Source organism: Diospyros lotus, chromosome 5 (assembly GCF_014633365.1).
Source record: "Diospyros lotus cultivar Yz01 chromosome 5, ASM1463336v1, whole genome shotgun sequence".
Classification (NCBI taxonomy): domain Eukaryota; kingdom Viridiplantae; phylum Streptophyta; class Magnoliopsida; order Ericales; family Ebenaceae; genus Diospyros; species Diospyros lotus.
In genome coordinates this window covers 16,262,689-16,334,777 of record NC_068342.1, presented here as the reverse complement: position 1 = coordinate 16,334,777, position 72,089 = coordinate 16,262,689, and the positions used below count along the sequence as shown (strand labels likewise).

The window sequence follows — 72,089 nt, the reverse complement described above, 5'->3', positions numbered from 1 at the left end:
AGCATCAAAATTATGCCATTTTCAAGACTTTATTTGAAACTCATTTTTAATTAACTAAAAAAATCATTATATTTCATATTAAGTTGCGGAAGCAAAGTAACAAATCATTTAATGTAACTAAATGTGAGATGTGGTCGAATGGACTAAAAAAGACTGCACCATGGAAATGTCGAAAAATTTTGTATTAACCTATTATAAATATCAATTCATTATTACTATCAATAAACTTCAAATTTTTACTTGAGATTATTACCTTTGCATGGTCTCTTGCCATTCGTGCATTTGATTTCGACAGAAAAAGTAAATCGCAAGTAGAGATTTTGTTTTACTGCGCAAGACAAAGAATCGAATCCATAATTTATTGGTATGAATCACAACTTATCATGGCCTGACCACTTAACTTATATCTTGGAGATAACTTCAAAATTTTACTTGACGCCTATAATTGATGGGACTATAATAAAAGATATTAAGAAGATCAAGTAAATTGTTATCGATTTGAAAACAAACTTAAACTTGCATAAGCACGACTATTTTGAATATGTCAAATATGTTTTATTAGTCTAAAAAATAAAGCATAGGCGATTAAAAATTAACTCATATAAAAAGAAAAATTTGTTTTGTGACATGGACATTGGGTGTTAGTATATCCATGACTTCCTTATATGTTAACAATCTTATAAAGTCTCTTATGCAAAATCATGGATAGGATTATATTTCTCACCCATATGCCATAATCACCACTTATATGGGTAGAACTTTATTTCCACAGAAAATCAAGAATTAAGTTAACAAAATATAACATTTTTGGTGGGAGATATTACCTAAATAACAAGTATAAAGAGTTAAATCTTGACTTTTCTTCTGTACTTTTAACTATTTTTTCTTCCCTCACATTCCCTCTAATTTCCTAACTTTCATCAACTAGCAACATATTCTAACTTAACTATTCAAGGGTTGTCTTGAAAAGTCTTGGGATAACAGTTCATTGTGGCTGCAGAACTTCAAGAAAATCTCCAATCACTTACCCAACTCAACTTTATAATGTCTCCTAATAAATTCAAATCTTTAAAGGTGTTCTTAAGAAAATCTTTTCAGTTATTATTAATTTGACTTATCATACACTAACAATAATCAACACTTATCTTAACCATTAATAAAAGAAGGATTATAAGGTGAATGAAATTTACAATGGTTTAAAATCTAAATGATTAAACTTCAAACCTTGAAAGAAAGAAAAATTAATGAGTGAATTTTCTAGACAACATTCTCCATGGAATATCTTTGGCAGCGGCGACAATGAAGATAAAATCCCAATTATATATGTATACGCACATACATTCATATATGGATGGGATGGGGAAGCATCGCGGACTACAGGGGACGGAAGAGAGGAATCTTGAAAATGGAAGCCATGTCAATAGAATACCAATATTTAAAGGGGCCTAATCGCAAATACAATCTATTTTATCTCCAAGTTTCACTCATTGATGTCTGAACCAGTTTTTGCTTCTCTCAAGTTAACTCCTTTCTTTATCTCTCTCTGTCTCTCTCTTTCTCTCTCTCTCTTGCCCCTTCTCTCTCTACAACTCGTTTCTTCTCTTCTCTTCTCTTCTCTATCTTTGCTTCTCAACCTACGGAACCGAAGGAAAAGGCGACAAGTTTCAGGGAAAAATCATGTCTTCCCCAAGCAAGCGCAGAGAGATGGACTTGATGAAACTGTTAGTCCTCTACTTGATTTCTCGAATTTTGTCTCTGTGATTTCTTAGATTTTCTTGAATTAATCTGGACTTGATGTTTGGTTTTTGTTTTAATTGTTTCTGGAAACTAGGATGATGAGTGATTACAAGGTGGAGATGATCAATGATGGGATGCAAGAGTTTTATGTGCATTTCCATGGGCCCAGTGATAGTAACTTCTTACCCTTTTCTCTATCAGATATTCCTTAGGGTTCTAGATGAAAACTTGGACTCGTATGCCTTTGCGAATTCCTGATACTCCCCTTTTCTTTATTTTTCTTGCTCGACCATTTGCATATATGATGAGCTTACATGTTTTGATGTAATTATTGTCACATGTTATGGATTAGATTCGCTACGAAAATTTTCTTTGTGAAGGGTTTTTTAGTCTGGGTGTTTGATACGTAGATGTGGGATTCGATCTTTTCACAATTGGGGTTTACCTTTTTTGGGTTTTAACAAATTTTACATAGGCATGTTTTTTCTGCTTTTCAATGCCCAGAATCTTGTAATAGTTGTGGCTTCTTACTCCGAATCTGTCCACAATTTTTGGACTTGTGACGACTCAAGGCATCTAAAGGAGTTAATGGTGGTTGTAATAACTGATTCATATATATAACTGCTGCAGAATCTTGTTCACTTGTGATTTTGCGTATTTTGTCCTTTTATAGAAAGGGTGTATTCATTTCTGGATGAAGAAAAGTCTCCCCACCCCACAAAAAAAAAAAAATTCTTTTTACCATTCCCACTTAGCTTCACTTGTATCTGTCTGTATTTCCTACTAATTGTTCTTTGTAGGTCCTTATCATGGAGGTGTGTGGAAGATAAGGGTTGAGCTTCCAGATGCTTATCCATATAAATCTCCTTCAATAGGTTTTGTCAATAAAATTTACCACCCAAATGTCGATGAAATGTGAGTAAAATGTTAAGATTCTCTAATTTTTTATATAAAGGGTAGTGCACCGTAGATTTGACTGAAGGAGCAAGGATTTCTCTGACTTTCTCGGTGAATTATCTTAAATACAGGTCAGGATCTGTGTGTTTAGATGTCATCAATCAGACCTGGAGCCCTATGTTTGGTAAATGAAGTTTATGCTGTTTTTCCCTAATAAGCGTCCAATTTCCTTGTTGGTTGTTAAGAGTAACTTCTCATCTGTGTTCTCCCAGATCTTGTTAATGTGTTTGAAGTGTTCCTGCCACAACTTTTGTTGTATCCTAATCCATCAGACCCATTGAACGGGGAGGCTGCAGCTCTCATGATGCGAGACCGGACGGCTTATGACTTAAGAGTTAAAGGTATTTAACCTGTATATGTTATATGCCATGAATGATGGATTCCTTGCTTTGCAAATGAGACTTGGTTAAAATCCTTTGCCATGTCCATAACTATTTCTTCTGAGAGGGATTTTACTATTGTAGTGTTCCAACAAAATGAAATATACATGATTCCCTTGAACTCGTATGTGAAGTCTTCCCCCCCCCCCCCCCCCCCCCCCCCCCGCGCGTGAAGGGGTAGAGCTTGTGCTCCTCATGCAAACTGGGTAATGTAACATAGACTTGTCTTAGCCATGCACAAAACTACATACTATACCTGTAAATGATGAACTGTTGAATGTAGGATGATGATTGAGATTAGAATTGTTTGAGCATCACTGGAGCTGTGAGTAATGCAGTTACAAAGAACAGTGGTGGTTGCTGTATTCTTCTGAAAATGCTCATATATATCCTTGATCATACCTCACTCAGCCACCAGCCATATTGGGTCTGCTTTGCATGGGCATCCCACTTGTGACCCTTTTTCTGGATCACATGATGTTAGATGTCACTTAGGTGGGCATCTGCCACACTTAGTTGGTTGAGCTAATAACAACTGGATGCTTTAGATTTCCTAGCCTACATTGTGGACGCTAAAATTTGTGTCAAGCAGAACCCACTTTGCCAAACCTGATGCAGATGAGAATCTATTTGTCATTTTGCTAAAAATCCTTTTTACTATTTGACTGAACTGTATGAAGGTAATTATTTGCACAAACTGCTACTAAATCTTATTTGGTTACTCACCGTTACCATGATGGTTAATTTACAACTCTTTTGGCAACATGACATTAACTTAAACCCTGGCTGGACTCGCAGCTCTACTTCAAGGAACTTCTATTTTATTCAAAAACAATGACATACCAAACCTTTATCCCATCATGTGGGTTCACTACATGAATTATAGTTCTCCGGTCATTTTTACCTACGGTTTTATTTTCTGTAAGATTTATAATTAATATCATGCTTGAATGTCTCCACCAAGTTTCTTGGTTTTCCTTTACTTTCTTTTTTGGGTTAAATACTTGTTCCATTCCATCCATGCTTCTCATAGAAGCCCTTATTGGTCTTTTTCGCACTTAACCAAACCATCTTAATTTCTTTTACACATCTTATCTTCAATAGGAGTCATTTCAACTTTTTTATGACTAATCTCAATTCTAGTTTTATCTTTTCTTTTCTTGTATGGTCACATAGCACATCCATCGTAATATCCACATCTCTATTACACTCGTATGTTGCACTTGTTAGTGCTTTGTTGCTCAACATTATGTGCCATATAACAAAGCTGGTCTTAGTGCTGTCTTATAAAATTTTGTTTTTAGCTTTGTTTGAAATCTTACTATCACATAAAACGCTGAATGCACTTTTCCATTTTAACCATCCTGCCTTCATTTTTATTGTATCCATTTTTCGTTAATTCTTCTTCCTCTTTCCAACAAGATTCAAAATTTTTTGTCAATGATGTTTCTGATGCTGTCCTAGCAATCATTCTGATCCAGTAATAAGTTTGTTATTCCTTTCCTCAAAATTCTAAAATGTCTAGATGTGGTGAGATAACATCATAGCTTGCCATTACATTGTTGTGTGAGTCATGAAGTTATAGCGCTTCTTATTTGGAATCAACATTAGTTTGTCGTATCCTAGACTTTGCTCTCTGTTCAGACACCTAACCCAACATTTATATTAGGGAAAATTACCAAAAAATTCCTGAACGTTTGCCTGTGTATCAAATATATAACGAACTTTAACTTTTATAAATTCTATACTTGAACTTCTAAAATTGTAACAATGACATAACACCATCAAATTAGAATTAACAGACCACCTTGCTGTCCTGATGTGTGAAGACAAAGGGGAAGGTGTATGTCAGCCCATTTGGAGGGAAAATCTGGAAAGCGAAGGGGAGAAATCTCTGAGAATAAAACCCTAATTAAAGAGCAAATTAAAGCACCTTACCAAATCTGACATGTACTGGAAGTTCCTCATCTGCTTCCCTTTTCCATATACAGTCATTGTCTCCTTCTTCGAGGCCTGTTCACCATCACAAAATTCTTTCGTTCAAATCACATTCTCGAAAAAGAAAAGAAAATAACAATGAACTCCGGAATCAATCTACCTGCTCAACGAAGTTGCTAACAATGTGTCCATCATTGATGCACATCAGAGGCCCATGTGTGTTGAAAATCCTTGCAATTCTCACCTGTTCATCATCAATTCATACAACATATACAATAACCATAAGCAATTAAGGAAATACATTCACAAATCAACAAAGAAACTTCAGACTTGTTCAATTTAATTTCATGGACAAAATAATAAGTACCAATTAAAGTGCAGAGGAATCCTTGATGCCAGTGCTGCTGTGGTGGTCCATGGTCAGAGTCTTGGTAGTACGCTTTCCTTCATGTAGGCTTCACCACCACATTGGTTTTTGTTGGAGTCTTTTTGTAATCTTTTCAGGAAACCCCTCTTGGTTGAGACGGTATTGGCTCTCCTTTATGTGCGAAATTGTGAGCTGCAGTCCCCAAACTGAGTTCACCTCTTTGATTGTGAAAGATTAGGGTTTTAATTTAAAGATAAGGGTTTTGATTGTGAGATATTTCCCCCTTTGCTTTGCATATTGTTCCTCCAAATGGGCCGACATGTACACCTTCCCCTTTGTCAAGTTGGCAAATTGTGGATGGCAAGTTGCTCCGTTAATTTTAATTTGATGGTGCTATGTAACTGTTACAATGTAGAAGTTCAGGTATAGAATTGATAAAAGTTAAAGTTCATTATATATTTTGATACTCAGGCCAAAGCTTGGAAATTTTTGGTAATTTTCCCTTTTATCTTATTTGTTTCTGTGGCAGGAATGTATCTCACTGCACACATAAAAATATGTAGGAGTTGGATAATTGAAGCAATATCCTTTTCTACTGTAAAAAAAAAAAAAAAGGAATAGATGATGAAAGTAGATCTTCAGGACAAATCTACTCTTTTCCTTCATGTTTTCGCGTCCTCCCTGAAGAACATGGAACTGTTGCTAGTAAAAAGTGATGAAGTTTATCCTTGAATAGACTGCCATTCTTTGTTTTGTTCGTGTGATTAAGGTGAGTACAGTCATCCTGATTCTAACTTAAGTCTCTCTGAATTCTGAAATAAGTTCAGATGCATCTATACTGACCTTTCAAGACAGTATTAGACTGGTGCGGGATGGCAGCAAACCAAAGTATAGCACTGTCTGCTTGGGAGTAATTCTTGATCTTATTTTTTCTACTAAGAAAACAAGTAGTTTTTTGGCGAATTTGGTTGCTGAATAAAATATTGTTTTTAGTTGTTGAATTTTTTTTTTCTCCTTGCATTGTTATCTTTGCAATCTGTGCAATATTCAATTTCCAGAATTCTTTCCAACACCTTTGCCACCATTTTAGCCTCTGTAGTGCTGCCATTACCCCTTGTTGCACCCAAATTGCTATCACTGTTCTCTCACTATGAGGACCAGATGTTTCTTCTTCTTTTTTTTTTTTTTTAGTAAGATAAAGATGAATTTCTTTTTTTTTGTTAGGCTAAAAGATAAAGATGAATTTCATTATTAACATTGTTACCACTACTTACATTGACCAACAATGCTAGAAGCCTAGAACTTCTTTAATGCACCTTTAGCCACCTCATCAAAGATGGTTTTTTTTCTTGAAATTACTTGCACTACTGTTTCTAAACATGTTTTTACTTTTAACCATAAGCAATAAGAAGCTGCATTTACTTAGATGGGGGCAAAATAAATTTTTGCTTCGGGGTTAACAAGCTTTCACTAATACCGAGCCTCAGCTTCATGAAGCTTTGAGTATTTCTAGGTGTATTATGAAGAGAATTTTCTTTTCTTTTCTTTCTTTCTTAAAGCTACTGCTGCTGCTTTTTTTGTTTTTTTTTTCTCTTTCTTTTTGGAAGTAGAACAATACTTTCTAATTAGTTAAAGAAAACAACAACATACCCAACATTTATCCCATTATGTGGGGTCGGCTACATGAATTCTAGACTTCCATGTATTTTTGTCTTTTATCATATCTTCATTTAGGCCTATACACTTCAAATCAAACTTTAATGTCTCTTCCAAAGTCTTCTTGGGTCTGCTTCTATTTCTTTTTTTGGCTAATTGTTCCATTTCATCAACTCTCTTCACTAGAGCGTCTCTTGATCTTCTTCTCACATGACCAAACCATCTTAGTCTAGTCCTCTCATCTTCTCCTCGATTAGCACTACTCCTACCTTATTACGAATAACCACATTTCTAATTTTATCTTTTCTTGTATGGTTGAACATCTATCTTAGCATCCTCATCTCCGCTACGCTCGTCTTTTGCTCATGCTGGTATTTGACTACCCAACATTTTGAGCCATATAACAAAACTGGTCTTATAGTATCTTTGTTTCCTAAAGAAAAAAATAAAAAATACTTTTTAGGTTCAAGTTAAGCTATATCTTAAGGATTTTTATCATAAATTGGTTTAGCAACTTTGGTCTAAAAATTTCATTCCAACTAATCCAATATAGACCCAATTTCAAATGAGTTGATCTTGCTAATCAGCCTTCAAACTGGAAATGGATTTAGTGGCCATGTTTCCAGTTTTTCTTTCTCTTGTTATTCTCTTCCCCCCTTTTTTTACTTGTAAATGGAGCAGGATCAAATTGAGAAAAAATGTGAAACAATTGTAAACCTGTGTTTGTGTCGACCATATGGGAACATTTCTTATTCTGAAGTTGTAGTTTCAATGCATCTTTTTAGTTACGCATTTCTGGAACACAAATTTGAGCTTAGCGTGTAAAATATCCTTTGGTTATGCAAAACAAACAAGGCTTGCCATTGTTATCAATTTAAAAGCTTTGGTAAATGCAGAATGCAGCAGGATTTTCTGATTGTCCTGGCAGGCTGTCTTTTCTTTGCTGTTTTCCAGAACAATATAAAAAATCTGAACTGTTATAACTTAAAACTGAAAATGTATATGGCCACCTAACTTACAGATATGATCGTATGTCCAAAAACATATTAAACAAGGTCCTACTAGATTGGAACTACTGGTTTCATTAAATAAGAAACTCATTTTTGTGGCAAGATTAAAATCATTTATGCATCAGTAGTATGTCCATGCAGGAAATTGCTTCTTGAGATGTTCACCCCCACTGTATTGTAAGTCTCCACTTGAGGGTGGGATAAATGGATCGGATAATAGATGGAGGGATCATTGCTGAAGTTGCATATGGAAACCTATGAATTATGGATTCTGATAAAAGAGTTCTACTAATGCTTCCACTTTTAATCCAAATTCTAGGGGAGGGAAAATGCTTAACATCCCATCTTGGTAATTACAAGATCAGTTTAGTAGTGGTGAAGTTTAGGGGTTTTTGCAGTAATACCATTATTTTACTAGAGAAGCATCAAACACAATTGAAGCAGGGGACTGAAATGGATACAGAGATGATTGAAAATAGCACTCTCAAGTAGTAGCACAGTGCCATACATAAATTCATGATTTACTACAGCGTTCTATGTAAATTTCATCATGTTTCAAGACGTCGGTTTTTTCCTCTGGGAGATTCATTACTAATTGAATGGTGGAAAGATCTGGATGGTTCTTTAAACAAATTTTTATGTTGGCAAAACACATGGTAGTAGGTTGCCCAGTATGTGTGCCTGTGATATTTCATATAGCCATGCAACAGAGTAACCAGTTTAATTATTCTTTTCTTTGTGGTCAATTTGATGACTTAAGCAAGATTGCTCCTATTGTTGTTGCATTTCTATTGTGTTGAATAGGCTTGTAGTTTCACGCATACATCACGTTTAGTTTCTGGTGTTCGTGGATCATAGCCCATGCTTGATTATGTTCTTAAATAACTAGGTAGGATTTGATGCCCAGTACAGAATTATTGTTTTTTCAACTTTAAGAATTGTGTTTTGACTTCATTATTAGTTTGGCAGTAACAGCGTTTAATATAAGGAAAATATATTATTTGATGCTCTAGGACACGGACCTTTAATTTGAATTTGGTTTAACTTGAGTGTTTCCCCGAACCACTTGGGCTGGGTTTGGGGCACATGGACCCTTTTTCGCTGTTCCTAACAAGTTAGTCTTTAATTCAGTAAGGCAATTTTCGAGCGTCCTTTGTATATTAAATTGTTTCAACGTGCATGGATGCCAGTTTTGCTAATTGGGATTATTTTACATACTCAAACCATGGCAATTTATCTTTCCTTCTTGTTGGTTTTCCTGCTAGTTCTCAAGTCAGAAGTTCTTCCTTTGCCTCCTTACTAAGCAACTTAATATGAATCCAGAATACTGTGAGAAATATGCCAAACCGGAAGACGTGGGAGCTGCTCCAGAAGAGAAATCGAGTGATGAGGAGCTGAGCGAAGCGGAGTATGACTCTAGCGACGAGGCAGTGGCGGGGCCTGTGGATCCGTAGCCCCTCTCCCTGGCTCCTCTAGCTCCTGTTTGTGTACATGATGTCTCAGTTTCTGTATCAAACTTAAAAGAAAGAAACCATTTATCGGGGGAGGAATCAAAAAGATCATCTCTTCCTCTTTTCTCTTTCAAGTTTCCTTTGTAAATAAATGTATTGTTGGTTTCACGTGGAAATTAATTTGTTGGTTTTCTGTTGGAGTGGTTGAATATGATCTCTACTTGTGTTTCTATATCTGCAGAAGCAAGACATCAACGTCTCCACCGGCTCCCTGATTTCAACCCTATATTGTTGAAATGGCTACTTTACCTTAAAACTTAAGTTTGTATGAAGTACGTATGATGCGACAGACAGGCCCTGTTTACAGCTGCTATTGACAGGCTGTGGAACGGAAGGACTTTTACTTCTGAATGTTTGGATCATGTGAAGCATTGACTTAGAAATGTGGGAATTCTTCACCTCCCTTGTGCCTAGCCTGCTTATTCTTCTGGCTTCTGGCTTCTGGCTTCTGGCGTGGATGGCATCCCTCAAATGGGCCTGGTCTTAGAAGTTTTTTATAAACTAATGCATAAAGGCACAATGACAAATAATGTAATTTTGAAAATCCAAAAATAAAAATAAAAGCAAAAAAGGGCAATGGTACTAGCAAGGTCTAACCTTAAATTGGCAAATTTAATGATTCAAAAGAAAGGAAAAAAAAACCCATGTTCTTAAACCAAAAACACTATTATGTAACTACTTTTTGTCCAATTGAGAACTTAATAATTTTCATAAACAATAAAGAAGAAAGTACAAACACAAATGTGTCGGTTGCCTACCTAATTAACCGCAACAAACTATGCATTCTACGAATTAATTAATTTTAAGAAAAAACATTATATAGCCCTATATCACTACGATTGCAACTTCCTATTGAATATTAAGTTATTTAAAATAATATATCTATAGGTAATTTATTTATTTATTTATTTTTTTGGGGGGTGGGGGGAGGGGTTTGGTTCAAATTTATTATAAATTTATGTCCAAATCCAAATCCAAATCTAAATCCAAATGCTTCAATCAATATGACATATTCAAATAATAAATTTAAAATTTAAAATTGACTTAGTAAAATAACTCCCTTCAAATGGGCTCCATTTCACATGAATAGAGAAGCAAAACGGAAAGATCTTTTAAAAAGGGCATATGGAGAAATAGAAGTGAATAGTTTGTTTTTTCATCAAAAGACTATCTAGTTTATCTGCATTTAAAATCATAACCAATCCATAATTTAATGATTTAGATGATTGAGGTTATAACTAGCAAAAACAGAAAATAAAAAAAAGAACATAATGTCTTAAGTCTTAAAAAAATTCTCATTTGTATCTATTTTTCTATTATATAAACGAACTCTTTATTTTGGTATTTTGAAATTTTATCAATAAAATGGATTCCCAAGATAACCTATATATATTTTGATAAGAAAACATGAGATATTGTCAGCTCCTCAAATCTAACTTGGAAATTCTTTGCTAATTGTGAAAATTTAAGACAGACATTAGGACAAAATTGGAGAGAAAATCAGAAAAGGAGAAAGAACAAAAATTAGCAAGAGCAAGAAAGTCAATAGAGAAAGACATACTGTTTTTGAGAATGTACTTACTTTTTTTTATCATTCAGCTGGATTAGTTCATTTATTAATCTAGCATAGGCCATAGTTAATGAATTGGCACTAACAAAGTTGTCATTTCAAATGTACAATCTATAATAGCTTGCCATTAGTACAACTACTATAAGTACCAAGCCAAAAGTATCAAATAGCTTTCATACAAGTATTAAGTTCTTGATAATTTTTTCTCCCTTAAAAATTTCTTGTTCTCAAGAAATGGAGAGAAGGCAGGCAACTTGAGGGAATTGAGCGAGCAAGTTTGGAAGGTATTCTCAAATATTGTTATTCATATTGCAATGTGTCCATTGAACCAAAACTTGTGTTAAGGGAGAACCATGTCTATACACCACTTTTTTGTCCACAATTAAGGTTGGTTGCATTTTAGGAGGAGCATGAAGTGTAAATGAGGGCAAAGAAGAACTAACTAATTGTATTCCCTTCGAATTTTTCAATAGTGAAACATGGAATATTGGATGAATTTGAGTGTTGAAAGGAAACTATAGTTCATAAGCCATGGTCCCTAACTTAGCCAAAATAGGAAAAAGACCATAATATATTTAGGACTTATCTTAGAAACCTATCCATGAGAAAGGGCCTCTTGACGAGAGTGTTACAACTTAAAACCATATCTCTCACTACAAACTCCCTTTCACTTTGTTTCTAGTCAACAAATTACTTCATTCTATTTTGAGCAGTTGCTATGTAACACCTAGAATTCTCATAGAATTACGTGTTTTGAAGAAAGGAATGATGTCCCAATGCTTGGTGAAAAAAAAAAAAAATTAGGCAAAAGTGTAATTTTTCTAAAGTTATGGGGCAAAAAATGCAATTTTTACAAAATTCAAACTTACCCAAAGGCAGGAAACAACATCCAAGGAAACCTTGAGAATCTTATAGGGACGTGGAGAAAAGGGGTTAGAAGGGAAAATAATTTATTCAAGCTGTTGGGGGCATAAACATAAATATACAAAGTTGAGAACCAAAGTGAAAATAAATAAATCTTGCAACCATCTTTGCCGAAGGAAGGAACCATCCATAACCAAGTTAGAAGTTGATTAGAAGGTCATCATGAAGGGGTTTAGGTGGCCTCCTAGGTGTCTCCAATGTTGGCAAATTCTGATTGGTTCAGGTTACCTATAAATATGGAAGAAATCTGGAGAATAAAGAACAAGCCATCAAACTAGTCCAAATTGTGGGGAATTTAGGTTGATTTGAGGGATTTCCAGGTGAGGAATAGATCCATAATAGAGAGGGGAATATTCTGCAACAAATGGGGAGAGTTTTGGTGCTAAAATGAGAGAGATATGAGTGAGTAATTGGGAAATCGCATCTGGCCGGAATCTGGGTTAGGTGATTGGAAACTCTGTCCAAAAGCAAAAACCGAAGCTATATCTTTGTAGAGGAGGGAGAAATAAAGATATAGGTTCAAATGAGAGGCAAAACAGAGTTCAGACGAAGGAGAAAAGTTAAAAAAAATGGCAGCTGCTTGTGATCGCCAGCGAACGAACTTGAGGAAGAAGACGCGCGTGCAGCACATGCACCACCCAGCCAAACGCGTGAGACGCAAGTGGGCTCCATCCCTGAGGCACCTAAAAGTGCGTGAATAGGTAAGAAATTCTGAAAAAATGCAAAAACAAAAAAACAAAAAACAAAACAATATCTAGTGTTTTGTGGAAGAAAAATCCAAAAACTAGCTAAAATAATTCTCGGTTTTATACAGAAAAGGGAAATTCGGTAGTCCTAACTGCTTTCTGTCAAGCCACTCAGTAAAAGTAAGTGGTTATCTTGCCCATACTTGAATCTTGGCCATATTTGACTATCATGTGTGGTGATTTGCATCTCATGTTTCTTTTTGGCTAGCATATCTCCTTATTTCAGCATTAAAATTCAGTACACTAAGCCAACGATTATGTTAGGCACCATGGGTGATGTTGGAATCACTTGGCCTAAGTTTGGCTATGGGACATGGTGAACAGATACGATTTATGGTTACTAACTCAGTGTTAATTTTTATGGATATTGCATTTCAAATTTTATGTCTGCATATGCATATTTCAAAAACCAGTACATTACCACTTACTTAGATGTTCATATTTAACCCCGACATATTCAAACATGCCAGGCACCTCAAGCACGGGCAAAGATGAAGGAAAAGATGTGGCTAGTCCCTAGCAATTTATTTCTTATGTTTCTCTTGTTTAAAAATCTATTCCCTTTTCCCTCTGTTATCTCTTTAAGTTATGTAACCGAAAGACGGATCTACTTTGGCTTGGATATGCTATTGGATAATCTATCATCTCTATATGGACTGAATATGGATGCATTATTGGACCTCATGTGAACAAATGACAGTTATGACCTACATTTAAACCCCGAATGGATTATATTTAGACCTCGTGACGATAATTTTTGGACTATGTATGAATTATATCTGAACCATGAACTTTATTTGAACTATAAAAGGAAATATAGGACAAAGACTCCTAAGGAAACTAAAAATATAAAGAGAAAATAATAATAGAAATAATTATACTCCATAGGTTCAATCCTTCAGTAAAATACTTTTTACACCTTGTATTTTGTCTACGGTGAGCGAGGTGTTTCGTGCTAATTCTCTTCTTATCAATTGTAACATATCCTGTTGCTGCTGTAAATAAGTATCAATAGTAGCAACTGAGGTTGGATCCAAAGTGGCAAGTAGATGGAGAGACTTATATCCGTATAAAACTTCAAATGGGGACATTTTAATAGAGCTATGATGGCAAGAGTTGAACCACCACTGGCCAAAGAAAGCCATTTGTGCTAAATTCGTGGCTATAAAAAATCGAGGAAACAGAGGTAAGTCTCCAAACATTGGTTGACCTTTCCATTGTTTGTCCATCTAATTCCATGTGATAGGAAATATACGTATTTAATCGTGTGCCCAAGGATTTAAAGAGCTCTTGTAAAGACCTTATCCCTATCTAAAACTATGAAATGAGGAATTCCATGTGTAATACTAGAGAATTTTCAAAGGACTCAGAGTAATTTATCTTGGGGAGAAAATGAAAATTTTAGAAGTTTTGAGAATTTTAGTGTAATTTTTTACAGTTATGAGTGACCGAATCGGTTGTAGGGAGTGCCTTGGAGTCGAGATATCTAAGAAAAATAATATGGTATTAACAAGCATTTTGAGGCAAGATTTATGTCATTGAAAGAAGTCAGATCAAAAATAGTTTTCGATACAGCTGTGATTCAGGCTGAAAAATCAAATTTTCATAGGGGGTCTCTGGGAAATCAACAGAACCCTGAGGAGGCTGTGATTTTTTGTAAGGATCAACCTTGAAGTGGTTTGGGGACAAAACAAAGGTTTTGTGAGGGCGTAGGGACGAAATCGATATTTAACGAGTAAATGCCGGTTATTAATTTTTATAAATCAAGATATTGTGTGGCTTGAGGGTAATTGTTTAAGTCCTTGGAAGGTCCCAGAGCTATTATCAAAATTTCTAGTGCAATTATCAAAATCCCTAAGTACAATTAAGGAGAATTGGTGGGAGTAAAAGTGTAATTTACACACACACACACATATATATATATATATGTATGCACGTGAGACATGTGGGTAAATTTTGCAGCATTTGAGGGCATTGGGCTAAGAGATTGTAGAGAATTTGAAAGAAATGTCGGGAGAGAGAGTAGTGGCCAAGGCAGGTGAGACGATGAGCTGCCTATAAATAAAAGGAAAGATTGAGAGAAGAGAAGGGAGGTGGAAAAAATTGGGAAATGAAGAAGGAATCGAAGGCAACAAGCAGCGATGGCAGCCATGGAAGTAGTCGCGAGAAACACCGGCGTAGCAGTGGAGCTGAAGGCTAGCTTGCCCGTCAACGATGGCTGAAAGCGGCAACGACGAGCCGTGGCCAAGGTAAGTTAGTGGCCGGAATGGGCTGCAACAAGAAACTAGGCGAGACCATGGCAGCATGCAACAAACTCGAGCAGCAATAGTGGGTGGCCGCGAATGGCAGGCAACGATTATGGCTAGCGCGGGGAGGTTGGTAGCGGCTGACGGAGGCCAAGCGATGATGGTAGAAGCGACCAGAGATGGCTTGGAATGGCCAATTTTGGCCATGGTGGTAGCAGTTTCAAGCTGTTATGTAGCGACAACCATTGTGGTTATGGCGAGCAGTGGTAGCAACATGGTAGTGGTCTGACAGGGCAGCGACGGCCGGTGAGGCTGGTGGCGATTGGCAGGTGTAGAGATGGCCGGCAGAGCAGGCGGTTGGCGGGAAAGCTGTTCACGAACAAGAGGAGTAGGGGAGGAAGAAGAAGAAGAAGAAAAAAAAAAAAAAGGAAAAGAAAAGAAAAGAAAAGAAAAATAGGAAAAAAGCTTCCAAAAATTTTGAAACATTTCAGGAATTAATTTGAGGTCTATGCACGCATATCAAGGAAGCCTGAGAGACTAAGTTAAGGTGAGTGATTTTCTCCAAAAGTTTATATATGTTATGATTTACCTATGTTTAGCATGATAGTCACAAAGGTGGCTAAGTTATATGTATTATATGAGCATCCTGTCATATCTGTGCATGTATTGTTGCATCGATAGTCGTGATATTTTATTCAACATAATATTATTAGACATATCGATACTTGTGTCGGGATGGGATGTCGCCTTGATAGTGTAGCTTGAATTCCCCAAGGAAAATTGATGGAACAACGTTAGGCGTACCCCTTAAGCAAGTCGGGATTATTGCCTAGGGTTCTGTGCCGGGCATTGGTTGCTAGGAAAGTTATACTAGGGCATATGTTTGTTCATGTTATTGCATCATACATTCACATAACTATTTTTAAATATTCACTAGAAGGTATCTTCTAATTAGACTATGTCCCTGGAACATTCAAACATTCCAGTTAGGACTTTCAACTTAGGCAAGGAAATGGTTGAGATGTGATAGTGTGTAATGACATGCCCGATGGATTCAACATGTTGTTCTGGTATTTTGCTTCCTTAAGAAGATTCAGTTATGTTTTAGTCATGTTGAGACACTTAGTTTTGTTTTGAATATTCCAGGGGCATAACCCAAGTTAGATGTTGAATCATCTAAGTAAGGGATTCATAATAAACGCGATTTAAGCATGAATGCAAAATGCAATAATAACATCATCTCTTTACCTTCCTTTAGTGACCATGGGAAACCCTTTACTATCACCATTTCCCAACCTTCCTTCTGAGGTTGAGACATTCATTACCATTTTTCAACCTCTCTTCCGAGGCCGGAACATTTATCATCATCCGTGATGATCCATCAACCCTTCTTTTTGAGGCTGGGATGTAATATAACATCTATGATAGACCTTCGATTTCCCGTGTCACAAAAAAAAAAAAAAAAAACATACAATGCATGAAAAATAAACTTCACCAATGAACATATGCATTTCTTATTAACATAACAAGTGTATGCAATCTACATGATGCATAGAATGACAAGGCATGACAACATAATAAAATCGAGTTTTTGGGTCAAATCACTTACCTCAAACGTATCTTTGAATATCTTGATTCTCGTGCCGGGCTTTTAATGTACTCAATTCGGAACCTCAATGTACCTTGACCATCATATTTATTCAAGGATATCAATATTCTATTTTTCCTAATTTCTTCATGATTTTTCTCTATTTCTTCCTATTTTTTCCTCAATAAGTTCACACTAAATAATTCTTCAAACATTTTCTCAATTTTTTCATAATTCATAAAATGATTTCTGAGGAAAACCACTCACCTTGACTTAGCCTCTCAGACTTTTGCAGTATGCGTGCCCTGACCTCAAAACACGTGCCCAAATAATTTTTTAGCTTCGAGCATACACCTCTAGCCCCAAATTAATTTCTAAAATTTTCTAAAATTTTTCAAAAACTTTTCCCTATTTTTCTCCATTTTCCCCTCATTTTCTCTATTTCTTTTTTTTCTCTTTTTTCCTTATTTTTCTTTCTTTTCTTTTTTCCATCTTCTTCTTTCTTTTTCCTCCCTACGCACCAGCAGCCACGCCCCACACAACACCCTTGGCCGCCGGCCACCTTCTACGCCCACCAACTCGAGGTCCGACCATGCTCACCACACGCCACCATCGCCTCCGCCCCCTATTCTCTATCCATTGCCATGGTTGCTGCACATCAGACTTATTGCTACTGCCATGGTCGAATTCGGCCATTCTAGGCCACCTTCGGCCTACCACTGCCATGGCAGCCACTACCCCTCTCCAATCTCTCTCTCTCTCTCTCTCTCTCTCTCACACACACACACACACACACACACAATTTCTTTTCCTCTTCCTTGTTTCTTCAATTCCACAATGCACCCCTTATATATACACCTAATGCTTGGGCACCAAGCTATATATATTATATAACTCTTCCTTTGTGCTCCCACCTTTCACCCATAGACTTTGGCCACAACCACACACACATATATATATAATTAGATATTATATTATATAATATATTATGTAATATAATATTCTAAAAAATTATTCATTTAAATTCTTGAAACCATTTTAGGGTCGATTCTTACATAAAATCGGAGCCCCCTCAGGGTTCCATTGGCTTTCCAGAAGTCCCTTACGATCATTTGGTTTTTTCAAACTGTATTTTAGCTATACCGAAAACTATCTCCATTTTAATTTTTTCAGCATCATAAATCTCATCTCGAGACGCTCGTCAATATCATATCTTTCTAAGTATCTGAGTTTTGGGGTACTCCCTTAAGTGGATTCGGTTTATTACATTGACTTCTAGTTCTCTGAACTACTTCATAGTCACTTGGAAAATTCTTAAAATTTCTAAAATTACTTTATTTTATTTTGGGGTGTTACATAAGGGTTCCTACTTAGTCAGTTAAAAGTGGAGATTCCTACTTAGCTCGTTAAAAGTGGAGGTTCCTACTTAGCTTGTTAAAAATGGAGGTTATTACTTAGTCTGTAAAAATGAGGGTTCCTACTTAACCCGTAAAAGTAAAGGTTATAGATAAATCTGTAAAAACTATACTATTCTTAGTCGATGTTTTTTAAATTCTTAGTGAGGAATTAAGGTAATGGATCAAGTCAGTTGGCCAAACTAGTAAAAAATTATTGTGTTTATGTTGCTTATTCTCTTTATCTCTGTTTTAACTAAATTTCTTTTAACTTGCTATGCATTTGTTCTTTATACATAAATACTACTTAGTGAATTCCTCTTTTAACCATCATTAACATTGTTTCCATGGTTGAAATCACCTTAAAAATCATATTCTTTTATATTTATAGACCTTCTTAATAAACTCCTCACTTTAAATATGCTTCTTCATCTTTATCTAAAACCTTAATATAAAATCTTTTTCACATTTTGTTTTCATAAAACATCTAACTTAGTTTATACTATGTTTTTACATGATATTGCCATCAACATTCATTTATGTTCCAGTTTCCATTAGTTGCATAAAAATGCTTTTCAAACACTGTTTCATTGCATATTCAAAATATTTTATTAATTGCTCATGAGAACACTCAATGCATACATCTACTTTATGTATTTCAAACTGACTTCTATCCATACAAAAATGTTTCTTAAATCCTTACTTAAATGCATACATACTTATATTAATATTTTCATATATATATATATAAATTTTTCAAATGACTAAAGTTTCTCAAACTATTATGTTATGAAAATCCCTATGTATTGCATAAGCATTCATGCTTATTTTATCCGCTATTGCACTTGTTTGTAGTTTAAGAAAAATATTTTCATCAAATAACTTTACTGCATCATCATTTTCATGATATTTTCATTATTTGTCAAAAATAGTCAAAACACCTAATTCACCTCTCTTTTGGGTAATCTTTTAAATTATATAAAGATAGAAAACTATATGTAGCTTACTTTAGAGCTTTTGGTTGCAAGTGTTATGTTCTAAACAATGGAAAAGACAATTTAGGAAAGTTTAATCCAAAAAGTGATTAGGGAATATTTTTAGGTTATTCTTCATTTAGTAAATCCTCTAGAGTATATAACAAAAGAACCCTAGTTGTGGAAGAGTCAAGTCATGTAAATTTTAATAAAAATAATGAAGAACTACCTCAATCTCAAGTAAATGATGATGAAAATGAATGGGAAATCCTATAGCAACCTTTTGAGGAAAATGATCAAAATCCCCAAAAAGAAATGGAAAAAGAAGGTTCAAAGGATCCATTTAGCCATAGAGAAAAATCATATGTTGATGAAGCAAGAATCCTAGGAGATATCAAACAAGGTGTAAGAACAAGATCTTGCCTTAGAAATTAGTGTGAATATGTAGCATTCCTATCTAGTCTTGAACCTAAAAACATAAATAAAGTAATAGATGATCCTAGTTGGATAATGGCTATATAAGAGGAACTAAACTAATTTGAAAGGATTAAGGTATGGACCTTGGTACCTAAACCTAAGGACAAGCAAACCATAGGAACAAAATGGGTATTTAGGAACAACATGGATGAGCCGGGAACAATAGTAAAAAACAAAGCTAGACTTATGGCTCTCAAGGATATAGCTAAGAAGAAGGTATAAACTTTGATGAAACCTATGCACCTGTAGCAAGGATCAAAGTTATAAGGTTATTAGTTGCCTATGCCTACAATAAAGGGTTCAAGCTATACCAAATGAATGTCAAAAGTGTCTTTTTAAATGGTTTTATAAAAGAAGTATATGTGAAGCAACCCCCATCTTTTGAGGATCCACACCATGAGAATTATGTGTATAAGCTTACCAAGACTCTTTATAGACTTAAGCAAGTTCCTAGGGCTTGGTATAAAACTTTAAACAATCACTACAAAAAATCAGAGTTTTAACGACGAAAATTTTCGTCGTTAAAACATCAAAATCAGTCGCTAAATTTTTTAGCGACGAATTTAGTGACGGGGGCCTCCCCGTTGCTAAATATGGCGTCGCTAAATTTTAGCAACAAAAAATAGCAACGAAGGCAAGTTTGCGACGGGCAAGTGACGAGAATTTGCCCGTCGTTGATCAGTGACGGGTATTTAACCCCATCGCTAATTTATTAAATAAATAAATAAAATATTTTTTAAACGTAAATCAAAAATAAAATTATTAAAAATTATATAAATAAAAATTATATTTTTTAAATATTAAAAAAAATATTTTCTAAATAAATAAATTTAAAAGACAAAATAAAATAAAATTTTTAAACGTAAAATAAAATTATAATAGCTTCCTACCTCGAATGGGGTCTTTTTTATTCATTCTACCTTGCAGGGTCTTTTGGTGCAGTGCCCCTGAGTTCTATGTCATTGTTTGGTATGGCATCATTATGGTATTCTTGCCCATATCTTTACTTTTTTGTTAGCGATTAAGGAGCATTTATCTACTCTTGATTGTCTTAACCTGTTTTGGCATTTTCCAAATAGATGTTTTCTTTGCAAAGCGGCAATAAAGCAACACATCCATTTGTTCTTTGATTGCTTCTACACTAAGTGTTAGCCTTTTTTCTCCATTCAAAGAAGTTTTGTCAACCTTGGCATCGGTGGGAGATTGGTGTGTTATGGGCTGCAACTCAATGGAGTAGTAAGGGCCCTTACCAATTGGTTTTATAGGCATTGGTATATTTCATATGGAGAGAGCGGAATAATCGATGTTTCCAGGAGCAAGAGTGGTTCAAGCCCTAGTTAGCACACCAGGTTCAATGTGTCGTCTAGGCACAGTTGGTCACCATTCCTTTCCCCTAATCGCTTCAAATGTGTGCTTTGTGACACTTATGGTGACTCCCAACCAACCGGCTTTCTATTTTCCACTAATTCTTCCCGGTGCTCATCATCTGGGTTTCGTTGTCTCTATGGTAATTCGTTGAAGACATCATCTAACTGTAACGATCGAAAATTTTTCTTAATCTCTTTTATACAAGCTCTTATACCAAACTGTCAAGGCCTCATCCTAGAAGTCTTGCTAGCATAGGAGTTTGGAGAGGTAGTCTTGTTAAAATGGACGTAGATACAAACTCAAGAGACACGTTCTCAAATTCCCTTCTTTTCCTTACACAACGGAAGTATGACACAACATAATCCCCAAATATTTTACACAACATTCGGGCACATCCGCCCAATACGCACAAAAAGTAATACAATCTAACAAAATATGACAATGTCCTCCTGAGTCATGAAATAAGAAAAATCACCCAAGAATCTTTTGGTCAGGGTATCTCTATACACGTTATCTACCCATGGAGGACTAAGCTTTGTTGGACCCACACTCGACTTTCTCTTTACCCTTACCTGGAATGATGTAAAGCAATAGTGAGTCACAAGACTCAGCAAGCATAGAGAAATCAGAAGGGAGCAAGGCTAAAGAAAAACACACCCTTACACCACATACAACCCATGCCATGAAACACAACTCGATGTACCGGTCACAAATACACCAATGCACATATAATGAACTAAAGGGCCCATATAAACACACATTGGCACCTAAGGTTCTACATACAAACCTGCCTGCAGTCATGAACTAGCTAACACATATCCTTAACTCGAGCCAAAGCTACCACAACACCATAATGAGCTAAACCCCCATAACACCATCTCGAGCCAAAGCTCATACAACATCATCTCTAGCCAAAGCTCGTATAACATCATCTCAAGTCGAAGCTCGCAGGTACCCCATGGATAAATCCGTCGCACGCATTAGTAATCATGCAATGCAACACATAGAAATTGCATCAGGCTACATTTCACCCACATAGTCATTCACACCCAATGCAATGCTAGTGCTCCTAATCACCCTACATTACCCGTGCCAAGCACACATAGCAAATGATCCACCCTAAATGCAATCTCGAAGCCCAATGCTACAATGAAATGATGAATGATAAATATTGGCAAAGCTGATCGACAGTTGCCATCCATCGGTCAACAACTTGTGTCTGTGAGGGAAATCGGTCGACAACTTCTCAAGCCAATCAACAGTTTCCTCTCACAAAACAACCAAATAATCTACAGTTTAGCCCAACAAGTCGACAGCCCCTATTTCTCACACCCTTAAATCCATATACAACACACCCAAAATGCACACAAAACACCCTCATAACCTCTAGGAACCTATTCCAACATGGTTAGACATCATTCCACAAAAAAACATAGGAAGAATCAATCTCTATACTGATTATAGAAAAGGATTCACCAAAGGTACTCCAAACTACGCCCAATTAGAACCCAAAATCCACAAACCAACAAGGTTTAGGAGATAAGGAAATCGAACTCATAAAGGGAAAAACAAGCTGCTCAATAGGAAAAAGGATAGAAGAACTCACCAAGAAAATAAGAAGAAAGATGAACGAAGAGCTTGCCTTCAGGGATTTCAGATAGTCAAACCTAAGGAGAAGAAACAACTTGCTGGAACTTGCACACCCTTTATCTAGAAGCTCCAAAACCAGAAAATAACCCAGGAAGAAGGAGAAAATGAGAAAAGAGCAAGAAAGAAAATAACCCAGGAAGAAGGAGAAAATGAGAAAAGAGCAAGAAAGAGAAGAAGAAGAAGAAGAAGAAAAGGAGAAGGAAAAGAGAAGAAGAAAAATGAAAGGAGAGACCACCAATTGCCTCTCAGTTGCCCTCCTTCCATAACTTTCTAGCAACTTCTCCCCATCATTTTATACACTGAACGGCCTAGGAAATCATGCCCAGTCAAAATCGGTCGACAGTTGTGAAGACACCTGTTGACAACCCGATGCCATCCTTCACGATCAGTCGACAGCCTCATTTCCATCAGTTAACAGGAAGAATGCAAATGCCTGCTAAATGCTACAAATTCAACCAAATGGTCGACAGACAAGAAGGAACAATCGACAAACAAAGGCCAATTTCTCTCAAATATCCTCAAACGGTCGACAGCTAATACCCATTACACTAAACGGTCGATAGTTCCCCGATAACGATTAATAGTCTTGCTTCATCTATCAACTGTTAAAAGCCATTTCGTCCTCTCCTAACACCATCATTCCCTCTACCCATTTCCTTTTCATTTGTCTCCTCCTCAATTTCTCTAACCTCATTTGTTGTCTTTGGGACACCTTACATATATGTTTATATATTGATCCATCCCCTTTGACTTACATACCATTTGATAACAATGAGCATATTATTTACACATATAATGGCTATTCTCGACAACCATAACCTCACACTCACCTTAATTTTGACTAACTTCTACCTCACTCCCACAATTGACTTCCACCTTCCCTCAACCATTCCACTCACATATTTTCCTACACTTTAATGGCTCAACACACATAGCCCTTCATTTCATTTAACCCATCACACTTACATCTACTTGATCATTTTAACCCAATACATACCACCCCTAAAATAACGATGAAATAATCTAAACTCGTTGACAGGTCATTACACTGACAATTTTATATTTGTATATAGTTTTTTTATTCAGAAGGTTTCTTTAGTTGTTTGTTTGTTGTTCTCCTCATTGTGTGAAGGGTATGCCCTGGTTCATTAATGTAAATGCTTCAATATGGGTTTTTCTCATTCTGTGAAATTATTTTATTTATAAAAAAAAAAAAGATATTAACTGTAAGCCTCAATTCTTTACTCAAGCCACTAATAAAGCTTGAGACAAAATATGCCTCAGATAGAAAAGGATTGAGATTCAACATTAGAGGCTTAAAGCACGTCAAACTTCACCTGATCATTCTAGATAGAATTCTCTTACCTCAATTTGTTGAATTCCTTCACAATATTTATCATATTTCTATCACTAAACCTTTCAAAAAAATCATCCACAAAATATTTCCATTAACAATTGTCTTATAACCAGATCTATCCTTGAAACCAAGCATCTACAACATCATTCAAATAGACAAAGGCTAAGGTAATTCTCTGTTGATCCAAAATGTTATACAAGGTAAAGAGCTTTTGACATCACCTAATCCACCACCTATGGTTTCGACTGTCAAACATTGGTACTTCTAGCTTTGGAAATGGAAAATAAGGCTTATTAAATACAGTCAATACTTCCTGCCTCTTTTTTGTAGCTCTTTCAACTATATTTTCTCCAATTATAGCAAGTTCAATTTCTAACTCTAAAGAACCATCTATCCTAGGAACTATTCCATTTCCTCAGAGGAATGAATTAGATCATTCCTTAGGAGAAAAATCATTTGGAAGACCCAACTGAGGCAATTTGGAGAAGATAAGCATGAAGGCGTCCAATCTTCTTGCTAATCCATCCATGGAAGCCTTGAGTTTCTTATCCAACCCAAGTATAGATGCAATCGCATTCACCTGTTGCAACTATTGTAACAGCCTGCTTCCCAAAGCCTCCGCGTGCATAGAGGATCCGTGAGAGGGTCATTACTTGAGTGATATAAAATAATAACACAAACTAAAAACTCAAACATCACCCTTATTAAAACCATATCTTTTTAATCACATAGCATCTCATAATCATTCTTACATAAACATTCATACTGTGAGCCCACCTAGCTTACATAACATATCCATCTCAAAATTATAAAACATTACTCTAACACAAGCATAATGACACCCAAGACCTAGTCTCGGGAGGACTCTGCACTTGCTATCATGACTAGATGATCTGGACTCAACTCTTTCGAACACACATGTGATCTCAAGATACTCTTACCTGGAATGATGGAAAGCAAACGTGAGTCACAAGACTCGGCAAGCTCAAGAAAGAAAGGTTGTAAGTTAAAGACAAAACTCTTCGCATAACACCACATGCAATTCATGTCAATGCAACGTCATATCATACTATGCCCAATACCTGCCTTATTTCTAGATGCATAAACATATAATAAACTTCACATAACAATCCTTATGGCCCACATAAGACACACACTAGCGCCCAAATCTAACATACAATTAGCAGCCTAATATAAGTTACTTTATCACTGCTCACACGGTGGGTCATATCCCAATTTCCCATAATCACTCATACTGTGGGTCGTATCCCATTTACCACGTGGGCCACTTCCATGGCATACGTTCCATGGTGGGCGCCACCCATCCCCATCACTTATAACCACACATTCTCATTATGCAATGCAACAAATAGGAAATGCAATGACTTTTATAGCATAAACGTGATGACAAAAACACTCATAAACCAAGCATCAGGCCATGCTACGCTCACATAGGAATTCACACATGCAATATGCTCTAAATGCACTGGCTCACCTAGAGTACCCAAGTTGGCTCTTAGACCAACTGAATCATGCAAATGCTCACACATCCCATCACACACAAAGCATGTCCCCCAAATGAATGCAACTCAGTCCCTATACAGCACACACATCATGATATGAACAAACCAAGGCGGGAATCTGGTCGTACCAGCTCTTTTTGGCCCATCTAGCGCTTATCATAACAGCCGATGACTGGCGCCCATACATCCAGCCATCAACTGCCATGACTCATTGTCGACAGTTAGTGGCTTTGTACCCCATACCCTTAAGACACACATGATCAACATTTAATTCATATCTTTTAGATTTAACATTACATAACATGTCTCCGTAACTCTTCACGTACACAGCCACATAAACATCATAATACTGTTCCCATTCTCATCTCGTATCATGTTAATGAACCATTCACTTTTCCCATTAAACCCTTTAACATAACCTCGTAATCCATACCAACTATTCTAAGAACCTAACTCATTGGGTTCAGCATCATTCCTAAGGAAAGCGGAGCGATACGAAGCCCCGTGACGGAACGGAATGAACGACACCAAAACATCATTTACTTAACTTATTTAATCACCAATAGACCCATTATTAACATATAAGTTATGGAATGGTTGCCACGCGAATTATCGTTATTAATGCGTGGAACTGAGTCATGGTGAATGAGGGAATAGAATACGAGAAATCACAGAGACTTTCACGGGAATTAAAGAACATGAGGATAGGGTTAGGAGCTTGCCTTTAAACGACTATTTCTAGCCTTTTCTGCGCTCCCACTGTGAAGTAAAACATTCTACATGAAATAACAAGATTGCGGCTCCAATTAATTAAATCTAACCACGTAAAATTTATAGTTTAACCATATAAAATCTATAATTTGAACATATAACGCTTATACTAATTTTACCCACTCACCTGACCACTTTAATTGCTAATTAATTCCAAAAATTCCTTAATTTCCTTGTAATCCTGTTGTTATGTGCCTCTCCCTTATTTCTCCCATTTCTCTTTGCATTTCCTGCTCACATAATGGCCGAAATCGGCCTTAAAAATGAAGCAAAAATGAAGCTTAGCGGCCAAGGCAATCGGAGGGCCCAGCGCCCGCCAGCAATTGCGCATGGCTGCCACCGCCCCAGCCAAACGACATCGTTTTGGGAGTTCTTGCGCTGGAAAAATTCCAGCGAATCTCGTGCGCTTGCTCCCTCTCAGCCTCGAACTCGCGCCTCGCCCAGGGCCTTCCTCGCGCGCGACCACTCGGCTGCCACTCGCCTTCGCCCTATATATGCCCCTCATTAAATTTAAGGTGACTCCTAGCCACTTTACAAATTTTGCACCAACGCCCTAAAGCTTCCAAAAATCTCATATACACCCCAAACTCTCATTTCCCTTTATTACACTTATATCCCGAACATTCCCAAAAATTCACCCATTTAATTCCTTTATGATTTCCAAAAATACTCCCAAATAAAATTATAAATTACCTTAATTTCTCATTTCCTAACAACATCATAAATTACTATTTTCCCTCAATAATAACCTCAAACACTAGAATTAATAATTATTATATATCTCCAAATTTTGGGATGTTACAACTATGCCTCAAATTGCTTCATCCTTGTTCTGTCAGCCATAGCGATTTCGGGTCAACAAAACAAGTAGGCTAAAACTTACTCTGATACCAAAATGTTGTGTTATTAGATTTGACAGGGAAATGCTTTATTAATATAGAGAATTTAGGGAAACAATCAAGGGGAAATTGGAGAGAAAATCGAAAAAAGAGAAAGAACAAAAATTAAAGAGAGAAATAAGCAAGATTGAGAAAGAGAAAGTCAAGAGAGAAAGACAATATTTTTGAAATTGTAGTTAGTTTATCATTTAGTTGGATTAGTTTATATACTAATCTATTTGTTGTTGCCTAACTATAACAATTAAATTTATTTGTCTTGGAATCAGTCAAAGCAAAGTCTTTCACCACGGTAGAGGGTCCAAGATGTCACGAGCGAGGTCAGATGAATCTAGAACAAGTTGGGGTTGGAACCCGATGAGGCAAGAACCCAGATCGGTCCTCGGGGCTTTCAAATGTGCTTCCCATATGGTCTTTCGAGGAGTAAGAGGAAAGGGCCTCAATGGGTCTTTGAGGGAACGGGCTTCTGGTCCCTTAGGTGAGCTAGGTTAGGACTTAGCCTATAGTCACAAATAAAAGTCAGAAAAGCACGAGAGAAACTCCCCCATGTGGGCCCTCAGATGCCTAAGTCAAACAATGGTCTGAGAGAAATTTCCAAATATATGTCCAATGTCACAGAGATGATGCAAGCGTATGTGTATAATCAGTGTCCCGATGGAGTATTTATGTTATGTTCAAGCTCTTGAATGGGCTCTACAGAGTGACAGCCAAATGGCTTGAGAGAGTTAGGACAATAGTCTGAGGGAGAATCTAAAAGGCTCTTACCAAAAAGGTCATGTTGCCTTAAGGAGATATAGGAAAAATGGTGGGACTCACGATTGAGCCAAAAGGCTCTTCCGGAGAGACCCATCAAATGAGGCCAGAGGGCTTGGAGAAGTCTTTGGGGTGAGGCACCCTGATGGGCTATGTTCGGGTAGTCCCAAAGAGGCTTTAGGCCACCGGATGGCTTTGATCTAGGAGACCCCAAAAGGTGTCCTTGGACTCGGGAAAAAATGATGCATGCTAGGCCGGTCCTGGATGACCCATCGGGGGATCGAGAGGCTCTGATCCCAGAGACTGTTCGGTGTATAATGAACTCAAAAATTTCTTGGAAACTTAGAAGAATTTTTCAAGACACTCCACAACAATAGCTCTCCACTCTTGCCTTAGGCTGAAAGACGAAGAGAATAATAGAATAAAAGTCGGTGCCTAATGACTCATCATCGGAGGAGAGTCTCCGAAGGACTCATGATGCTTAGCCTGCCAAAGGCCACGACTATAAATAAACAGTGGTCCCGCATGGACCACACTTTTACCCCCGAAAAACTTGAGTCATCTAAAGCTCCCGAAGACTCATTACTGTCCCAAAGACCTTTACTTGACCCCGAGAGTTTTCTGCTTCTCCAGAAGGCTCAGTCTTGCTAAAAAAATTCAACTCTAAGGTAAAATGGATTTCAAACAACCTCCTACTAATATTATCATCTCCCCACAGATGAGACCCTCGGTTGTAAAGGGAAAATACGCTAAAGACCTTGCGTGATCATTCTATATCCATAACTCATAGAAACCAAGGGGTCCTAGGAGAAGAGAGTTGATTGCTACTGTTATGGGAAGAGATGGAGCAATACATTTAGATAGTTTGCGAGCAGGAATTAGGATTCCCTTACACCCATTTGGGATACAACTTTTAAGGGAGGAAATATTAGTGCCGACTCAACTACATCCAAATGGTTGAGCAATGTTGGCAAAATTTTTTGTTTTGTGCAATGAGCAAGGGTGGAACCCACAAAATAGATGATTTTATCGCGCTCGCACTATTAGTGGAACCCACAATTTTTAAGGGAGGAATATTAATACCACCCAACTACATCCTTATTGCACTACTTTTATCGTGCTCACACTATTCGAGGAAGAAGGAATTATGTCCCTCCAGTGAATGTATTTTAGAATTGAATTGTTTAGAGGTGGACCTCAAAAAATAAATGATTTTGAGACTAAGTGGATAGCGATCACACTGCCCGCGAGACACTGGGGTCGTCACAATATTAGTGCACCGAAAGATTGAGGAGCACAAGGTGCGATTAGGCGAAAGTAGATTCGTTGATGAATGATCACCAAGATGATATCAATAAACTGGCCGAATGAGGTGTAACGACCCGCTCCCACCTACGGGTGACACTTGTGAATAATCAACTAATTACTCACCCGATAAATCAAACACTGAAGGGTTGGACTATGTTTCAACAGGAAACGCCCTAGGTGGGAACTAGGTTTTGTCCTTCCCTTCGTTCCACTTGAGGAATCGGTCCCAAACACAGACAAGAAAACACAACGGACCGGCACCCGAAACCCGAGTGAACTTCACCTTTCTTCAACTCGTCTCATAACAAGCCAAAGGTGACCCAGGGACAAAACTAGCATAACACACACTATGCTGAGTATTGGAGATTTATGGGAACATACATTGCTGATCTTTACCCGATCCAAACTTGGCTCCACCAACTAGGGCTATGTTCATCCAACCTTCTCGCAATCACCTACACTATGATGAATTACAACAGCTAGAGACATCTAACGCTCATCAACACTTACATTCAATCCCATGAGTATATACACATACCACCATATGAATACATACAAAGATACTATAATTCACAAACTCGGGCAACAATGCTAGTCGTTATATCAACCTCCCGATACCATCGCTGCTTCTATCTGGACATGCTTCATCTACAACATGAGGTAAAACCTCATGAGTCATAAAGACTTAGTAAGGGTGCAATGCATAAGTAAATGAAGCATGAACGAGCATGTAATGCAAAATGAAATGCAAATGGGTAGTCTTCCATGCCTTCATAACCTCCTTAGGTTAAGGCATCGACCAACCCTTCTCACAACACTAGTCCTCCATATGGCTATAGGTACACTATAATACATATCATGCAGATGTTAACCACTACATGCAATTCATAGAGAAACACTTACAAATGCAAGCAAGACCCCCCAGCACTTGGGGTCATCCCTTACCTGGCTCGAAGCCTCTTCTGCATCAGCACGAACTCCAACCTGAATCTCGAACTCTTCTAGGACCATCGCCTCCTCGGTAGAACCTAGATGCCACACAAAACCCATCAACAAAAATTAAACCAATGCCCTCAACTTCACCACACACCGCAAAACCATCCATTAACAAATTTTCAAACCCCAACTCAGGGTTTAATCCAACGAATAATTATTCTACATTAACTCGCTTAATGCAAATAACTTGAGAAGAAAATATTAATTTACCTCGACTCATCTGGGAAGAAAACTGGCCAAACGCTCACATCGGCCTTGCCTCCCAAGCAGCCACTTGTGCCCAAAATTCCATTTTTGAGTCTTCGGCACACTCCTCAAGCCCCAATTTAATTTCTAGAATTTTCCCGACCTTTCTAGAATTTTTCTGACATTCTTCATATTTTTTTCTATTTTTTTCCATATTTCTTTCTTATTTTTCTTTTTACTATTTTTCCTTCATCTCATGTTCCCCTTCTTCTTCACTCATTCTTGTGTGCGCCTTCTCCTTTTCCTTCTCCAACCTCTCGCCCAGCAACTTCCACGCATGGCCACGAGCCATTGCCGCTGCCATCGCCGGCCACCGCCTCCAGCGTTGCCTCAACTACTACACGCCACAACCGCCTTCCCTGCCACTCGGAGCAACACCCGACACCACAACCGCCATGGCCATCCGCCTCGCTATTTCTAGCCACGACCGCTGCCTCCAGCTGCTGCCCGCGCAACCACCGCCAGCTTCCTCAACCGCTCCAGCTCTGCCAGACCTCCATGGTGCCTCCGCTGTTGGCCGCTACAACCAGCGCTGCCATCGCCGACCACAGCAACTTCCCTCGCCACTACCTTTGCTTCAGGTCGCCTCCAACCGGCCACCTCTCCCTCACGATCTCTCTCAAACTCTCTCACGCCATGCCTCGGCCCAACTCTGCCTCTCTCTTCTCTATTCTTTATTCTTAGCCAAATACTTCAATGAGAGAAAAATATCAGATTTTGGCAACTGTTACACGCTTGGCCTCCAAGCTTCCTATATATATATACATGTACTAATTACATATTAGCCCCTCCAAACTATTATTAATTCCACTAGAGGAATTTAATAATTGTCGTTAGCCCTTCCAAGGTTTAATTGATTATCATTAAGCCACTTAGATTCTCGTGTAGGCACATGGACGAAATCGACTTTGTCGAGTAAAATCAATTATTAATTTTATCCCAGCCCCATTTTTAGGAAAGGCTAAGGAAGATGAATCTTTACAGGCCCAGAGAAACAAGAGGGCCAAAATAGATGGTAAGGGTCCTAGCTCAACAGGAATTTCTATAGACTCGCTTTCAGAAGATTTTTTCAATTTCTCTACGCCGAACCTTCCACCATCCTCCACACATGCTAGCAAGGCTACTGAGGAAGGAGAAATTCGACTGTCATCACCATTGAGCCTAAGGGCCCAAGAGGCTATAACGATTGCTCAACATGAATGGGAGGCTAAGGAAAATGCAAAGGCTCAAATGGAGCGAGAGAGGCATCATAGCCAAAATCGAGCCATTAGCAATCTACCATTTCCACAGTCGATGGAGTGACCAGGAATAAGGGTGTTGGCTTTGGAGACTAGGGCACATCCGTCCTTATTTCCTAACTTACTAGGGAATGGCGTAAGCGGGGCACCAACACGCAGAAGGGCACAAGTTTTTGGCTCACTCAAGGCTTATGGATACAGATACGATTTTGGAGACAAGGGTTACAGCAAGACTATGTATACCTCAACAATGTCTCGAGATGAGGCAAGGTATTCAAGGGACACGCTAAGCCAGCTTAACACGATGGAACAATATTTGACTAAGGTATGAAAAACTTTCAATTTTTCTTTTGATATTTTCTTGATGCTCATTACGACTTATGATATTGAGACTTTTGCTTAATAGGAAATCCAACACCAGGTGATGGCCACAATAAAGGCTCAGGCTAACCTACTCAAGGCTCAGGCAGACAAAGACTAGATAGTCTCACATGCTCTACATCTGCAAGACAAAGTAAGGGACCTAGAGTATAAAGTCAGGGCCCTCAAGGAACACGAGAGGCAAGCCTCCTGACTTGAACACGAGGCAAAAGAGGCAAAGAAAGAGAACGACTCCTTGAAAAGAGACGTGGAGCTTCTTAGAAAAATTAAGGTGTCGCTGTCAGGGATTAATTTCGAGCTCTTTGTCGAACTAAACCAACACTTACAAAAAAGAGATTATACCCATCCCCAATTTTTGAAAAAGAAGAGGTGGCTAATAAGCTATCCAATTGGCTCGAGGGAATAAGTGTTGAGGGCATCAAGGCTGAAACAATCAAAGAATATATACCGTCCCGAGTATGTTTTGAGGAAAAGGGGAAGAAACACTTCGGGCTTTAAAAATTTTCAAATGAAATCAAACATTGTATCTGGCAGTTGGATTGATTTGATGGGTCCGTTCGAATTCCAAAAACCTAAGAACAGACCCTGTGACTTGCTTTTAAGTAAACAACTAGACACTTGTCACTACTTGATTTTATCAACAGCATGCCTTCTCCATTTTCGTTTCATTCCCTTCAGATGCATTCTTCACATCACACAGAGTTCTCCTTTACCTGATTTTCATTTTAACCAACCAAAGGGAACAAAGAAAAGAAACCCCAGATCCAGGTTAGGATTGGATTGGGTGTACCATCGTCAATTCTCATCGAGTGCCCAACTTCTTTTGTATGCCATAGCCATATAACCGAGGCCTTGGCTTCTTTACTTTGTCGCCTTGATCCCACAAACGAAAATTTTCACCAGAAACAAAAGGATAATTTTTACATCTGCTGCTGGGCTGGCCTATAAAATTTTTAGAGAGATTGTTGTGCTTGCCAGGCACACCTATGGAACTATCAATCATTAACTCCAATTAGAATTAGGATACAAGAGAGAGAGAGAGAGAGAGAGAGGGAGAGAGAGAGAACAACAGAGAGGACTTACACTATATTAACAAGGTTGACTGACCATTGCATTTTCTTTCTAACGGGGGACAAGGCCTTCACTTCAGCACCTCAAAGCCGCTCCAAGTTTCTTCCGTCAGCCCCAACACCACCCCCGCCCCCAAATAAAAAAAAAAAAAAAAAGAAAAACAAAACAAAATGCACAAACTAAACCTTCAGTTGGTCATAAATGGCTGGGCCTCCGTTTCCCAGCATCCGTTCTCAATCTTTTTACAGGCTTTGCCCAGCCTATGAACCCACTACCGCCATTTATCTGTTCAGAAGGCTGGTTACTCCATCCTTGCGACTGCTGACTGGATCTCGTATCCTTTGCCATGAAACCTGGACCTGAGCTTCTAGTGCCACGACCCACGCTAGGGGGAGAAACAGGGCCAGCCGACCCATTCCCTGGCTTTGCTGCTGACTTTTCTCGGTCCTTCCTCTTCTTTTTGCAGATAACAAGTTCACCTGGATGAGTTAATAATCGAGGATCATCCTGCTCCCTGCTGCTGCTTCCAGTCCTTGATTCCTTTGGAGGCAAATGGCTCCGGTTCCTTGTGTCTTCACAGCTAAGACCAGGTCCCCGAGACAATGGCTTCTGGGAAGGGTTCCCATCAGGTTCAACTTCATTTACTAGTTTGTGTCGCTTGCTCTGGCCAGGAACTGCCTGCCTAAGAGCAGCAGAGCTCGATACTGACCCAGAGAATGACAGTGCATTTCTGGCTTCTCGAAAATCTGTGTCTGAGAATGCAATCTTTAAGATATCAAAGAAAAGATCGTGCACTTTTCTTGCTTCATTTCTCACCTGTTCATCATAAATACAAAGTTCTTAAAAAAAGGTTCAAATTCATAAATTGAGAGGGACGGGGAAAAACAGGCAACCAACTTCTATTTTTAATAACCAGAGTAGTTAAAAGTCATAAATGGGGCCAGAGGAAGTAACAAAAACTTATAATCAAGAGATGGGAACAACTAAAATCACACTGTTTACTAGTGAATTGAAGAATATCACCAATGCAGAATCTAGGAATCGATCACATGCATCAGCCTTGCAGGCCTCACAGCCACTCCCAAAGAGGTCATTTTTATATGTGAAACTCATGACGCCCAATGAGCGTCAATTCCTAAATAAATTTGGGTTGAAGTGCTAAACCACATGCTTTCCTAAGAAATGCATATTTGCACTGCACATAAATTGGTGGTACACAGAATATATGGATCTAAATTCAAATGATATAAATTGTTTCTTGTCAGAACAAAATAAGTTACCATAAGCTTAGGATTTCAAGTGCAGATTTTTATGGCACAGACAAAGGTGGGAAACAAAGAAAGTATGGCTTCAATCTTACAACTTAAAACACAACAATTAGCAACATATCCAGCCTTTATCTCACTGTAGGGTCGGCTACATGAATTCTAGATTTCCATATATTTTTGTCTTTTGTCATATCTTCATTTAGGCCCATACACTTCATATCAAACGTTAATGTCTCTCCTAAAATCTTCTTGAGTCTGCATCTACCTCTTTTTTTGACTAATTGTTCCATTTCATCAACTCTCCTCACAAGAGCATCTCTTGGTCTCCTTCTCACATGATCGAACTATCTTAGTCTAGTCTCTCTCATCTTCTCTTCAATTGGCACTAGCCCTATCTTATCACGAATAACCTCATTTCTAATTTTATCTTTTCTTGTATGGTCACACATCCATCTTAGCATCCTCATCTCCGCTAAACTCGTCTTTTGCTCATGCTGGTATTTGACTGCCCAACATTTTGATCCATACAACAAGATTGGTCTTATAGCTGTCCTATAGAATTTTCTTTTCAGTTTTAATAGGATTTTACCATCACATTACACCCCTAATGCATTTCTCCATTTTAGCCAACCTGCCTTAATTCTATGCATGATATCCTCGTGAATTTCTCTATCTTTTTGAATCATTGATCCCAAATATCGAAAATGATGTTTTCTTTGTAAGATTTGGTCTTCCAATTTTATTATAACATCCTCCACTCTTGCATTCTTACTAAATTTACATTCCATATATTCTATTTTCCTTTTACTTAATTTAAATCCCTTAGATTCTAAATTGTTTCTCCACAACTCAAGCTTAGTGTTCACTCCCTCTTTTGTTTCATCCACCAATACTATGTCATCTGGAAATAACATTCACCATGGCACCTCTATCTGAATACGTTTAGTGAGTTTATCCATTACTAAAGCAAATAAGTATAGACTTAGTGCAGAACCTTGGTGCAGTCCCATTGTAATTTAAACGGTTCAGTATCCCCTTCGCATGTTCTGACCCTTGTCTCTGCACCGTAATACATGTCCTTAAGGGCTTGTATATAGGCTATTTAGACTCCTTTATTCTCTAAAACCCTCCATAATACTTCTCTAAAGATCCTATCATAAGTATTTTCTAGATCTATAAACACCATATGCAAGTCCTTCTACTGATCCCGATACCTTTCCATTAGGCGCCTCAGTAGGTATATAGCTTCCATTGTTGACCTACCATGCATAAAACCAAACTGATTTTTCAAGACATCTATTTTTTTTCTGAGCCTATGCTCTATTACTCTCTTCCAAAGTTTCATGATATGGCTCATTAACTTAATTCCTCTGTAATTTTTACAGTTTTGAACATCTCATTTGTTCTTGTATATAGGAACCAAAGTACTCGTCCTCCACTCATCTAACATCTTTTTTTATTTAAGGATCGCGTTAAATAATTTTGTTAGCCAAGAGATGCCCTCTTCTCCCATGCATTTCCATACTTCTATTGGTATATTATCCGATCTCACCGCCTTATGATTTTTCATCTTTTTTAATGCTCGTCTTATTTCATTTGAACTTATGCGTCGATAAAATGTATAACTCACGTTCCCTCCAAAGTTATTAAGATGTCCCAACCTAACTCTCGTGTCCTCACCATCATTGAATAATTTTGTGAAATACTATTTCCATCTCTCTTTATTCGCTCCATCATTCACTAATACATTTTGATTTTCATCTTTTATGCATTTCACTTGGTTTAGATCCCTTGTTTTTATTTCTCTTGCTTTAGCTAATTTATATATATCCCTTTCTCCTTTCTCCATCTTTGGTATCAAGTCGTTTATATAGATTCTCATATGCTTTTAACCTTGCTTTACTAACAGCTCTTTTTGCTGCCTTTTTTGCTTCTTTATAATTTTTTAAGTTTTCTTCATTGTTGCACTGATATACAACTTTATAGCAAATTTTCTTATTTCTAATTTTCAATTATACCTCTTCATTCCACCACCAAGACTCCTTAAGGTTTGGGGCTTTACCATTTGTCTCTCCAAGGACTACCTTTGTCGTGCTTCTCAAGGCAGTAGCCATTTCCCTCCACATTTGCTTTGCATGTCCTTCTCCATTCCATTCCTTTCTACCCCTTAATTTTTCTTTGAAGATTAGTTGTTTCTCTCCTTTTAAATCCCACCACCTAATTCTTGGATTTTGTTTTATGTGATTTTTTCTCTTTCAATTTCTTACCTAGATATCAAGTACCAAAAGTCTATATTGAGTAGTCAAACACTCCCCCGGTATCACCTTACAATCCCTACAACATAATTGATCCTCTTATCTCATGAGGAAGTAATCTATTTGGGTGCTTGATGTGACATTTTTATGTGATTAAGTATTCGTCCCATTTTTTGAACCTAGTATTGGTTATGATGAGCACATATGCCATAGCAAAATCTAAAATAGACTTACCCTCATTAATTTTCCCGAATCCATACCTACCTCTCTATAGCCGTTTCCGTCTCTACCCACATGACCATTTAAGTCACCTCCTATAATCACTCTCTCTCCTCTTAGTATCATTTGTATGAGTCCCTCTAGATCCTTCCAGAATTTTGCTTTTATCTCCTTACCCAACCCCGCTTGTGGTGCATATGTACTAAAGATATTCATAGTCATTCTTCCTAGACCAACCTTCACCATAATAATCATATCCCTTATTCTCTTTACATCCACTACCTCATCTACTAAGCTTTTATCCATAATAATCCCCACTCCATTTTTCGCTCGATCATACACACTTAGAAAACCAATCCTCATAAGCATAAATTTGGACTTAGTATATAACACGCTTTGACACAATAATCTATGTTTATGGACATGCATATTGCGATTTAGAACAGAGCAGCAGAAAAAACACATAAGATGAGGAAACTCCAAACACAACTTTCACAACTAGTCTTCGCTAAATAAAAAAAATCAAATCTAGAAAAAATAAATGACAGATAAATATGCACTTTCAAAAACTCAACCATGAACGAGAATGTAGGTAGAAGAGAAATAAAGAAATGGCAAACAAAAAGTGGACTTCATTGTATATTTCAGCCATAAACACCCAAGAAGCCTATCTTACCCTTAAAGGTCGCAAACCAACAGCAATCACCCAATTGTAAGGCAGTAAAATAGTGTTACTTCCCAGGCAAGGGTATTGACAAACAAGTTCCAGACCAGCCAAACTTGGATCCAGCCAAAAGCTCTAGGCCCATAAGCAATGCAAAGAAAATATGTAACCCAGACATGCATATAATGTAGCCTCAAAGGGAAAGCTGGGGACTCTGCAAGTTCCACAAATACAGAGACCTACTGATAATCTAACAGCAGCAGTTACATGTAATAGTTGAAATCTATTAATAGTTCCATTCTGGAAGTCTTGTTATGCTGCACATCAAGTTACTAAGCAAAAGGATGTCTCATGCATTATTTCCTCCAGCAAGACATTAAAATAAACCATTTATAGTGGATGTGGATCCTATAAACCCTTATATTTTTTTATTTCTTTCCATTCATATACTTAATAACATTCAGAAAGAAAGAAGCAAATAATCTTGCACAATCCAAGTGACATATAACAATAGCAATCATACCTCATGGGAGAATCCAAAATACTGCATTGCACTCTTAAGCATAAATTGCACATCTGACACAACCTCTGTCACTTCATTATACTTGAATCTCTCAATTCGCTGATCAATCTTTTGCAAATCCAAAAGATTATTTCCAGCTCCACTGAGGTAACCAGAACTTTCAGTCCTCTTCCACAGATCAGTTAGCAGAGGAACAATTTGAGGACCTTCCTTGTCTATTCTCTTCTTAAGCTTGCTAATTACATTCTTGCACTGCAAAAAAGTGGAGCATCTTGTCATTTCATGATAAACCTTTATAGCCAATTCAAACAAAATGGAGAAGGTTGGTATGCAATTGATTACCACATTAAGCACAAAACAATGGTAACAAATATCATCCATGCCACCCTAACAAATATCCCCTGTTTTGGCAAGTATGTGTTAGAGAAGATAGCAAAGGCTTCTACCCATAAGATGTGTACAAAAAGGATAGTCAATACAAGGCACATTTTTCCATGAGTCCTCTATCATCGACATGATCAGAGTTGTGTTGAATCCAAAGGATTCAACAAGGTGTTCTCTCGTTTGTAGAGAGAACTTGACAGGAATTATGTAGGGAAAGAGGTGAATTACAGGAGGGGGAAAATTAGAAAATGAAATGAGAGGGGGAGAGGGAATTGAGAGTGAAATAGAATAGGAAAATTGTCAAATGATATTCGATGCCCTCAATGTGGTAGGCCGAGCATATATGTACACCCTAGCGGAAGTTGGCGCCAAAAACGGTTGCCACTTCCGCATGCAACAGTTTCGAATCTTCACAATTACAAATCCCTACCAGCTTCTACTGTTTATTACAATTATGCCCTACCCCCTTGGGTACACGACAAGTTGGCTTAAGATAGTAAGTAAAACAAGGTGCTGAGTAAATACCATAAATACAAAGGGTAGATGCTTATGATAAGGTGGCACATTCACATGAAAACTTCCTACTGAATGTTGTCATATCATTGTAACATTTGCCAGAAATTACACCAACAACTTCTATTCTTCAAATATTTGTCCCCATCCACACCCAAACAAGCCAAATTAAAGAAGTCCAAACCATTCAATAGGAAGGGCCTGGACACTCTGCTAGAGCCCACTGTATACCTGAGAGAGAGAGAGTGTACAATAGCAGACAACCTCTTTAATACGCAGACATATATCACCATTCAGCAGTCAACTGGCACAACTTAACATGGAAAAAACCATCCCCACCACTGCCCCCCCCAGCGGGCAGGACAAAAAGAAAAATCCCCAAAATAGACTCCATAAATACAGAAGGTTAAACAAAAATGCCAACTAGTGTTCTAAAAATCCAAATGCACTATAATGACAAAATAAACAGATCTATCAGCAATTTTATGGACAAAATCAAAAAGCCAAGAGGCAAAAAACAGAACAACGGGTATGGCACCCCCATTGAGTGCTAAAAAATAAAAGATGAGACATACTCCAAGCAAACCAATCCAGACCCACCATTTGAATCTCCTCCTCCTTAAAGTACTAATGACAATTTCACATAATGATATCAATAATAATAAAACAAAAAGTTCAACAGCATCAATCACTTAACACTCCCAATCAAGAATAATAATACTGTATGAAGGTCATCAAGTGATACGTACCCTTCTTTGAATGCCATCAGACATCTTACTACCACCAATTGAAGTTCCACCAGAGTTCACAAGTTTACCATCCCAACTTTCCCTTGAGTGCTCAGTGACATCTTCCAAGGGAGCAGATATGGAACCAAGTCGGCTAGATTTTGGTGAAGCATGTACTTTCGATATATTTGCAGTTCTCCTTGATGACAAATTTCTCCTACCTTTCACAGATGAATCCCCTTGATCATGCTTAACAGCAATGAGCTCTCTAGGCATTTTTACTTCAGATTCATTCCTACTCTGTGTTTCATATTTATGGTCCACTTGAAATGGCAACTGAGATGAATCTCCACAATGGTGAGATGGCTTTTCATTGGGGTCCTTCTCCTCTGCCCTTTCTGAGGTATAACGGGTCCGAAGCCTAATACTGCGTTTTCCTTTTATTTTTGGTTGCAAAACCTGTTCATCTTCACCTTCATCACGATCTTGAATCCAACTTCCAGATTGCTGGAGGTCTACATGAGAGTCTCCAGATGCAACTATTTCACCTTCCTCTAATTCATCAGGCTGGTATCAATTATCAGAAGAAAATTAATCACGAATCATAAGATCAAATGACTTAAAATAAAGTATAAATATGAAAAATAGAAGGCATTTACCATTCTTTTTGAAAGAGAACCTGGCCTGGCATCTAATGCAGAAAGTGATCCAAACTTCTGGGAAGATATGGAAGGCGAGACCACCTGTGTCAACCTCCGACTATCTGAGGATGATCCCGATGAGCCACCTTCTTCAACTGCATGATTGTGTCTAGTGTTTTCAGAAGCCCGGGGATACTCATATCCACCAGCACAAATTGGACCATCTTCTTCTGACTGATCTTTATTTCCTGGAGGCGCCTCAATCGCACCACTAAATTCATCCTCTTCAAACTCACCAATTTCTCCCTCTTCTTCATGTGCAGAGTACCCATTCCTCTCCTCAGAACTAGCTTCAGAGAACTCCCCATTATCATCATCTAGCTCCCTGTATATAGGTAACTTTTTCCCCTTAGGCCTCCCCCTCTTCTTCTCAGTCGAACCAGAAGCCATTTCACTTGATTCGATGCCAATATTACTAGCTAGTAAGATGTTCTTTGATGGCTTTTTTGACATATTAGCCATAGTAACATTTACTTCTCTAGTGCTGGCTCGAAGCCATTTAGGTACCTGGTCATACCTCACCATCTCCTCCGCCCAGTCAAGTTCTTCATCCATCTGGTCAAAAAGTTCAACTTCTTCATCACTTCTAGCAATCATGCGGTTGACCTCCTGCAGTGAAGGAACATCATGAACAGTTTCTTGGTATCTTTCCTCATCATGCAACAATGTCTCCAGGGTTAAACGCCTCTCTTCATGTGTTGTCCGTTGGTCAAAACGGCCAGCATTAATCACCTCATCAGCCATGTCAATTTTATATTGTTGGATGTTATTCCGAATGAGGCTCTCAATGGATCCCATATATCGATCCTTACCTGCAAGGTCATCCTCTGAATCAACAAGCCCAGCACTTCGAAATTCATCTTCTTTCTGATGGCTGGAGATTTTATCAACCACTGCTTCCATGTAGATAACTTTCACTTCTCTAGTTTGTCCAATGCGGTGGGCTCTTGCAACTGCCTGTTCTTCATTTTTTGGGTTAGGATCAGGATCATATATGATAACTGTGTCGGCAGACTGAAGGTTTAAACCCCGCCCAGCAGCACGAATGCTGAGCAAGAAGATAAAGCAGTCAGAGTCATGACTATTGAAGTCCACAATAGCTGTTTCACGGTCTTCTAAACTAGTTGTCCCATCAATTCGTCTGTAAACAAGTCGCCGCCACTGCAGATATTCCTCCAATATGTCTAAAAGTTTTGTCATTGTACTAAAGAGCAGTACTCTGTGTCCTGTTCTCTGCAGCTTTATAAGAATCCTATCCAGAACAAACAATTTCCCACATGATCTGACAAGGAAATCCTTGGACAAATCATTGAAGTATGGGTAATTAAGCAAAGGGTGATTGCAAGCTTTTCTCAGCTCCATGCATCTATTATTTAGAGGCCTATATGTTTTAACCTGGTACGTAGGATTTTTCTGAATCTTGCGCTTCTCATCCTCTGGATCAACTCGAAGTGTACCAGTAGATTTAATCCAATCATAAATGGCACCCTGGATAGCTGACATTCTACATTTTAAAATGATGGAAACCTAAAACCAAATACTACGTTAGAAAAACAGGCTATATAGAAGCAATACATATTAGGACAGCTAGAATAGCATACCTTGGGTGGAAGTGAGCCCTCCACATCTTCAACACGGCGCCGCAGCATAAAAGGCTCCAAAATTTGATGAAGCCGGTGGATAATAATGACTTTTTTCTCAGTCTCGAGCCAGTCATCCTCTGCATTATGTGAGGGAACTTCCTTTTGAAAGGGTTGTGAAAACCAATCATGAAATGCTTTCCGGTTATCAAAAACTTCAGGAAGAAGAAGATTTAGAAGTGACCAGAGTTCTTTGAGGTCATTCTGCAGGAAAGGAGGGGGGAGTTAGACATTCAATCTTCAATTCAAGATGAGAGAACAGCAAGAAGAAGAAAAGAAACTATAGTGACTTTACTAGATATAGTAGACAGAGACAGTTCTATGCACGAGTTCTCAAAAATGAGAACATGCTTTTTGCTCTTATCAATTTCTTTATACAGTAATTCAGGCCCAACAATTACAAATTAAGATACAATAGACCTTCAGGAGTTTAGTAAAGAGACTACCATTTTCATTATCTTTTCTTTTCTTGGGTTGGAATCATTAACCACCACCAGCCATTCCCCATATAATTTAATTTTCAACTTAAAACAATAAATAGAATAATTATGTCAACAAACTTACTAGAAATCTCTGTCCCCACAAGTCCCTCATTTACTATTAACAAATGTGGCTGCATAATAGCTTTCTCCAAATTCTGGCAAATTCCTACCAATTCCACACATTTTAGAATTTATTTATTTATTTATTTCTGTGTTTCTTGTGGAGGGTCGGGGGGATATAATTGGCAGTCCTAGTTACATGAATAACATTAGTAACAACAGGGCATATGGAGATACCTGCTACCAAAATGCTGTAAATTATGACAAAGACTTGTGCAACTGGGAACAAATTCCGTTATTCAACTAACTACTAGGCATAGTTTGGGAATATGTTATCTTGCTTTAATTGTTAAACTCAAGCTTGGCTCAATCTTGTTTAATATATATGACAAATATATAGATTAAAGTAAAGCTTACAATCAAGTTCATTGCCTTTTCTCTTTCTTCCTTTATTCATTTCCTTAAGGAGCTGGATTTGCTATAATTTTCCTTTGCAGAACAGGATCCAACCTTAAGGCAGTGACTTCTCAGTATTATGTTTAGCATTTTAAAAAAAAGGGGCTCATCTCACTTCAGATTTATTAAGCTTAGTCTTACTTTGATCGGCATAATTCTACCAGATACAGTTCTCAATTTCAGAAATTAATGCCGAATCATAGCAACATATCATATTAACATACTGGAAAATTGTGTCAACATGGCTTACCAGTTCTCAAACAAGATCCTATCCTGATCTTCAGATAATACCATATTAATAACACGGAAAATGCCAAATGACGCAACTTAATTTAGTCCAGATATTTCATAAAAACAAAAAAACAAGCCGTTATCACACTATGTAAGGTCAGCTACATGAATTCTAGCTTTACATCCATTTCTATATATGGCCTTATCTTCTATAATATATTAATATCAAACCTAAGCGTCTCCAACCTAGTCTTCTTTTCACATGACCATACCATCTTAATTGTGTCTCACGCATCTTATCTTTAATACGAGCCCTTCGTCCTTCTCATGAAAAATGTCATTTCTAATTTTATCTTTTCTTGTATGGCTACACATCCATCTTAACATTCTCATCTCTATTACGCTCATATTTACACATGTTGGTGCTTTACTATCCAACACTATGTGTCGGACAGTAAAGTTGGCCCTATAGCTCTCATATAAAATTTCTTTTAGTTTTAATAAAATCTTACTATCACATAAAGAAACCATATGCACTCTTCCATTTTAAATTATATAGATAACATCCTCATTAATATCCCAATCATTTTGGATGATTGATCCAAGATATTTGAACTGATCTTGTCTTAGTATTACATGATATTCTAGTTTTACCATAAGTTCATCCACACTTATATTTTTACTAAACTTACATTTCTTATATTTGATTTTCACTTGATCTAAAACTTTTAAATTCTAAACCATTCATTAATATCTTGAGCTTAGTATTCACGCAATCTTTTGTCCCATTCACCAACACAATGTCATCTACAAATAGGTTAGCATACACCATGGCACTCTCTGTGCAGACATGTTTTAGAAAGTTCATCTACTACTAGGCCAAATAGATGACTTAATGTAGATACTTGATGTAATCTCATTGTATTAAAAAAAACCTCAGTATCTCCTTCAGATGTTCTAACACGTGTTTCTTCTCTATGATGCATGTCATTTAATAACTTGTGCATAAGCAATTCAGACCCATTTCTTCTCAAAAACCCTCCCTACAACTTCTCTAGGAATTTTGTCATAAGCTTCTAAACCTATAAACACCATATGTAAATCCTTTTGTTTCTCTCTACATTATTCCATTAGTCACCTCAACAAATATATAGCTTCAATTGTCGACCTAACCAAGCATGAAACCAAATTAGTTCTTCAACACCTTGGTTTCCGTTCTTAATAATTGGCTAATCAGTCTTTCCCAAAATTTCATAGTGCAGCTCATTAACATGATTTCTCTATAATCTACACAAGTTTGAACATCTCCTTTATTCTTGTAGAGAGAAACATCTCCTTTTATTTGAGGATCACATTAAATAATTATGTTAACCAAAAAATGCCCTCTTGTCCAATTCATTACCTTACTTTTGTCGATATCTTACCTAGGCCAACTGCTATTTTTCATCTTTTTCAAAGCTTGATTTATTTAATTCAGACGTATGTTTATAAAGCATATAAGTTCTATCTTCTTCAAAATTATTATGATGCACAACATCACATTTGTCTCTACCTCCATTGAATAATTTCTAGAAATACTCCTTCCATCTCTCCTTATCGCCTCCTCATTTACTAATACCTTTTTTCCCCATCTTTTATGTAATTCACTTGGCATAAATATCTTATTTTTCTCTTTCTTGCTTTAGCTAGTATGTATATATCTTACATTTCTCCATCTTTTGTACCAAGTTGCAGGTATAAATTTTCATACGCTATTGACTTTGTGTCACTAATTGCCTTCTTATTTATTGCCAAACTATAATTCTTCCAGTTTCAGCATTACACCATTTATGTAAAGTCTTATACCAAGCTCTGTTAGTTTAGATTTTCTCTTGTCCCTCTTCATTCCATCACCAGGACTCTTTTTGATTTGGAGCTTTTCCCTTTTGACTCTTCCAAAACCATTTTCGCCGTATTTGAAATAACCTTAGTCAATATTTGATTAGCCTCTCTTACAGTTCAACCCTTTTTGTGACACATTTTTCCCTTGAAAATGGTTTGTTTTGCACCTTTTAAATCCAACCATCTAATTATTGGGATTCTTTTCTGTCATTTTTTTCTCCTTTTTTTTTATATGGATGTTGATAACAAAATCTATGCTGAGTGGTCAGGTATTCTCTTGATATAACCTTAAAAATCCTTACAACATAAGCAGTCTGTCATGACCCTAAGGGCACCACTGTAATTGAGCTACAATTGCATTGTTTGTAATTCTGTTGGGCACACATTGCTGCAGCCATTTTAGATTGTACCCTCCGTTACAATAACTGAATAGCAGCCAGCCTATGCCTATAAAAAGGCTACTTGTAAGAGGATGGGGATTCATGTGAAATGAGATTGAATCTTTTCCCTTCAATTCTCTATTCTCTCCGTCTCTCAAACCCTCTGTTCTCCCTCCTTTTCTTGCTGTTCTCCCTCTCTTCCAATCTAATTCTCCCTCCCATTCTCTCTAATTCTTGGATTCTTCCCCAATTAGCCCCTATAAGATCGTACGATTTGACAATTGGTATCAAAGCCGGTGGTCCTTAGCTGATAAATTGAGATTCCGGCAAGTAAGGAAGGCGCAGATTGGAAGCAGGTCTGGCAGTGATTGTTGACTCACAGCGATCACAATTGGAGCTGGAGCGATTGGATCAGTAGCGTTTGCGATCATCGGCAATCAATGCAGTGCTTGCCAGTAAGTCAATTGTCGTGTTCAGAAGGGTAATTCACAGGGAGTCAGAGATAGAATTCAGTGGTAAAAGACTGGAAGAATGGCGGAAGAGATGAGAATGAAGCAATTAGATGTCAGGCTCGAGACTATGGAACTCAGGCTGTGCTAGACTCAAGAGGAGGTGAATCATGGTAGGGCCGAGAGTGTCGCGGCCAGGGAGGCGATATAAGGTTTAGATCAGGGGATGAAGTCTAGACTTGTCAATGCAAATCAGAGGATCAATAGTGTCCTTGATCTGTTTTCTTAATGGCCCCAAGTGAGCTTGCCAATTGATTTCCCCCCAGGAGCCACTGCAGGAGCTAGAATTCTATCACAAGCCCCTGATCTACATGCAGTTGATGACCAGACAAAAACTGAGCTAGAAATACAAGTGAGAGGCCCTTATACTACCTCCTATCATACTCCTTGTACTCTGATGCCTAGATTGGAGATCCTAATTTTTGAAGGAGATAAGTCTAGATGGTGGATCAAAAGGTGTGAGGTTCTTCCATTATTATCAAGTGGAAAAAAACCATAAGGTGAACCTAGTCACAGCATATCTCAATGATATAGCTGACACCTGGTTCCAAGGATAAAGTCGGATGAGGAATATATATAGGTGGTAGGAGTTTGCAAAAGAATTCTGTGAACGATTTGGAGAACAATCCATGGCAGATATTAAAGAGTTTAACAAGCTGAAACAAGAGAGTTCGATTATGGAGTACCAAGTCAGGTTTGAGGAGTTGACATCACTCATGCTTAATTCCCATCCAACCTTGACCAAGTCTTATTTTGTATCGAGTTTCATTGGCAGACTGAATGAGGAGCTACGGCCTACGGTGAAGATGATGCACCCTGTCACTGTAAAACAGGCTGAAGATGATGCACCCTGTCACTGTAAAACAGGCTGCAGAGAAGGTCAGGCTGAAAGAACTGACACTGGAAGCCATATTTAGAAAACATAAGCTGCACCCTAAAACGTACCCTATAAGCAGCCAGACAATTGGGGGTAATTCTAAAACTGCTAACCAAGTAGTTCAGAGGGGGACCTTAATTCCTAAGGCTTTACCAAGTCCAGTCCCAGTTAAGCCTCTATCAATGGAGCAGAAAAGGCAGATTGGGCTGTGCTTTAGATGCGGTGAAAAGTACAGACCGGGTCATCAATGTACGAGGCAGCTGTTGCAAATGGAGGGATTAGAAGAATAAGTGGAAGAAGAAGTTGCCACTGGAGAAATGGAGAATGTAAAGGAAGGGACAGCCGGGGAGGAAGATGGAGAAATCTCCCTACATGCCTTGCAAGGTTGTCCATCGGGTAAAATAATTAAGGTGAAGGGGAATTATGGGAAGAGAAGATTGATGATTTTAATAGATAGTGGCAGCACCCACAGCTTCTTGGATGAAGCCACTGCCATGGAACTGCAATGCCCCACAGTGGCCACATTTCCATTATCAGTTACAGTGGCCAATGGTAGCAAGATGTTTAGTAGATTTTAAGTGTCAAAACTTTAAATGGATGATGCAAGGGCAAGAGTTCACAGAAGACCTCAGAATTTTGAAATTGGGAGGGTGTGATATAGTTCTCGGGGTAGATTGGATGAAAATGGTCAGCTCTCTAGTTTTTGATTTCAACAAACTAGAGGTAACATTTGAAATGGAGGGGAAGAAATTGACAGTGACATGGAGCTTGGAGGCTGGAGAATGTAAACTAATTACAGGCAAGAAGATGCAGAAAATGCTCCAGCAAGAGGGGAATTCAGGGGCTCAAATGTACTCTATATATGATGTTGAGTTGAAGGATGACAGCAAGGATGATGTAGAGGCTGGTGAACATCTTATACTGCAGCTGATTCTACCTTTCTCTTTCAGAGGTACATTCTCAGGACCCTTTACATTTATTTTTGATTGAATTTGAGGATATATTTGCTGAACCCTCTACTTTACCCCCTAACTGATTCTTTACCCATTCTATTCACCTAAAGCCTAACTCCAAACATGTAAACATTAGATCTTACAGGTACCCACCTATTCAAAAAGCTGAGTGCCACAACCCTAGGGTTTCCTAGGGTTTGAATAGGAAATTGAAGAAGAAAGAACAGAATTGGAGGGAGAAAACAGAACAGAAAGAAGGACACCTTGAGAAGGAGAGGGAAAGATTCAGACGAACAGAAGGAGGGATAAGAGTGAGAGGGAAAATGGAATGAATTCATTCAATTAATCAATGATCCTTCCTCTTTCTGCTGTAGGTCCCTTATAGAGCCTCTAGCAACAACCATAACAGCAACTCTAACAATATAACAACACCCCTAACTAACATAACAGAAAAGTAGTACCATTAGCTAACCCCCTAACCCCCAGCTAGATAACAACTAACAACTACTGCTAACAACTAACAGCTACTACCAGCCCCTTTACTGATTTACCCTCAGGGTCGTGACACTGAGATAGAAAAATTGGTCAAAGAAATGCTAGCTTGTCTACTCGGGGAGCACTTAGAATTAGATTTCTTAGTCGGATTTTACTGTCTCACAGGCACGCACACTCACAGTTCAAACAACTACAGAGATTAAATCAAAAATGAAAGAAAACAGAATGTAAACTGACAGAAATTTAAAGCAAACCACAGAAGAACACAAGTCTTTATCCTGGTTCAGATTGCCCCCTTAGGACAACCCTACATCCAGCCTCTAAAGCCTCTCGAGAGCAGCCTTCTTTGATTTAGAAAGAATGATCACAGTACATATCCCTCACGATTACAAGACTTCAAGATTACAAAAACTATTCTATCACACAGCCTTTCCTCTTTCGACTTTCTCATGAGAATTAATGAATCCCTATGCCTAGACTGCTGTCCTATTTATAGAAAATTAGGACGTTAACTACGAGAAAACTTATAACCGGTATAGACATTTCCGGTTTTGACCCCCAACTCAATTCTATTTACAAGCTGGAAAACCGCCTATCTATTACCCTCTAAATCTGATGCATTCTTACTGCTAATATGCTGAATTACTCGAGACAACACTCTTAACATAGCCAAATTGATTATCCAACCAAGCCAAAGCCCCTTTGCTTCCCATGTCTTACTTGTTAAGAAAAATGATGGGACTTGGCATTTTTGTGTAGATTACCACCAGTTGAATGCCATAACCATAAAGAACAAATTTTCAATTCCCATCATTGAGGACCTACTTGATAAACTAACCTCAGCCACTGTTTTTTCAAAGCTAGACCTAAGAGCAGGGTATCACCAAATTAGGATGAACCCTGCTAATATTCCCAAAACCACTTTTAGACCAAGGGCTTTATGAGTTCACAAGCATGCCCTTTGGTTTGACCAACGCTCTTGCAACCTTCCAATCCCTAATGAACCATATATTCAGCCCCTACTTAAGGAAATTCATCCTTGTCTTTTTCAATGATATCCTCATTCAAAGCCCTATATTTGAACAACACCTAGACCATTTGAGGACAGTATTTAAAGTCCTTAGATCCAATCAATTGTATGTAAAGTTGTCCAGGTGTACTTTTGCTAAGAAACAGGTGGCATACCTGGGCCACATCATATGGGGGAAGGAGTACAAACTGATCCCAGGAAGGTTGTTTCCATGGTTGAGTGGCCAAGGCCAAGGACTGTTAAGGAGCTGCGGGGGTTTTTGGGCCTTAGGGGCTATTATAGAAGGTTCATCCAAAATCATGGGATAATAAGCGGGCCCCTAACTGAGTTGCGTAAGAAGGACAACTTCCAATGGAATCCGAGTGCAAAGGATGCCTTCCAGCATTGAAGGAGCCATGACGAGGGCAGCAAAATTGGCTTTACCTGAGATTTCAAAGCCATTTATCCTAGAAACTGATGCATGGGACATGGGGGTAGGGGCTATGTTGGTGCAGGATGGGATATTAGTCAAGCCTTAGCCCCAAAGCATTTGGGACTAAGCATATACAATAAGGAGCTGATTGCAGTACTGTTTGCAGTGAAGAAACGGAGGCACTACTGGAAAGAGAATCAGTTTGTGGTAAGGACTGATAATGAGAGCCTTAAATTTTTGCTACAACGCAGCTTAAATACACAGCTGCAGAAAAAGGGGGTCGCCAAACTGCTGGGATTGGATTATGTGATTCAATACAGGAAAGGTAAGGAGATGCAGTGGCAGATGCTTTATCAAGAAGAGAAGAAACAGACAGCTGCCAAGCAATTTCAGCAATAGTCTCCAATTAGGTGAAGGAGATTTCAGCTACTAAAACTCTTGGGTCACAGCTGGCCATTAAACCAGCAAGTAAACCGGGGTACATTCTTTCAGCAGGATTACTAAGATTTAAAGGAAGGTTGGTGGTAGGGGATGATGACCAATTGAAAGAACGGATTTTGCAGTCCTTGCACAGCTCTCCCTTGGGGGGACATTCGGGGTTAAGGGTCACCTATCACAAGGTGAAGCAATTATTTTATTGGCAGGGACTTAGGAAGGATCTGACTGCATTTGTCTTGGCTTGTGCGGTATGCCAACATGGCAAGCATGAACAGGTTGCCTATCCTAGTCTGCTGCAGCCATTAGCCATCCCAGAACAGGCTTGGGAACAGATCTCAATGGATTTTGTGGATGGGTTGCCCAAGTCCTAAGGGAGAGATGTCATTTTGGTGGTGGTGGACAGATTGACTAAGTTTGAACACTTCTTGAGTCTGGCCCATCCTTTTACAGCTCAAGAAGTGGCACACTTATTGCTGGATTCAGCTGTTAAAATTCATGGACTGCCACTGTCCATAGTCTCAGATAAGGACAAGATCTGTACTAGCAATTTATGGCAGGAGTTGTTTCGAAATCTAGGGGTGAGGCTACACATGTCAACAGCCTATCACCCTGAAACTGATGGGCAGACGGAGAGGGTGAATCAGTGCTTGGAAAACTACCATCAGTGCATTTGTTTTTTCCAATAGTACTAAGAGCAGGAATAAGTGGCTCTCTCTTGCTCAATGATGGTATAACTCAAGCTTCCAAAGTTCACTTAAGAGAGCTCCCTTTGAGGCCTTATTTGGGTACATGCCCCCACTGCTACCTGCTGTAATGCAGTTTCCTAATACTGAAAGGGCAGTGGATTATTATTTGCAGCCACAGCAAGAAGTGTTGCAAGTGATTAAAAAAAGAGCTGGCGGTAGCACAAAATCGGATTAAACAAATTGCTGACAGAAGAAGAAGTGAGAGGGTGTTTGAGGTAGGAGATATGTGTATTTAAGGGTGAAGCGATTCCAGCAGCATGTATTCTCAACCTCCCCTGCATCCAAGGTGAGCCCAAAGTACTATGGGCCTTTTTCTCATAGAGGCTAAAGTGGGAAAGGAGGCCTAACGTTTGAAGCTGCCCCGATGTGCAGATTCACCCCGTTTTTCATATCTCTTTGCTGAAGAGATCTGTTGGAACTACTGATGTCACAAGCCCTAATTTACCCCCACCAGCCGAGGACTTCACAGAAGATGTTGAACCATTGACAGTGCTGGAGAAAAGAGTTATCTACCAAGGATCAGTGCCCCTAACCCAAGTTCTTGTGCAGGGGTCTCACTTACATCACGGCCACACTATTTGGGAGTATCTCCCTGATCTACTTAAACAGTTCCCAAGGGTGGCTCAGCTGTCGTGATTTCTTGGGGACAAGAAATCTTTCGAGAGGGGGGGAATTGTCACGACCCTAGGGGCACCACTGTAATTGAGCTACAATTGCATTGTTTGTAATTCTGTTAGGCACACATTGCTGCAGCCATTTTAGATTGTACCCTCAGTTACAATAACTGAATAGCAGCCAGCCTATGCCTATAAAAAGGCTACTTGTAAGAGGATGGGGATTCATGTGAAATGAGATTGAATCTTTTCCCTTCAATTCTCTATTCTCTCTCTCTCTCTCGAACCCTCTGTTCTCCCTCCTTTTCTTGCTATTCTCCCTCTCTTCCAATCTAATTCTCCCTCCCATTCTCTCTAATTCTTGGATTCTTCCCCAATTAGCCCCTGTCAAATCGTAGGATCTGACACAGTCCATTTGTCTTCATAAGAAAGTAGTCTATTTGGATGGTTGATATGCCATTTTTATATGTGATTATGTGCTTATCCCATTCACTATACCTAGTGTTATCTAAGATCATCATCATCAAGTTAGGATCGGTAGCATGACATTTATAATATCAAATGACTTCTAAACCTAGTGTTGTGAACTTCTAGTTCACAGCTAAATAGCATTGCAGACTAGATAAATCAGTTGCACTTTTCAAAGTGACGTGTGTGCACAACATGTATACACATATGCATTTAAAGTGTTGTGGTATGCGACTGTGCTATAAATCTCGAGTGACAAACCTGCAGAGGGGTCCCAGTGAGAAGTAGGCGCCTCTGGCAACGATATCTATCAAGATCTCGAGCTAGAACTGATTCCCTGTCTTTCATGCGTTGTGCCTCATCAATTATGATGTATTTCCAATCCAATTTTGAGAGTTTTGACCGGTCATACATGATAAATTCATAAGTTGTCACAAGGACGTTAAATTTCATGGCTGAAACTTCCTATACCGAAAAAATTTAAACAAAAAAAAAAAAAAGAAAGACAGATTTCAGTGACATGTCAATAAGCTCCAAAAGCAAAAAATAAAAAGATCTCCATATCTTACTTGAGAAAACAATTTAGATCGTTGATCCTTCCCTCCAACATAGAAAATGCAAGACACAGATGGCAGCCAATTATGGAACTCACTCTGAAAAGTCAGCCATGCCAGTCACATTAAGAAATGGAAGAACAATACTCTGAATAATGAAATAAAAAACAACGGACCTTCCAGTTAACCAAAACCGCATTTGGGACAATGATAAGATGTGGGCCATAATTTCCTTTGAACTCCATCAGATACGCAATCAATGCCATCACCTGCACAGACAAAGAACACAAGTGAATAGAAGGTTTATCAGTAAGTCTTCAGCTCAATATTTAGCACTTCTTAGTTATCAAAATTCCCATGCCTGACACATCAGCCCAAGGCCATGCCAAAATTACAAACAGGGCCCTTTGTTCTAGTGGTTGGGCAAGAAAACCAGGAAAAATGTAAGCCACTGAATATATGGGAGCAATTCACCTGTACAGTCTTCCCAAGACCCATCTCATCAGCCAAAATTCCATTTAATTTGTTGTTATACAAAGAGAGCATCCATTGCAATCCAACCTACCACATCCAGCACAAAAATTAACTAAAATTGTCTTCTTCACATCAGAATAGGAAGTGAAGATGGTAGAACAATAAAAAACAAACTACTTATTTTTTAAAATGAAATAATGGAAAAATAAATGAAGTACTTGCAACCTACAAGTTGATAATCCCGTAAGGTTCCAGCCCTTAGCATTGACGGCTGCCTTAGAACCCTTTCATTCACTGCGTGTGCAAGATTGTAATACCTGGGGAAAACCATAAAGAATGAGAACACTCAAATAAATTTTATCAACAGTAATAGCAATAATGATGAAGATGATGATAATTTCTTTAAAGAGGAAAAGATCTTTGATCCAAATTGGAGGGAAATATAAACAAAGAAACACCAGTTATCATTTTTAATGAAAGTAAAAGACAATTTATTTGACAGTTCTTGCATGCATAACAAATACCTGGCATCCATTTTTGCCTTTGATAAAGTTAAACATTCAGCATTCATAACAATCACAAAACTTCCAGCCATGGATCCAACAAATACAATGAAAATACTCAGTTTATTAGTCATTCGGTATGTTCTGAAAAAAGGCATCCTCAGTGCATGAGGCTCCCCGCTTTGGAAAGGTTGGAGGAGGGTCATTTTTGTTATGCAGCCTTACTTTTGCCAAGATGCCATTCCCACAACTCAAACTCATGACCGTCCAGTCACAAAGAAACAACTTTACCATTGCTACCAAGGCTCACCCTCATACATTAAAGTGTGTTCTGGAAAAACAAAATTAAAAACATCTTATAAGATTAATAACTCACTTGTTAACAGATGAGCTATCCTTGGGTGCATTCATTTCAGAGAATTGATTGCGTATCATTACTTCGTCTCTAGCCAAAGCTGCCGCAGCTCTTACCTCTTCTTCAGAGAGACCCTTTTTTCAACAGATTGAAAAACACAAACGGCATTTAGCAACTTTACCAGATAACTTTGTTCATGATTAACTTAACTAGGGTGTTATCAAGCAGAAAGAGAGCAACTAGGATGTTGAATTATATAAAGGAGATTCATAAAAAAATAATAATAACAATAATCATGAAAAGAGAGAGTGCCTGAGCTCGCGCAGCAGCAGCAGCAACATTAGCTGCTTCCTCAACCTCCTGTTGATTCTTGGTAGCTGTTATTTTACTTCCCAATTTATGTAGATACTCTTCTGTTTGTGTTAAAAAAGATGAGAGGACAGCATATCTCTCAGCAGCATCACCAGGGACACTAGTCTGCTGCTCCAGTAACATTTCTCTGTACCTCTCAACATCATTGTTCTTCAATGCTTCCATCCTTTTATTACGATCATCATCTTTTCTTTTTGAGAACTCCCTCAACATCCTCTCATGATATTTTGCAACTCCCCTATTACGGGCAGTCCTTGCATCACGGATGGCCCAATGAGCCTCAAGAAGCTTCTTACGCCATTGAAAAATGGATTTCAGCTGTTTATCTCTCATGGCTTTCTGAGAAGCTTGCACTTGCCTAGAAAGCTCCATGCGTTGACGCTCACATAGTCGGACAAACTTTCGATATGGCCTGTCAGGCATTGCCATTATCTCTTGCTGCTGTTGATCAACTTCGTCCCTCAAGCGTGCCTGAACATCCGAAAGACGAAGTTTCCTTTCTTCAATTTGCAGCCTTAGAATAAGATCTGGTCTAATCCTTTTCCTCTCCAAGTTCACTGCTAGTAAACCACTGATTTTCCTTAAATTTTCAGCCCTTTTCTTGGTAAGTACTTCCATGCCTTCCTCAAGAAGCAGGTCCTTGACATCATATGCCAACATCAAATTGTTGTTGTTCATCATCATCCCAGACCCAAATGAATCATGTTTACGAGTGAAATAGGGAAAATCAAAAAGTGGTCCATGATACTTCCTGGTAGAGCTGACATCTTTTGGCTGCAGCGCATTGCTTGGCTGTACAGGTTTCTTAGCTTGCATTGCATCAGATACTGCAACCTGTGAGGCAATTGCCTTTCCCCGATCACCTGTAAAATCGCCTTTAGTAGTAGGTCTTTGGTTAGTACGTTCAACTTCCTGCTCTGGTTTAATGGGAAATACAGCAGCTAGCTGCCCTTCCTTTTCAGAAGGATGCACTGGCACAGGTTCTTTTGACACACTAGTCATGCCTTGAGAATGAACTGCCATCGAATTTGCTTTCTCATCACTTGCAGAAGCTTCCTCTTTCAAATTTCTCAGCCCACTAGATGATGCTACAACCTGAGGATCTTTCTCGCCAGACTCAGACTGTCTTGCATGGTCATCTGCATTTTTCCCAACAGATCTCTCCTGTTTACTTGTTCCAGCTGGGAGAAAAACCTGTTGCAGTTGCATTTCAAGGGGAGGTGGAACAATTGCTCGAAGTAGTTCTTGTGGAAGAGTCACATCACCCTTCTGTCAGTAATTAAAAAATTGAAGCATTTAAGCAATAAAGTTCATCACTACTGGGACCAAGTAATTTAAAGTAGCACAGCATTGTGAATAAAGATGGAAACAGTGCAGGACTTGCACAATTCCTACCAATTGGCAAGGGCCAAAATAGTAAATGAAATAGAACTCCCTGGAGTGTGATGGCACCTACCTAGTTGATCATGAATTTCAGATAGATGACGTTTATAGAAGGAAAAAATTTATATACTGCTTTCATATCATCTCTTTCTCCTAAAAAAAGCAATGTGGGATTACTGACAAAAAGAAAAGGTAATGTGGATTAAACTTTTATGCCTTGTAATTATTTAAGTGGCTTAGCTTAGTGCAGATCTTGGGGCATCCCCTCACCCATCTCCATGTCAGAGATGTTCTCTGACATCCAAGCCCAATACTACTAGGGCCTGACGAGTACCAAACTGTTCAGAAACATTGACATCCATACATGTGTAAGTGGATAGGTAGGGAGGCAGGATAAAGTCTCAAACCTTCAGACGCCTGAATGCTAATATTTGTGCTTTAAGAACATGCAGTTGCTGTTTGGTAAACCCGGTACGTTGCTGTTGACTCTGGGGACCAGCTCCACTTTGAGATGAAAAGGAAGTTCCTACACCTCCATCCATGGATGATGCCGCAGATTGTGGAGAAGACCGGTTCAATTGCCATGCATACTGCATTTGCAAGGCCTCTGGACCAGTCAATGTGCTTTTCACATGGGAATGAGGTGAATGCTCAATGCCCTGGTTCAAATTCACAGATGATAATGGTGGATGCATAGGAGGTACTCCATCACCAATCACCACTGCCTGTCTTGGAGGGACCTGGTTCTCTCTGCTATGAGCAGAGAACTGCTGTGCTGGAATGCTGTTAGCATTATTAACTGCTGTAGCATTTGGAGCAGTACCAAACAGTCCAGGGGCAACTGTCTGCCTAGCTTTGGTGGGGCCAGGCTGTCCAGACATGTCACTAGATGAATTTTGATGGGGAGAATTCTCACTTGCAACTTGTTGAGAAGTAACCTGCTGCTTTGGCATTGAGACTGGTGGAGATTGTGCACCCATGTTGTTTTCATTTGCCTTCTGCTGTGCAAGCATCCTAGACTGCATGAGGGGAAACAACTGAGCCAGTGGATGTGACAAGTCAATATTACGCTCTTGTGCCAATGCCTGCATTGCCTGCATCTGTGCCGCCATTGTGACCTGGTTGTTTGCCATGTTCTGGATGTTCTGTTGAAGTTGTGGTGCCTGCATAGCTCTTACAACATTCCCATGCATTAACTGACCCACAGATGCTGGCTGGATTTGAGGCCTTGGATCGCTCCTTTGATCAGAAATGCCCTGTTGTACTTGCTCTGTCTGCTTCTCAGAACGAGTAAAATGTTCAGGTGGTTTCTTGGATGATGATGCCTGGGCCTGATTAGCAGCTTGAATAGACATGAGCTCCTGCATCTTCAGATTGCCCATCCTTGTTTCCTGATCTTTCCCCAACAGAGGCCCTACCATTCCCATTTTTGCTTGTTGCTGGGACTGGATATTAGGGGATGACTTCTGTTGAGCTGCCTGTAAAGCATATTGAAGATAAGCCTGCTGGACTGGATTAAGCACTTGTTGCTCCATGCCTTGAGTTCTATTTAGTCCTTCCTCCCGAATGAGAGTAGCACCATGTTGTTGAGCCAAATCAATAAATTTCCTGGATTGTTGAGGCAGTTGCATCACACCAGAAGGAGAAGCAAAATTTCCTCCTCCCAACATTCCATGTAGATTAGCAGCTTGATATGCCAGAATAGGTTCATTTCCCTCGGGTTTTCTGAGAAATTGTTGCTGCAATGACTGTACCATCAACATCCAAGTCTAAATTCATAAGCATAATGTACAACCCCAAAAGCATAAACACCAATAAACAGGAGTTAAAAAAAATTATTAGGCGACTTCCACCACATAGCATTTAGAACAAAGGATCTAAATCAACACATACAGATATTATTGACAAACAAAACTCAAACAGATCTTAGGATGTGTATTTCTAGTTTACATCCACAAAAAAGGAGGACCAATTGACAAAGACTCAAACCATAAATATGATTTAACAGGAGTTCCGATTCAAATAGAAAAACTACCAGCACTTAAAAAGCAATGAGAACTACACAAATGGCATGCAATAAGTTGAATATCATTTTCTTCAGCCAATCAAAGCCCAAATAAAGGAGTAGAGTTACCTAGGTGACAAAAGAATAGCGTAAAAACCATTGGATCTCTTAATACAGATTCTAAACACAAGCATATAGAAAATGTGATCATAAATAAATATGACGATTAAGACAGATCCATGTTGACATCCCCACATAGTGTGTTAAAGCTTGAGTAGTGTTGTATAACTTTTTGTTGAGAAACAAGAAACCCATTGCATTTACTATTTAAGTAATCTTTTCTTTTTGCATGCCCTCTTACTTGGTGTGGAGGATATAATATGAAATTTTTCAGTCAGTCAAACTACAGAAAACCTTTATGCTTGCATGATAATGTAAAAAGTAAAACTGCAAATGATATAGTTAAAATAAAATAGCGGGCTCCTTAGAAGCTCCAATAGTTCATTCCTTACCAAACTCATTGCACAACCAAGATCATACTTTTGATTTCTACTATTAATTTAATTGACCCCCTAAGCCCAACCATAAAATATCCCATAATCATATTACCACGGTACCACCTCACCCAATTATGTTCTTTTGGATTCAATTGAGAAAGAATTCGAAGCAGCTAATTATCTCATCAAGTACAAAGGCTTATGGATTTCAAATATATGCTATTACCCATAACCCACACATATTGGTTACGTCTAAATATTTGCACCTAGTAAGTTTTGAATATGAAACCTCCAGCTATCACCCTTCCTTAAGATAAAACTTAGAATTTTTTAGCATCCTCGCTGAATATTCTTACCATTATTCCTAATGAAAATTATAGAGTACCTAGCACAAAATCAGAAGAAAAGAACACAAGTCGTAACTAATAAGTTGTCAGGAGAAGAACAAATAATGAAGTTAAATAGTGTACGCATGCATCTATATTAAATCCCCTCAGCATGAGTTATGCAGCTCAAAGTTCATGTCCTATCAAGTACCTTTTTGACCGCTAAATTATGAAATGCTACTTTAACTCCTGGAGCTGTTCAATGGATTGGTCAAAGTGATGTTCATTCTACATAGAAATCATTCCAATGGACTTCATCATTTACCTCATTACACACCCCAATCACAAAAATGTTTTCAATTTGAATCAGGTAAAAATTGGAACAAAAAAGAAGAAGATATAAACCCTGCCTTAACTCCAGAAGAAGCTAAATGCAACAAGACAGAAACTGGTCAATTGATATAGGACTGTAAGCAAAACGAACTTCCCCCTCCACTAATTGCCCAATTCATGCCAACCGAATACAGAAACAATTCCATTTTGGAAACCCACTTATCAATTAAACAAAAAAAAAAACACAAATTAACTATTTCTCTTACAACCCTAACCTGCCTCTGCTGTTGCTGCTGCATTGAATCAAACCCGAAATGGGGCGCCGATACAGCCGACGAAGAGGACGACGGCGAGGCCGAAGAAGAGGCCACGTTCCGCCCATGGCCAGCCGCTCCGCTGCCATGTCCCTGCTGCGTCCCTCCTCCCGATTGCATGCAAGATTACTCTGTCGAAACAACACAACACAAAACACACACAAAAGGGAATATCAATTGTCACACTCCTCCCAACTGCAAATCCCTCCAAAATTCACGCGGGTCCCGATAATCCGCTGTCGTTTAAAAGCCCTTTTCTGCTCCGATCCCAACGTCCTAATTACGTCTCTCTCTCTCTCTCTCTACACATATGTCTCCTCTCTCTCTCTCTCTCTCTCTCTGTCTAAAAGTGAAAATATCAGTGGTCGAAGCTCGATCTGGGGCCGGCGACTCCCGAAGTTGCCGGACTCATCTGATTCGACTCTCTCTCTCTCTCTCTCCTCTCTCTCTTTGAATTTCACAAAATTTGCCTTCCAGTCAAACCCTAAACTCTTTTTTTTTTTTGTCAAGAGCTGTTCTTTTTGCCCCTATTTTCACTCTTCGTGTATATATATATATATATATACTCCTCGAGTCCCTATCCTCCTGTGTATGGTTTTTTTTTTTTAATTTTTTATTTTTTCTGACCACTTTAAGCTAACCCGAGGTAAGCCAAAGTAACTGTGGTTAGGAAATTGAAGCGTGATGGTTAAGGAAAAAGGACAGCAAAGAAGATCGACCTTAAGCATCGACGTATTTACGATTCACCCTCTGATTCCCGTAATCCGAAAAATCTGGGTATTAAATAAGGAAGAATGATACGGTGCGCGCGCCCTCTGGGCATACCATGTGGCCCCTCCTATCAATCATCAAACTTATTATTACATTGCACTTAATCGAATAATAAACAATGAAATTTAAAAATTCATGGAAAAAACACTAAATTTGTGAAGCTATAATTAGAATAATTTTGAATTATACTTCACAATTTTTTAAATCAATGAAAATCATTCAAATTTTACAATAAATAGTGGGTACGAATAACAATTTTAAACTTAATAAAATACTATTTATTAATAATTAAAATATATCAACACTTGTTAATTAACTAATAATCTAACCACTAATGTGAATATTCAAATAATTAAAAACTCTTCATAAAAGGGACAATTAAATTGTTTAATTAACTCATTAATTATTTTCTAAAGCTCCGTTTGTTTGGGGGAGGAAAACAATTTTCTAAAAATAATTTCTTTATCAAAAGACTAATAATTTGGTGACAGTTTTAATAGTTAGATTTTCATTATAATATTTATCATGATTAGCTACTCTAAAGTTAATTATATTGATAATTATTCCAATAATTACTCATTTCTATTAAATATATCATGGTTGATAATTAACCATTCAAAAGAGTCAAGTATGCACAAGTTTCTTGATATTACCGTCCTTGTGCAGTCCCCCGTCGCTCGTGCTCTCAATTTCGACAGCATAAGCTTCTTTGTATTTCAAGGTGTTGGCAAAAGCTTATTAAAAGATCAAAAAAATTAAAAAGTCTAAAATAATTCTTTAGGCCGAAAAATGTAAATTCTCCTATAATCAAGAGGGTCCCGTACAAACGCGCAAATTAAATAATTCCAACATTCAAATTTTCTTCTAAATATTTTAAGAAAGGGATAAATAATTATCCATAAAAAAGTTTAATTTTAAAAGGATTTTAGAATATTAGAATAAATATCATTCATAAGAATTCTAATCTTAACAGGTTCCAAAATATATGAATTTTAATCTTAACAGATTACAAAATATAAGAATCTTAATTCTAACAAAATTATAAAAAGGTCAAGATAAATATTATCTGTGATAATTTTAATTTTAAACTAATTAGGATTATCATATATCCTTCTATAAGTAAACAAACACTCATTTTAAAAAATATACACCTCTGATATTAGTTTCAATTCAGATTTCATTATTTTCAATGTTTAATTTAAATATCAGAGTGTTTGCACAGGAATCTCCCAATACCCTCTGACTATTTTATTTTTTGCAAGTTTAGGTGACTTAATGATAACATTTTTTATCAAATAAATTTATTATTGTATCTTCACAACAAGATAATGAATATCACAATATACTCCAATAAAATAAACAATAATAACACTAATCCAAACATTATAGTTTTAATAAAAATTCTAAGAGATAAGGTGAAAAAGACAAGTTGCAATTATATGTACGTGCGTCCGTGCCTGCGTGTGTGTGAGATTGATCATTTATATTAAGTGTTTAAGAGATTAAAGTCACATTCTTCACAATAAAAGTGTGATTTACCAAACCTTATGCATATATCACTATTGGTTTATTGAAAAAGAATGGAAGTGGCTTTTTGGGCAAATTAAAAGATCTAAGAATGAAGAGAGATTAAGACAAAATATAAGTTACTTTTCATGCATTTGATATAATAATATTTTATTAAATTTTTATGATCATATTATTAATCATTTATTCTCGATATAAAAGATCATTCAATATATAGAAAAATTAAAAATCGTATGAGATTTAAGAAACTTGCATTCGAGATTTTAAATTTATAAACCCTTGTTACCTTATATTTTGGTGATTATTATATTTTACTTTTATATCATAATAATTTCGAACTATTTGTATAAGGTATAATTATTTCTACGATTAGATTTCAAATAGGTTTTTTTTTTTTTTAAATCAACACAAAGATTCGACTAACAAGAAGTTAATAATATAGGTATGTTCAATTATAATTACCTTTTGTTCCTCTCATACGATTTCATAGACTCTTGACACAAACTCAAACTAAGTGATTATAAGAAATTAATTTTTTGTTCTTGGTTGTTTGACTAATTAAAATAGGGCCCAAACTAGTATGGTTAGACCGTGTTAGACTTTATTCCATAAGAAAAACTCTTAATTTCTTAACATGCTTTGAAATTTATAGAATTCTTTAGTCTTCCGAAGAGATTCATTGCCTGTTTAGAGAATTACAGTGATATATTCTAATATAAATATAGCAAGGAATGACATTATATGTGTAGATGGTAGAGAATTCAGTTTGGACAATTAATAATGACAAATATGAACAACTGCCATACTAAAATAGACAAACCCTAAAATGGCATTCAAAATATATTAACTTGTGGTTCTCATCTTGTTACATATTTGTCAAGAACAAATCATATGTATCCCCAAGATATATGTCGAGTGGTCAAGAAATGATATGTTAGTGTTAGTTTAATAGGTCGTGAATTTGATTCTTGCCCTACATAGTAAAACGAAAGCTCACACCTGTGATTTATTTCTTCTAGCGTAATCGAAGGTACGAGCACTAAAGACCGCGTAATGATGGTCATCCCAAGAACAAATCATATATATAACAAATTTTGTTAAATACACTATGATCTTCATATGATTCGCGCACGCATAAAATATAATTATTTTTTTCTTTTATGGATAAATAGTAAAGAAGAAAATCAAAAACCCAAAACAACCTATCCAAAACTGCTCAGTTACCAAAAACCCTAGACTTAAACCATATAAGCAGAGAGCAATTAGCCAAAAAAAAAAAGAACAAAACAGACAAACAAGGAGTGACTCGTAAGGTAGAGTGTCCTTATAGGCAGAGAGTTCAATCAGTAAACCATATAGTGTGATAATATCTAAACAATAATGAGACTGAAAATAGAACCCACAACCAAATACTCGCAAGGCCATACTTTTGAACCTTCCTTCCACTTAAGTTTTCCGACTTAAGTGATAATCTATGAAGGAATTAGAGGAGGATAACTGAGTTTTGAAATTGTACAAGACTGAACTGAACGAAAGCAATTAGAGTGATCATTGGGCAATAAAATAGTAACATGTTGCACAGAGCTCCAATAAAAGATGCATGATTCTTGTTTCGATGGATGCGATTGCACCATGAAACTCATTACTCATACACAAAAGGAAGCAAATCATTGTGTACATATACTTGTTCAACCTGGAGCTGATCCGCATAAACCTAAGAGGAAGCAAATCAATCAGCATGATCCTGATAATTCTAAGACAATATTGGAAAAGAGAGGCTTGTGTACCATGAATGGGGCGTACAGGTCAATATCAAACAGAAGCAATAACATTGCTCAGTGGTATGAGAAATAAATTTATTTCTTAAAGGCACAGATTACAGGGAATATTGCACGTAGCAAAGCGCATTGAGTCACCTTCTTATTTAAGCAATTTGGTAGCTGAGAAAAACTACCAACCTGGCGCTTCATTGCAACCCAGTGGCAGAGCAGTAAAACCGGGCAAAAACGAGGGCCTTTTTCCACCAGTTCTTTTCTACTTGATAGAGAGAGAGAGCGCACACCCTAATTATGGCTCCATGATTGGTTTCCTGGAAAGCTGTGCCAAATGATGATCACAGCAGCGAAGAGCAAAGATAATTCGTGGATTGGAGGACAACGCCATGCAACACAGCTTCCTTTCTATTTTCATTTTCTTTACAAATTCCTCCAAAAAAATCTAAGACTGCCTCCCAAAGCACCATAAAAGTAGGCTTCTTTACAGCTATTGTTATCTCAGATCATTGTCAAATGGCTACTTTCCCATTTCCCCGCAGCAAAAGTGGCTTCTTTTGTCAAATGACTTCTCCTTCTTCTTCTATTCACAGATGAAGCAAGCCTGAACAGGTCCGCCCTCATCCAGCTTCTGGGTGGAATCTACGGAATTTGCCTGCAAGTCAAGAAAGAGATAGAATCGGAATCTCACAAGCACGAGATTCTTGGAAGGTTGCCTCAACTTAAGAAACACAGGAAGAATTATATATGTATCTTTGGCCCACAACAGAGATAGCAAAGAGACAGAAACATTCCTTCTTAAATTTAGAATGCCAAGAAAAGACATGACGTTTTCCAGTTTCAAACTTGTATGTCAAACATGAATTAAATAACTGCTACAGCTACTAGTCAAGATGGAAGCCAATTATCAATACAGGCATTCTCCCATCTATTTGGAATCTGCTCTTCTAATTCAAAGGGTACCTTTCGGTTTTAGGTATCTGTGAATGTACCAGGAATATATATGATGAGCCATGTTTATCAATTTAATACAATTTCGAATAAAGTTGGCTAACACAAGCTTGTAAAAGGGAAAGGTGCAATAGTTAATAGAGACTCACCTTGATTGACAACAAAAAGTAGATATAAGACAGAAAATAGCCCTCAAAGATTATAGAAATTAAACATCTATTGACCAATTTGGCATCTGTTTTCTTGTTCCATACAATCAAAGGTTCATAAAATGGCAGAATCTACTTTGTGTCTCAAGGAGGCTGACATAATAAACCGGAATTCCTTTTTCCAATGAGCTTCAATAGTATCACACAGATAAACTGGCATGCATTGCTGAAGACAGTTGCAAACTGAGCATCAGATCATTAATACAAGTCATCAAAACAAGAACAGTTTTGGGGAAGAACAGCCAAGTAAAACTGTAAAAGTAACCTAGCATTCTGCTTCCATATTTGTGTTCTTTTTACCATATTTTGCTTTCACTTATTGAGCAGACTAGACCCCCTTCTCTCTACAAATAAAATGCGCGTGAACGCTATATGTGCTTATATAAGTATGTATCACACCTATACATGCAGGACCAAACTACATTTCCCACCACTAACCACCATGTTTGGTGATCACCACTTTCTTAAAACCAGAGTTTTCCCTTGCATTGAACGTCATCATCATCTATCCCTGTGCCACACACCCCACCAGTGCGTGAGACATGAAATATCTAATCAAGAAAGGATGAACAAGTTACATAATGGAATCCTCACAGTAAATTCTTTGTCCTTGAAGTGAAAAAGTGCTTCAATAAAAAACATGTCAAGCATGAGAACTTGATGTACCAGGCTAGCCTTAAAACTCGAGAAGTAAGGAAAATGCTTAAACTCAAAAGGTTGAAGAAATATGGACAACACATCACAAGTTCTATCCAGACAAATATGTTAAATGACTCGGCCAACAGCAGTAGGACAACACATCATAGTGTGCATAAATAGTATCCAGATACCAGATAATATAGCTGACAGCCTGACACAACAATATATGTAGAATTTCCCATTCCTCCTTCCTAACACTCTCTTTTGTCTATGTTTCCACATTAAAATTCTCATATCAATATCAACATGGTCCCAAAATCATGTATCATATAACATAATCCTAGTTTCTGTCAGGATATTGTAACAATGTAACTTATTGAAGTTATCTGGGACCAAAGTTGACAGGTTGCTGCAAGATTCCATTCTAGCAAGTTCCCTTGGTTGTTGCTGGGAAGGCTGCTTCAGTAACATTAAGCAGAAAGTCATAATGGGTCCTCGTTTAGTTTCTGCCAGAGCACAACTTAAAAGTTTTCCAGCACCTTGTTTCTAGGTTTTGACTTGTGCTTTTACCTCAGATAATGCTACAAATATTGGCTCAGAGTCCATCAATAATATGAAAACCAGAAACCTCAAGTTAACTTACCCATCAAATAGATGAGGATGTTCATAATGTGACTCCTTTTGAGGAATACATAAATATAACTATGATATTAGTTATTCCAAATATCTGCAATCTGTATGTGGTTTTCCCAGTTTATCATACCACATTGTGGGCTTTTTTAATCTATGCCCATTGGCACACAATTATGCCTTGTTAGCAGGTCCCTCCCCTTCCCCCTTCCTTTAAAGTGGCCTGAGAAAGTATTCAAGTTAAGCATCTGGAGAAACAGCCTTCCCCATGTACAAGATCGTTATAATTCTATTTTGTTCAGATCTCAACCTCAAAAACACCAAAGTAAACAAGAAAACCAGGGTAGATCACAACATAAATACCAAATCTCACCATTTTTCTTGTGTGTGTGGGCAATGTCAAGTTTCAAAAAGAAAAGAAAAAAAAAGATCAACGTAACAATTTCTTCTTTTTAAGGCCAGCAACAGACAAAATAAAGAAAGAGGGGAAAAACAAGAAGAGGAATAAGAAGATTAACAGATTTAAACTTGCAACCTCAAGAAATAAAGAAATATATATATACGATACAATAGAACACCAAAAGGGCACTCATAAGATTAACTAGAAGTCAGCATAAAAAACTTGGATCATGACACTTGTGAGTCAAGTAGGACAAACCAAGTATAACATTACCTACTTGGCAAGAAGTACAAGGGAAAAAGACCATCTGAACACTGCTACATCGTAAGGACCACAAATCCCATATTTTTCTAGGGTAGATAATGTTGTCCACAATTTTTGTAGTGTCGCTCCTTGTAAATTCTTATCAACATCAAATAAAGGCTAAGATACAATCTACTAAATTCCTAAAAAGTCTATTCCGTACAAACTTATGTGCTTCTGCTGTCGGCCTATGCCCTCCCTACACTTGAATAACAAGGTCATCAATTTGTAAAACTACTTAATTTTCACAAAGCAAAGCAGTTATTTGAGAAATATAGCTGAATAGAAATTCAAAAAGTTTTAATAGCTCAATTTTGATTTCAAGGTTTAGATATGACTGATAGTCACTTAAAAGCAATGAGCTTCATTACTTAAATTCAGAACGTTGACATTATAGGATATTTCTTCTAGTGAAACAATGCATATGCAGCATATTTCAGTGTCTACTGACTAATCCTTATTATTCTACTTGTATTATAATACAAGAGACAACACACTCTCTCATGTAATCCTCAAAGCTGGATTCAAAAATTAAACATAGATAGCATAATTGATACTTTAATGCCAAATAAAAACAATAATCCATTTGCTATAATGCCAAATAAAAATGGCATACTGAAAAGATAAAAGCTAAAACGGGTTAAAAACATAAAGTAAAAGCTTAAAAAGTAATCAGGGAATCAAGAAAAATTAAGACTTGCGATTGCTGTTGTTGTTGTTGAAGAAATAAACATTCAAAAAGTGTTGGCCACCAGAAAATGTTTAAGCTGAAACCATATCTGCATCAGAGACTCAGGATTGCATGACCCACAAAAATGTCTTGAAGGGGAATCTGAGTAGATCATCAGATGCTTCGAATGCTCATTCCATCAAAAAAAATAAAAAATAAATTGAAAGAAAATGTTAGAATGACAGAGGATACATGCTGACATGGAAGTGGGGAGGTAAACCAAGGACTATAAGCCCCTATTAGAAGAAGAAAGAAACAGATAATCAATTAGGCTAAAATCCCATACTCCGTATATCATGGAAAAGCAATATCATAAATCAGCATCCCGCTTGCTTACATGAGAAAACATAACAAGACAAAAGACACAATTGGAACATAATACTAACAAAATACAGATGATACCTCAAGGAGTCATTTTACATTCACTTTAAAAGGAAAAATAAGGAAAAGAAAAACGGAAAGGAAGCAAAAGAATAACCATCACTGAACAATGGAAAGAAAAAAGAAAAACTAATTGAGTTGAGCAACATCAAGTCATCAACATGACATCTGCCATGAAACCAGGATGTGATACTTAGCTGGATGTCCAGCATCTAGCATAACCTTTGTTCTGTAGTTTCCCATGTTGACAAATGCCTACACTTCAGTCTACCCTAAGTTACATAATAACACATGGATGTTATATCATGTATAAATGACAGCCACATTAATGACGATAAAAATATAAAATATTGCATTAGTTCAAGCAAGAAATCAGGGGAAGTGAGCAGTGAGCAGCAGTTGGGCCCACTTACAAGTCCAACAATATGGAAAATGAGACACTGAGGTCCCTGAAGTAGCTCCAAAGTAAGAATGCAACTCCCATGTTTCTCGGAAACAAGAAATAATAATAATAATAAAAAAAAAATCACAGTAATCAGGTAGGAAGCAGGAATACAAGATGGAACTTGAAATTAAAAAAGAGGATTCTAAAAGTATAACCAGAATTGTGCAAAAGAAAATAGTCAGGCTCCAGCTTCATCATTAACTCCCCGAATGCCTGCCTTAAGGCCCCAAACCTGGAACAGGAAGTATTCCCATTTGTAAAACCTGTATTAAACTTGGTCCCATCTTCATTGTGAAAGGGTGAAGTAATGAAGTTGAATGTTTTATCATATCATTTGACGTATGACTAGAATCAAACACTCGCCATAAGTTTCTATATAAATGTGAACTATATAAGATATATAAAATTATAAAAACATTTTAAAATACCAATAAAAAATAATATTAAAACAAACGACACTCATAGCCTAGCAAGTTTCTCAACTTTACATTTTCAATGAATTCGGCATACAAGTACAATTTCTACAAAGCAAAAACAAATAAGCGAATTCAGAATCTCCCACAAGATAAACCCCACATTCATAAAAATTTAATGGCCTACATTTCTAAGCAAGTAAAACCGCTAAATCATTCAAAAACTATATTCTAGTGGAGCTCGTAGAGGTAAGAGCAGACATTTGGTATATACGTCAGTCAATGCTAGTACATACAATCAAAACGTGACGAGAAAGCAAGGAGATGAACCTAGACGGCGATAAGTTTCTCATTTTAAAACGATCCCCTTCCGTGGTGAAAAGCGCAACGTCTTTAGCCTCGCCGACGATGAGCACTCCTCCGTGTCGATCTTGCGGAATGACTATCACACTCTTGCCGCCTCTCCTTCCTCCACCATTGCCGCCGCCTCCCCTGCCTCCGGCGGCCCAGCCACAGAACGCTGCGCCGCGTCCACGCGGCCCACAAACTACAAAGAGAGCAAAATGCAGGAGAAATAATTTGGTGCCTCGGCATCAAATAAGCAAAACGTGCGCCAATTTGCCACGTCAGATTTATGTTACACATATGTTTAGAACATTAGAGTAGGGTTTTAGATAAAAAATATGAGAGGGTTTTTTTTATGGCATGAGAAACTGGAGGGGATCCACGATCAATGCATACTCTTTGATCGGGATTGTTCCATCCTTTATAAAACTTACCACCTACCCCACTCTCACTTTGAGCGGATGAATAAGTAAATGTGGGCTGAACTTTGGAGTTTAACCATTTGTTGTGCCATGAGAATCATGGGAAGGAAATTAAATAATAATTTTTAAAAGCAAAAATAAAAATTTAATTAAGTCTCACGACAAGAGCCTAGTCACAAAAGGCCCCTTGCCACAAGGCAATTCGTGGCTAAGGCCCTTGCCGCATACAACCTTGCGATAAGGGCCTTGTCGCATGAAGCAACACAACAAGGGTCCTGTAGCAAAATGCATTGTGACAATGGGCCTTGTCACCCAAAGTCTTGCGGCGCAAGTGGCCTCCCGGGCAGGGCCTTGCCGCAAGAGGCCTCGAGACAAGCAACCTTGCAGCAACCGGCCTTATGCTTGAAGCTTTGCCATAAGGAGCCTTACGGCGCCATGGACCTCACGACAAAGAGCTCCTTCTCAATGAGACCAAGACTCCATTCAACAAGCGCCATATGTCAGTAATAGGCATCTTTGAGAATCTTACCTTACAAATACCCAACTACATGACACAAAAGGGGACTTCCGAATTTAGTAAAATTTCGACACATTAATTACGTTTTTATTGTTTTCATGAACAATTATCTTGATCCAGTACTGACTTAGGCATCGGAGAGTCGTCGCGGGCAAGAATTCCCGCGAGCCTTCTAACCCATTTTTGAGTATTAACAAGGGAATATCCTTATGGTGACTTCTCTTGCAATGAGACTCTTAAGGCGAAGATTATTGTGGAAAAATTCTTAAGACAAAGATTTTTAAGGCGAAGACCCTTGCAGCGAGATCATTAAGGCGAGACCCTTAAAGCGAATATCCTTAAGACGAGGATCCTTGTGACAAGATTCTTAAGGCGAGACCCTAAGGTGAAGGTCCTTAAGGCAAAGATCCTAGCAGCAAAATTCTTGTGGTAAGACCTTAACGCGAAGATCCTTAAGGTGAAAGACCCTTACGGCGAGATCCTTAAGGCGAGATTTTTAAGGTGAGACCTTTGCAGTAAAATTCTTGCGACGAAGCTCCTTGTGGCAAGCATTATTGTGGCAAACTCCCTTGTGACAACTTTTCTTACAGCAATCTTATTTCACTAGATACTGAGCTCAAGCAGGTCCCACATCATAAAATTTAATTGTAGTCACTACAAGAAAAATAGGTATTGTCGACGAAATTTTCCCAACGGTTTAAACAACCGTCGGGAAAACAGCATAATCCCCGGCGGTTTTATAAACCGTCGGCTATGGCATATACATATCCGGCGATTTTTTAAAACCGCCGGTTATGTTACCCATTCCCGGCAGTTTAGAAACCGCCGGTTATATTGACCCCATCCCCGGCGGTTTTAAAATCGCCGGGGATATGATTTATATAACACCCCCTAATTCCCCCGCCCCCACCCAAATCTTCCCCTTGCCCCTGCCCAAATCCTTCTCTTCCAAAATGCCATGCGCGCAAACCCTAACCCTCTCTTGCTCGCGCCTCGCCGTGTTGTCTTTGTCACTCGCTCTCGCCACTGAGTCACTACCTCCCTCACCCTCTCTCTCGTCTCGCTCGATCGCTTCTGCTTGCTGCTCCATAATAGCTACTGTAAGTTTAAGCGTGACGTCGATACCAGCGTCACACTCCTCGACACCTCCGAGAGCTTCGGCCGTCACACCAACTAGATCCTCCTCGGCAAGGTCAATTATGCTTCGCTTTCTGTGGTTTTTTTATTTTTGATTGTTTTTTTGGGTTCTGGACGAATCGAATTCGAAATCGGAGCGAGTATGGCGATGGCGAGCTTGGCCAGATGGAAGGCTTCGCATCTCTTCTGCAATTTCTTCTCTTCTGACGTTTTCAAGTACTCCCTCTCTCTCATCTCCTTCTCCAAGGGATTCACCGCCTCAGGATCCGATAAAGATGATATCTAACACTTTCTCGGTAACAGCATGGTTTCTTAATAAGAATAAAACACAACTTCTTGTGCTTGCTTCTACTTAAATAAAGCATAGGAGAGCAGGTTTAGTTTCATGATTAGGAATTATAGTCTCTCAATTTCAGTAATACTAGATTTTGTCATATGCAGAGGTATAAAACACAATCTCCTTATTCTTATTGAGATTGTGGAATTGCATATGTAGAGGTATATGCAGCAGCACAACGAGGTGGAGCTGTCGGCCCTTGGCATGGGTATTGTCTTTCATCATATCTACAATGTTCATCTGTATCAGTATATATTATAGAGTGCATCGTTTGTGTCTTGTATCCAGATTTTTGCATATTAAATGCATTTGCTCATTTTTTACTTGTGTGATAGTTTATTTAAGTTTGTAGATATTCTATTTAGATCTATATGCATGTATGTGGGGTATATATACACACATGCATATATATCATGACGTGGGCATATTTTTCTTTTACGCCCATTTCTTAGTGTTAATGAGTTACCACATTTCAGTGTGTTTCCTATTATTTATTGATAGCTTTTGTTGGCTTTTCTCATTCTGAAATCCAACTATTTGCTTTTGGCTTGCATGGATTCTTTGAAATTAGGGAGATAACGGATTATTGATTGTTATCTTACAGTCCATTTGGTATTAAATAGTGCTAGGTAAAAGTTAAGAATGGGATAAAATAGTGATGTAACTAAATAATACTGCCCCACATTTGGTAAATAAGGTATTACCTGATATTATAACTATCCCATCTTTGGTTTGTCAAATTGTGAATGAGGTATTGTTGGTCATTATTTGCTAAATGACCAATTTACGCATTTACCCTAGGATACAAACCAACAGCAAATTTGTTAAATTGGTCTGATTTTCTTGTGAAATTTCTCTTTGATTATTATTGTTCTTTTTCATTTTTCCGGTTGTTCAGCACCAGAGAACCCACCCAATCTTCAATTCTGAAGAAGCAACAACACCCAATACTCAATTTTGAAACATTCAAAATCTTCAAATTTGTAATTTTCTTTATGTTTGTGTATGGTGTCCTCTGGTTTTATCACCTTTACAAATCTTCATATACTTGGAAAGGAAAATAGATGATAAACAAGAGTTTTTC

General features: G+C 37.9%; 2 protein-coding genes and 1 non-coding gene across 6 annotated transcripts; 1 reads left to right on the top strand and 2 right to left on the bottom strand.

Moving 5' to 3' along the window:
• The first annotated feature begins 1,426 nt into the window (after nucleotides 1-1,426).
• LOC127801939 (ubiquitin-conjugating enzyme E2-23 kDa) lies at nucleotides 1,427-9,689 on the top strand. Of its 3 annotated transcripts, none has more exons than XM_052337484.1 (6): nucleotides 1,427-1,721; nucleotides 1,832-1,911; nucleotides 2,538-2,652; nucleotides 2,766-2,818; nucleotides 2,907-3,035; nucleotides 5,909-6,883. In XM_052337484.1, exons 1-6 carry the CDS (start codon nucleotides 1,678-1,680, stop codon nucleotides 5,998-6,000), a joined length of 513 nt encoding a protein of 170 aa, XP_052193444.1. In that variant the 5' UTR covers nucleotides 1,427-1,677; the 3' UTR covers nucleotides 6,001-6,883. The 3 variants fall into 3 exon arrangements, with proteins under 3 accessions (XP_052193444.1, XP_052193445.1, XP_052193442.1); XM_052337485.1 differs by lacking the exon at nucleotides 5,909-6,883 and adding an exon at nucleotides 9,311-9,454 and having other exon boundaries at nucleotides 1,442-1,721; XM_052337482.1 differs by lacking the exon at nucleotides 5,909-6,883 and adding an exon at nucleotides 9,369-9,689 and having other exon boundaries at nucleotides 1,460-1,721.
• Nucleotides 9,690-32,471: 22,782 nt separating this feature from the next.
• On the bottom strand, nucleotides 32,472-59,596 carry LOC127801318 (ATP-dependent helicase BRM). Of its 2 annotated transcripts, none has more exons than XM_052336304.1 (14): nucleotides 59,038-59,596; nucleotides 56,009-57,349; nucleotides 54,159-55,487; nucleotides 53,868-53,980; nucleotides 53,218-53,305; nucleotides 52,989-53,075; nucleotides 52,691-52,783; nucleotides 52,530-52,613; nucleotides 52,222-52,425; nucleotides 41,890-42,132; nucleotides 40,247-41,815; nucleotides 39,609-40,154; nucleotides 37,963-38,214; nucleotides 32,472-33,849 (listed from the first exon to the last, which is right to left on the bottom strand). In XM_052336304.1, exons 1-14 carry the CDS (start codon nucleotides 59,194-59,196, stop codon nucleotides 33,229-33,231), a joined length of 6,729 nt encoding a protein of 2,242 aa, XP_052192264.1. In that variant the 5' UTR covers nucleotides 59,197-59,596; the 3' UTR covers nucleotides 32,472-33,228. The 2 variants fall into 2 exon arrangements, with proteins under 2 accessions (XP_052192264.1, XP_052192265.1); XM_052336305.1 differs by having other exon boundaries at nucleotides 56,009-57,340.
• Nucleotides 59,597-67,058: 7,462 nt separating this feature from the next.
• LOC127802921 (small nucleolar RNA snoR60) lies at nucleotides 67,059-67,132 on the bottom strand. The gene has a single exon (XR_008023371.1). It is a non-coding gene; the product is annotated as a small nucleolar RNA snoR60 (small nucleolar RNA).
• Between the last annotated feature and the right edge of the window lie 4,957 nt (nucleotides 67,133-72,089).

Excerpts from the sequence above, each read along its gene's own strand:
- LOC127801939 (XM_052337482.1), top strand. The coding sequence starts at position 1,678 with ATGTCTTCCCCAAGCAAGCGCAGAGAGATGGACTTGATGAAACT. Across the intron at positions 1,722-1,831 it reads GAGATGGACTTGATGAAACT|GATGATGAGTGATTACAAGG; the intron begins GTTAGTCCTCTA and ends TCTGGAAACTAG. Across the intron at positions 2,653-2,765 it reads CACCCAAATGTCGATGAAAT|GTCAGGATCTGTGTGTTTAG; the intron begins GTGAGTAAAATG and ends TCTTAAATACAG.
- LOC127801318 (XM_052336304.1), bottom strand. The coding sequence starts at position 59,196 with ATGCAATCGGGAGGAGGGACGCAGCAGGGACATGGCAGCGGAGCGGCT. Across the intron at positions 55,488-56,008 it reads TAGCATTCAGGCGTCTGAAG|AAGGGTGATGTGACTCTTCC; the intron begins GTTTGAGACTTT and ends AATTACTGACAG. Across the intron at positions 53,306-53,867 it reads GATAGCTCATCTGTTAACAA|GTATTACAATCTTGCACACG; the intron begins GTGAGTTATTAA and ends GGTTTTCCCCAG.